The sequence below is a fragment of the Thamnophis sirtalis genome, unplaced genomic scaffold, assembly GCF_051295495.1.
Source record: "Thamnophis sirtalis isolate CommonGarterSnake01/CBP01778 unplaced genomic scaffold, rThaSir2_p1.2 scaffold_6, whole genome shotgun sequence".
Lineage (NCBI taxonomy): Eukaryota > Metazoa > Chordata > Lepidosauria > Squamata > Natricidae > Thamnophis > Thamnophis sirtalis.
In genome coordinates, this window is record NW_028261386.1 from 22,054,152 (window position 1) to 22,125,540 (window position 71,389).

The window sequence follows — 71,389 nt, forward strand, 5'->3', positions numbered from 1 at the left end:
GTCTGTGTATGTGTCCTTCTGCAGACCTTTCCCCTTTGTGTAGCCTGCTCTAGGACTTAAACTGTTGGGCTCTAGGGTTTATTGCTATTTTATGTTGTTATGTTTTATAAGCCAGCCAGAGCCATGTGGAATTGGATAGGAAATATAGCTGTTAACTTAAACGGCATCTAAAGCTTCTCATCGTAACCTTCTTCCTTTTTAATTTTATTTGAACACTTTGTGCAGAGACAGTTGGCTGAGTTTTAGATTCCAGGCGACCAAATAATATTTGTTTCAGAAAGAGACTGCTGTTTATTCTAAAATAAAACAGTGACAGTCTGAGGTGGAAAGACCTTTAAGACCAGGATCTAACATTATCTCCTGCCGTCTGGCTCCTACTTCTCATGATTTAGAATTTGTTTTTTTTTTGTTGGAATGTGTGTTGGGATGTGTGTGTGTGTTATTAAACCACCTCATTTAAGTCCAGGCTTCTTGTGCTATTGGAATAGAATAGAATTCTTTATTAGCCAAGTGTGATTGGACACACAAGGAATTTGTCTATGGTGCATATGCTCTCAATGTACATTAAAAAAAAAGATACAGACGTCACGAATCCTAAGGTACAACACTTAAAGATAGTCGTAGGGTACAAATAAGCAATCAAACCAGGTGTGGGGAAGGAAACTCTCCTAAATTGAGCCTGCTGGTCTGGTTGGTGTAGGACCAGAAAGCAAGGCTGGCGGCCTGTCACTCAGGCCTTGTGGGCATACGAGTGCTCTTGTGACCCAGGCAGCAGAGTCTCGATTCCCAGCCGACCCTCATGATGAGTTTCGGCCACTAAGGGCGCCACAACTGCTCCCCAGAAAGCGACAAGCCGTCTGCAAAATATGGAGATCTATTCAAATGTGGCTGTTGATCCCACCCTTCTCAGACAGTGGTGTCTCCTGGGTTGACTGCGTCATGCGCCTTTTTGGGCAGCCGTTGAAAGGAATCTGCTTGGCTGTGTTCTCACAATAGTCTTGATCCGGTGGGGAGAAAAAGACCCTGAGGCTACGCTTGCATAACATTCTAATGGTTAGGGTTAAGCATGGTTAGATTTGGGGGGCAATAACAGCGTGCTGTGATTATTTTAGAGCCAGTGTATTATGGGAACCCAGTCAAAGGCGTTACTCAGTACCAAGCTAAGCGTATCTTGTGAATGTAATAGCCCTCATTTGGACTTGATTTCACTTTGGATTCTCCAAGAAATGTGGCACAGTGGCTGAGCCTTGCTCCAAGTGACCTGCGCCTCTTGACCCCCTTCTCACGTCGGGAGGGGGGGGGGCGAACACCTTGTCTCCTCTCCAGACCTACTTGGCACGTTAGTCCTCAGGGAAGCCCTCGGCGTGGACTGTGGGAGAAGCCAGCGAGTTGCCCGACATCGGAGCCTGCCGGTTGCCTAGTAACAGGTTGGCATCAGGAATGGCGGTGGAGCGCCGAGGGCAGGGCAGCTCGCCGGGCCCGAGCCTCGGCAAAGATGTTGGCACGCCCACCTGCCCCCTCCCCCCACCCACGGACACCGGGGTGACTCACTGCCTCCGCCCTCCCCTCTCCGGCAGGCAGCCCCTCACTCCGCAGTTGGAGCGGCTGGCAGCGCGGAGTGTGTGGAGGCGCCGCAGCACTTCGCAGCACTTCGGAGCGGAGCTTCAGGTGCCGCCTGCGCGGGCGGACGGGCGAGCGGGCGGTGGGGCACACCTCGTGGGGAGATCCCGGGAAGTCACGAGCGGGGTAGGACCGTGCGGGGCTGGAATAGGAGCGAGGGGGCTCAGAGACGCTCCTCCAGTCGGCGTTGCTCCGGTCAGCTCAGCCGGAGGGCAGGATCCTCCGTCTCCCGGAGTCTTCGGCGCGTCGCTCTCCTGGCGGGGATCGGGTGGCCGTCTGCTGCTCCTTTCCGCGGTGGATCGGCGGGATCCGTAAACTGTGGGCGACTTTTCTCACACCTCTCCTCCCGTCTCTTTGCAGAGCCCGGGGCAACTCTCCGCTGCAGCCTGACTCGCGAGTCGAACCTCTGAGACCAACTATGGACCTTCGGCTGCGGGATCTGCGCCTTCAGGAGGAAAGGGAGTTTCTGGAGAGCGTGGCGCTACCCCAGCCAGGTAAAGCGAGCTCGCTCGGAAGGGCAGGGGGGGGGGGCAGATAAGAGGAACCCCATCCAAAGTCCCCTACCCGCCGGGATCAGAAAGCAGAGCTCCTGTTGGAGAGAGAAAGAGAGAGAGGAATCACCGCCTCAGGCCCTTTGCGAGCTTCTCTCTCGATGTCGGACTGGCTCGAGGCAGGCTGGTGTCCAATTGCTCTTCCCGCGAATGAAAGCGAGGGACGATCGGGCACCCTGATGCGCAGCTCCTATTCATTAGAATGAAGCTTGCGCAGGAGGTTTTAGATAGGAGGGGGGTGTCATATATCGCCCCCGGCCCCACATACGGTCCACTTCCACCTACTACCCTTATCTCCAGGATGGGGGTGGGTGGGTGATGAGGGTGTCCAGATTCCTTCTAGCAAATCTGCCCTGTTTTTAGGAGTATGTTCTATGTTGGCGGAGATCTGTTTGTTTGTTCCGTCTTTGACAGGGTGCTACTTGCTCCCACCTTCCACCCTGGAGGCTTTTCAGTTCTATTTTACAATCACTAGTCCTTACTCCTCCAAGACTCGCTGTGTGTTCCCACACCAAAGGGAACTCTGCAACAGTTCAACAGGTGTCCGTGAAGCTTTTCCTGACTGGTAGTTAGGGGCTTCCTCTCCCATACACTATTGCTGCCAGGAGCCCAGCTCCTCACAGATGCAGAAGGGAGGCAACTGTGTTGATCACAAGCCCCGTATCAGGCTGGGCATCTTCCTAAAACGAACCTTCCATTGCCATCAGCTGGGGCATCCCATTAACGCAGTGAGGAAAACAATGCATGTCAGTCATTTGCTTAATTACCACCCAGTGCTTTCTTCAGAGAAATGAGAGTGATCTACCTACTTTCCCCTTTAATCCTCGGAACATTTTTCATTTGGTTGGTTGATTGGTTTGGGGCTCAAATTTACTACTGTAAGTAGCTGTGTTCACACAGTGTTTAAGCAGATCAGATAAAGACCAAGCAGACACTTTCACACAATAAACTACACTTGGTTCCCTCTAACCTTAGATGGGGGCTGCGACTAGATGTGAATTAATTTATAGTTCATTATATTCTGCTAAACCCAGAAAATAAATTAATCTTGTAAGCAAATTAAGTGTGTGCAATCACCAACCCCAGGTCTCTTCCTTCCTAGTCCAATATTTTAAGAAAACTTTCTTCAGTTAAGTACCACACAGATTTGTTGAGATGGCAGAGGAATAGGGCGGTTGAGAGAGAAAAGGGGAGATGTTTAAAGTTTCCACATTAAGGCACTTTTGTTTGTTTGTTTCTCTCTTCAATCACAGTTAATTCAGAGCATGCTCCAGGGCCAATGAACGAGAGTGCTCTGGATCAGTCCCCAATGGAAGAAGCCAGAAGAGGCAGTAGGGGGAAAGTCATTGTCCCTGAGCCCCTTATTACTGATGCTGATTGGCAGATGCCATGTGTCCCCAAATCCCCAAGGTAACACATATTGTTTGCTTATTAAGTGGAGTATCTTGTCCTCGGGGTTACAAGTGGGAGGCAGAATTTGCAATTCCTGTCCCTGCTTGTGATATGGGGATGTTCTATGACATGGAGTGTGGGGAAACCACAGGAAATTAACCATTGGGTCTTTTTTCACCCCCTTACCCCAGAGATGCCAGCCTAATTCTGGAAGCAGTTAAACGCAATGAATTCCTGCGATGTCTGGGTGATGGTCAGAGCCAGACTCTAGTGGAGAGCTTCATGTCAGAGCAGCGACAGCCAGGCGACATTGTAGTGGCTGAAGGCGATGATGGTCATGCTATGTACATCGTGGCTGGTGAGGGAGCTATGTGGCAGGTGGGGGGGGGGGCAAGAAGGGGTATTTGCCTATTTGCCCACAGTTCTGTCACTCATCCCCACCTGGATGATCCATGGGGGGATAGCTCTTCTCTCTGCCTTCCCTACCCTGGCATTGTTTGTAGCACTGTTAGCTTCATTTCATACAGGTTAGGCTGATATTCAATTTAAAAACAAGGTGTTTTTTTTCTATTCATTATTCATTCATTTTGCTTTGCCTTCAGTTAACCGATTACTGCCTCTATGAGAAATGAAAAAGAAAAACCCCAAAAGATCATTTAATTGCATTTTCCAGGAGGAGAAAACATTCTCCAACAATTTCTCCACATGAGGCTCAGTGCTTCTTTTCCTTTGTTTGCCCTAAAATTACTTTTTGTTAGTTTTTGATACCAAATTGTAAGTGTAGGCTGATCTTCGTTCTATATTTTTCAGAAAGGAATGATGCTCTCTGAGGGCATTTTGTTTCTGTTTTGTGGGTGGGCAGGAGTAGAATAGACAGTGATAATTGCCATTCCCCCGCTCCCCCAATTGATAGGGTTCCTGGAGAAAATTCTATAGTGACCTTTTTCAAAAGGATGCATTTAAGAAGAAAATGTCAAAATGTGAGTCTTTTCTCTGACAAATGTCTTCGGAGAAATTTAGCTCTGCTTTTGTATTTGACAAGGAGACCGTCTAGCTTTCTGTTGTCAAAGGCTCGTGGTATTGGGAATTTACAGAATTTACCAAACCAGTCAGGGCCACAGTGCAGCCGAAAAAGATGGAAGTCACTCCTGCACCCAGTGGAGTATATGATGATTTTTCATGCTCTTTGTGCAGAGAGGAGAGCTTATGTGAGATAATGACAAGTATTCATATCACTGTCAACTGAAATTTTTTTGGGGGGGAAATGTACCGGAATATTATGTTATCTCAAAATTTCAGATTGTTGGCACAATTTATGATATACAAATTCAACCATGTGATTTACTAATTAACCCTAGGCTTAAGCAAAGGCACTTAGAGAAGATGAGAATATCTCTGAGCCGGTATGGAGTACTTATTTTTAACTACTCAGGGGTGACAGCCTCCTCTTGATAGGTATTTTTCCGTATCATGGGATGTGAACTGCTTTCCCCGTGCTCCCTTTTGCTAAAAAGGGAGCTTCTCCCAAATAGTTCCTGCTCCCTGGCTGTTCAGTGTGATAGCGGTTGACCACTTGGTTGCCAAGGAGCTACAACATCATTTGTATTGAAGCTGTTTTCCTAATGCAATGGGGTTACATTTCCCCTTGAAGTTTGGCAGGGAGGTTGAGCCCCCAGAGAAAATCAAATGAGCACAAAACGCTGTTCAAGGAATATTGATAAGGGGGAAGAGAGGGGTGCAACTCCAGCAACTGAGAGCATCTCCTTACTTTCAGCACCGAAGTTGAGTTGAGAACTGATGGGTGGGGAGAGGAAGAGAGAATGGAGTAGAAAGGCTAAGCATGAAATGAAGCTGCTACCAGATGCCTTTTTGCTACCATAGACTAACAACGCTTTCCTTCTCAATGATGTGAAATAAGGATTCCTATTTTTTCTGTTACAAAGCCTTTGTGAATGAGTGCATGAGCTCTTTTATGCAGTCTAGATCTCCTTTTGAATTAATGGGATATTGGAATATAACAGAATAACAGAGTTGAAAGGGACCTTGTAGGTCATATAGTCCAGCCCCCCCACCCTAACAGATCATACACCATTTCTGACAAATGGCAGTCCAATATCTTCTTGAAAGCTTCCAGTGATGAAGCTCCCACAACTTCTGAAGGAAAGCTGTTCCATTGGTTGATTGTTCTCACTGTCAGAAAAACTCTCCTTGTTTCTAGGTTGAATCTCTCCTTGATCAGTTTTCATCCATTATTTCTTGTCTGGCCTTTGGGTACCTTAGAAAAATAGCTGGACCCCCTCCTCTCTGTGGCAGCCCGTCAAATATTGGAACACTGCTATCATGTCTCTCCTGGTCTTTCTCTTCACTAAACTAGCCATGCCCAGTTCCTGCAACCGTTCTTCATATGTTTTAGCCTCCAGTCCCCTAATCATCTTGGTGCTCTTCTCTGACTCTCAACATCTTTTTTTATAGTGGGCTGACCAAAACTGGATGCAGTATTCTAGGTGTGGCTTCATAGAGTGGTATTAATACCTCACTTGATCTTGATTGAATCCCTCTGTTAATGAAACTTAGCATTGCATTGGCTTTTTTGGCTGCCGCTGCACACTGTTGGCTCGTATTTCATTAGTTGTCTTTAAACATCTTAAATACAACTGTTGAATCAAGTTCCAACCTTTGTTAGCAGATCTCTGGCATTGCTTCCTGTTGCCACAGAATGCATGATTGATAACCAATTAGGTAGACAGTGGTTTTGAAGATCAGGCAGCGTCCTGGAGCAAGGCCAGAGGTAGGGTTCAAATGTTACCTTGCTTGTCCTTTGGCGTCACAGTACCACCTAATCCAGAACTTATGAAACTAACAGTTGGTTTTCACTTGTTTCCCTTTCCCTTTCAGCTAAAATGTGGAAGTTGTGGAAGTCTAATCTAGTTCACATGTTCTGGGAACTAGATCATCATTATTAAGCAATCATATAGTTTGTTTGGGCATATTATAGTATGGAAACACAGCAATTGTAGACCAAGACCTTGATCCCCCCCCTTGTGCCACAGGAGAAGTGAAACTGTAATCAAGCTTTTATTAGTTTGGCTTATTACTCCATGGGGAACCTTAGAAGTCCTGGCCACATTCCAGGAACCCTTCCACTCACATGAGTGAGCTTTAGGAAATGAAGGCCATTGCCATAGAGCGTGAGGCTGATAATGCTGCCTTGACTCTCAGACACCATGAACAAAATTGGATAAATTATAACAGTGCAGGGCAGGTTGGAAACAGATGCTCTGTGTATGCCATAGATACACAACGCAATCACTCTGCCTACTGACTCTCAAGGAGCCTGTGTTTTTCTGTCAGCCCATTCTTGGAGTCTGCAAAAACGATACAGGAATCTTCCTGATATCTAAATTGGTCAGACTCATGCTTTAGAACCCTGTTCTGAAGCAAACTGCCCATCTCATAATTTAGGCATGGGGCCAGGCTATCTGAGGAGCTACCCTCACCCCAATGGGATTGGCCCATCCCACTCGCTCCAGTGGAAGAAACCTACTTTGGATCGGGGGTGGGTTACTGCCAGTGTTACTGCTGGTTCGCAACCCGTGCGCAACCCTCCCGCGCGTGCCAGACATGCACTACGCGTGTGTGCGCTCTTCAATGTAAATTGAACAATTTACAATAAACTGCGCATGCGCAGTCACTAAAATCCAAAATGGCGGTGGCCAAGTGGCAGCGAGGGATCAGTTCGGGGTGTGGCAGGCCTGGGTCGCTGCCGGTTGTGCGAGCCAGGCTGAATTCCACTACTGGTTTGGCCGAACCGGCAGCAACCCACCACTGCTTTGGATCCCATCTACCAAAGGGGGGGGGTTTCCAGTGCCTTTTCTGCTGTAGCCCCTGCCCTTTGAATTATTCTCCAGCAGGAGGTGAGGTCAGCCCCCTGCCCTATTCCTGTTTTTCCAGAAGAACCTTAAAATCTGGTTCATCCAGCTGGCCTGCAGCCTAAGTAGGGCTGATCTTTGCTGGGGGTGGCTGACAGGATAGAAAGAAGATCCCCAGCCCTATGTCATCTATCCTCTTGAGTTTTAGTCTTTAATCTTTCTTAACTTTAATCGTTTTGTTTTATCTTTTTTACCTTTTTCACATCCTACAGTCTCTGCTGCAGTGAGATGGGTGGCCTATAAATTTCACAAATAAACAAATATCTGTGGCTAATGGTAGTGGTGAAACCACATAGACTTCTGCAAGTTACTTGTATGACTTTGCACTACTGCTGTGTGTGGGCATAGGAAGAATTAGTGTTAATAGCAAATTACAGGAAGGTAGCATTTTACTAGCATGGCTAATAGCCATGGAGAGATCTCTTCCTCCTCCATGAAAGAGTTCAGCCTGTGTTTATCTTGGGTCAGGGAGTTAATTCCACAAGTGATGAAGCTGCAGGTGGCAATGACACATTTTCATAGCTCTTATTCTCCTGTTGCAGAGGGGGAGCTCGGTGTGACGCAGAAGGGGCGCCATCTCCGCAGGCTGCTCCCAGGGGATGTGTTTGGAGAGCTGGCTGTGCTGTACAACTGCCAGCGCACGGCAACTGTCATGGGTAAGGAAGGAATTGTGATGTGTGTCTGCTTGTCAAAATTCTAATGCCGCTAATGTCAACTCCGAGTTTTATCAGCTATGCCTTCTCTTCACCAAAAGACTCCCAACAACGCGTGTCTACCAATTGCTACATTTCCCGACACCTTCCTGCCTTCCTTAGGGTCAACATGTAATTCTTTTCTGATTGGGTTAGTACCGAAGGTGAAAATGGAGGGGGATATGAAGAAATGGAAGAGGAGGAAGGGGTTGATGCATTCTTAAAGAAAACAAATATGGCAAAACAACGAAGATCTGTGACCCCATAAAATTGAACCAAGTGTTTGGGAGCAGAAGCTTTCATGCACATGTCTTCCCATTGTCTTCCCATTGCTCAATCTCATTTGTCTTTGCCATATAAGGCTATCACAGTTATGCCTCCAGAATGTTATGCAATAATTTGATAGTAGTTATTCATAAAATGTAACGGCTGGGGAATATTTTCACCCATCTAAAATAATTAGCCTGAGAAGTGAGAGAGGAAGCTTTTATATTTTACATAAAGTATTTTATATTTAGCACGACATGTCTAAGATTTCACTCATCAGCCCCCTCCCTCCCCATTAATGGTGAGCGTGCCAAGAAGTGTAGCTTCCTATGGCAAGTGTACTGACCACCAGGGGCATCGAGATGATTTTGGCTTCTTGGGCAGAGGAGTCGGGGCAATTCAGGGACGAGTTGGTGTCGAAATATCCCTTTTCCCACGATGCCCAACAACAACACTCAGGCCTTGGTGTGTCCTGCCTTTGCAAGTCATGCTGGGCTGGGGCATTCTTGATTCTGTTGCTATGGCAATTGTACAATTGCATCCTTTCCCTCTACTTCTGGAACAGAAGCAGAATCTGCTTTCCTCTGTTTTCTTCCTGTGCGAATGGCTACTTGCTGATAATGCGTCTCCACGCGTTCGCTCAATTGGGATTTGTGTATGCCTTTGAATTTCAGCTCTCTTATTTGAGCCCCATAGCATTAATTTCGATACCATATTTAAACGAGAACTGGGGCGGGGGGGGGGAGAAAAAAATGGAAATATTACAGGATTTTGAAGGCTGTGTGCGTCAATCGCAATGTACAAGAGTGTTTCAGAAAGTTAATGGCGAAAGCTGCCCACGCTGCTTTTGGAAAATTGCAGTTTCCTTCTGAAATACCCGTTCTAAAATGTGGCAGTTCTCTGCGAGGGGTGAAAGAATGTGTATTTTTAAATCAACTTTTTAAGCATCACATAGGAAGGGAGGCTATCAGGGGCCACGCCAACGGTTTGCTCACTAGTGTTGCTGATGACAGTAAACAAACCCAGAAATAAAAAAGGTGTTGTTACTACCAAATGTTAAAAGGTTTATGCTGGGAAAGAACTAAAGTTAAACTGCAGTGAAACCCTCTTTCTTGGTTAACCATAACTTCTGTCTTCTCAGCACTCACTGAGGTGGAGTTGTGGGCCATTGACCGACAGATATATCGCAGCATCATCACAGAAAATGCTAAGCGGAAACGTGCTATGGCCCTCGCAGGCTTGCGAGGGTAAGTAGCCAGGGGACAAAAGGAGGGGAGGATCAAGAAATACTTGTGGAATGGAAGGAAAAAGGAATAATGAAAGTAACTTTTGTTCACCAGAGGACTCTGGTGTGGTATGAATAAGTAACTAAATGTAGACAGGACAGATGTATCGGTTCTGCAATGAACATTCCCTTCTGAATTTCTTTCATGGTTCCAAGAATATTGGCTGGGCTTGTATGCATTAGGCTAGACAAGAATTTGGTGGTAATCTAGAATTATTTTGACACACAAAAAATTGTACTTCGATGTCTTAGTGATTGAGGAATGATGAAATGTTTGTTTTAAAAGAAATAAAACATTTGAACCTTAAAAAAAAAAGAATATTGGCTGGACTTTTGGAAAAAGATGTAGTGGGAAAAAACGATAACCAACATTACCTCTAAAGCAAGATCTCAGTGCCAGAACCAGTTAGGGTTGGAGGATCGGTGGAATTGAATTTTGGATTAAAAAAAAGAAAAGGGGGGCTGCCGGGAGTGCATTCTCCAACACTGCTGGGTTACCATACCTGGAATGAAGGTATGGGGGAAGAGCAGATGCCAGAAAACATTCCAAATTATTATGAGCAATCGGGAGAGAGTCCTGCAGCTCCCTGTGTCATAGATTTCTAAAGCATTCCTTGTGTGCGCTCCCTCTCTCCCTCTCTCCCTCTCCTTCTCTTTCTATTGCTATCCCAGGGTGAAACCACTCCAAGGCCTGTCCGATGCCGATCTTTCACAGCTGCTGGACTCTGCAGAAGAGGTACTGTAATTGAACCATAATAATGACGCTCTCTGACTCAGGGCTGGCTAGGATCGTGCAGTAAAGGGGGTAGCACTGGGATGGCCCCCAGCGCTTTTCAGGAGACTGAACATTAGTCTGTCCATTCTTGCAGCGCACCTTCATGCCCAACGAATTCATCATCCAGGAAGGAGATGAGGGGAGAGCCTTTTTCTTCATTCTCACCGGAGAGGTGAGTCTCGGAATAGTAAAGTTAACAATGAAGAGGTTTTGTGAAAGTGAAGACTTTCTCAGGTTTACCATTTTCCTTACAATTAGCTTTCCATGTGTGTTGGGTGAAGGCACAAAGCTCCAAGTCAGGACGTGTGCCTAGCAAACAAGCTTAAAGCTTAAACCTCTCTTTTTAAGAGCCTTCTTACCCGAAGCTGTGTTTGACTGGATGTAGAATTTATCTGACATTTTGAGGGCTTTCCTGCTCCTTTGATTATTTTGGGAGATCCTTCCACAATCTCAAGCAAATTGCTGATTTCTCCTGCCTACATCTGTGATTCCTGGCGTGCCCAAGTATCTCAGCTTCTCAGAATTGGAAAGAGCATTACAAAACATAGTAATATAGGTACGGCCAAACCTGAGTTCAACTCTTAGGAATTTCATGGATCCAAGTGTTCTTAGCAAGAGTGTGAAAGTGGTTTGCCAAACTAAGCTAAAATGGGGTTTGGTGTCTTGTGGCTCAGTGCAGAAACTAAGTCATTGTTTTAGTGTGTTATGCAAACCAAGCCATTATGTTACTTCATTTTCTTGGACATAGCATGTTATGTGACTACAACAGTTGCATTTTGTCAACCAAAGTTTACAATTTAGTGTGTTTTCTGAATCTGAGCTTTTTTACACCTTTCCCATCTGCTGCACCTGCTATAAAAATAGCTTTCCCTGTCTTGCTACTCTCCGAGTCCAATCCCCTCCTTCCCTCCTGCCATGCTGCCGGTCCTCATTTCTTTCCTGACCTCTGCAGGTGGAGGTGACCAGGAATGTGGATGGGCAGGAAGAGCACATCCGAGTGCTAAAGGCTGGAGACCACTTTGGGGAGCTTTCCCTCATCCGGTAAGTACGGAACACTGGCAGGCTTTGTGCACTGGTTGATACAGATGCCCACTGGGGGTGATCAAAACATCGTAGTATGGAATGTTCATATTGATTTACGGTAACTATTTGCTAGACAGAGTGCAGAGCACAGAGAAGTTGACTTAGCCAGGAGGGCCCCATGGAAGATCCACATGGATCAAGCATTTTGACACGTATCCCACTGAACCTCTCCCTTGCAGGAATCTATCTTTGCTCCAGATCAATCTTCTCAGGGAGGATCCTTTTGCCGGTGTGTTTTTGGATGAGGAGTTACATGCACATGGCGATAGCAATAGCACTTAGACTTATATACCACTTTACAGTGCTTTACAGCCCTCTCTAAGTGGTTTACAGAGTCAGCCTATTGCCCCCAACAATCCGAGTCCTCATTTTATCCATCTCTGAAGGATGGAAGGCTGAGTCAACCTTGAGCCTGGTAAGATTTGATCTGCCAAACTGCTGGTAGCCAGTGATCAGCAGAAGTAGCCTATAGTACTGCACTCTAACCACTGCACCACCACGGCTCTTAGCACTAACACTTAGACTTATATACCACTCCACGCTGCTTTACAGTATTCTCTGAGTAGTTGACAAATGTCAGCATATTGCCCCCAACAATCTGGGTCCCCATTTTACTGACCTCAGAAGGATGGAAGGCTGAGTTAACCATCAGCCAGTCAGGATCAGGGCTGGGTTTCGACCGGTTCGCACCGGTCCCTGCGATCCGGTTGGTCGCCGAACCCGGAAGTAACTTCCGGGAACGGCGAAGGGCCCCCCCCGCGCCCGCGCGCGCCCGCACACCCGCGCCCGCTCCTTACCCGTTTTTTTTTAATTTCGCGCTTTCCACGCATGCGCAGAACGCCTGCGCGATCCTCCAGGAGCAGCTGGAGCATCACGCAGACGCTAGTGCGCATGCGCGTGTCGCGTGCGTGCATGCGCGTGTCACGTGCGTGCGCGAGGACGCCGCCGGCCTCGTTCCAACCGATCCGGTTGGAACGGGGCGAGAAACCCACCCCTGGTCAGGATCGAACTCTCGTTAGTGGGAATGCAGAATTAAGCCTGCAATACTGCACCCTAGCCACTGTGCCACCACAGCTCCTATATGTCATTGTATATTCTTGTATATCAATACATCCCACACTGTTATTAGCTGTGGGCTGCAGTCTTATTAATTAGAGATCACATGGAGGTAAAAGTGTGAATTTTCTTTATTGGCCATTTATTCCCCATTTTTCCACACTTGCAGCAACATTCGCCGAACAGCCAGCTGTCGAGCACATGATGAAGTAACCTGCATTGCAGTAGCTAAAGAGTAAGTAATGTTGACCTCTTGCACATATGGAGCCTGAATGTGCAAAGATGTATCATGAAGCCTCTGCTCAGAACTGGCCGTAAAAAATCCTATGATTTCTCCCTAGAGTCAGAAATGCAAACTCCCTGAAGTAGCATTGTAGAGGCTGCCTCTAACCTAGCCTGCCTCATTTCCCATTCTGTAGAAAACATTCACTGATGATGGCTGGTAGGAAAGGGAAGGGAACGGTGGCAGATATGTTAGCTCCAGAGAAGCAAAGGCACTCAAGAGCTGTCCAACATATCACAAATCAAAGCATACACAGAAACTGAGCTGTAGAAAATGCACAGGGTGCTTGTGGGAAACTCTTGAGTGATATTGTTGCAGCCACAGTAATGGACTACAAACATTTCTCTGGTGTCTTCAGTTGGCATATGGAAGCATACAAAATTAGTAGCTGTGAAACACAAGAGGGCTGAACATTTTTAGGTCAGCTTTCAGTACTAATTCAAGAGTCAACAATTTCATGGTAAGCTCAAGAGTCATGTCAAAGGGGCTTTTCTTCCTTGGTTTGAGATAGACAGTTGGAGGGTCTTCTTTGCTTTAAAACTATTCTAAGCTTGTGCTCCCATCCTCAAATGCTGAGAAATTATGCCACCAGTTTTCAGCAGTGATCAAGGATACTATGGGGACTCCACAAAAAAGCTTGGAGGAAGCCCATATGGTTTTGGGGATGTAGTTATCCATCCAGAATATATGTTAGGGGGAATCTATGGGTCTTTGCTATCTTAACTTGCACCGCTTTACATCAATGACTAAATTTTTTAATAACTGTATAATAATGGGACAGCCCTCTGCTTTGAAGATTATTGTTTGAAATATAGTGGCTGCATTCTCACCAACATTCCAGGTTGAAATGACTTTGAGTAATTGGTGGCTCAAACTATTATAGGAATCCAGATATTAAAATGCAGTAGGGGTGTCAACAATCGCTTTCACTATTTGCCTCTCAAGGAAGGTAGAATTGGCTGTTGTATTATGTTACTGTTTATGCTCCACTTTTGAAACCAATATTCAAATAGTTTGCACAATAATAATAATAATAATAATAATAATAATAATAATAATAATAATAATTTGAAACTCTATGGAAAGTCAGAAATAGAAATCCAATCATTGACAAACACAGTCTGAGTATTCAGCACCGATATTTCAATGCAGTTTGGCATGGAAAAATGCGCCACTGTATCCATAAAAAGGGGCAAAATCACTGCATGGGAGGGAATTGAAATGCCCAATGGCCAACTAATTAAATGCAACGAAAATGAAGCCTACAAATACTTAGGCATTCTGCAGCTGGATAATATCAAGCATGGAGAAGTAAAAACTATTGTCAGGCGAGAGTACACCAACAGAGTTAGGAAAATATTGAAATCTAAATTGAATGGTGGAAATACAATCAAGGCCATAAACACCTGGGCAATACCGGTTATAAGATACACAGCTGGTATAGTTAACTGGACACAAGCTGATTTGGACATTTTGGACTGAAAAACCAGGAAACTAATGACAATGCACTACAGTTTACATCCACGTGGTGATACTGATAGACTGTACCTGCCCTGAAAATCAGGTGGCAGAGGATTATTACAAGTGAAGCAAACAGTTGAAGAAGAAAAACATGCACTGGCTGATTATTTAAAAGAAAGTCAAGAACATCTATTAATTCAAGTAAAGAACAAAAAACTACTGAAGGCCCAACAGACGAAACAAGAATACAGAAAACATGTGATAAAATCAAGAATAGAGAGTTGGCAGAACAAAGCACTGCATGGCCAATTTCTGGAAAAAATAAGAGATAAAGTGAACAGTGAACAAACTTGGTTATGGTTAACAACAGGTACATTAAAGAAAGAAACAGAGTCACTAATCCTGGCTGCGCAAGAACAAGCTATCCACACAAATGCCATTAAGGCCAAAATCGAAAAATCCTCTGATGATGCCAAATGCAGACTTTGCAAAGAAGCTGATGAAACTGTTGATCACATACTCAGCTGCTGTAAAAAAATCACGCAGACTGATTATAAATTGTGGCACAATTCAATGGCACAAATGATCCATTGGAATTTGTGCAAAAATTATAATATTAAAACAGCAACAAACTGGTGGGAACATCAGCCTGAAAAAGTCACCGAAAATCAGATGGTCAAGATCTTGTGGGATTTCCCTATACAAACGGACAAAATACTGGCGCATAATACACCAGACATCACACTGGTTGAGAAAAATAAGGTCACAATCATAGACATCGCAATACCAGGTGATAGCAGGGTCGCCGAGAAGGAACATAAAAAAATCGCAAAATACCAAGACTTAAAAATCAAAATTCAATGACTATGGCACAAACTAGCAGTGGTAATTCCAGTGGTAATTTGCACACTGAGTGCTATTCCAAAAGCACTGGAATTACATTTAAAACCGTTAAAAATTGACAAAATCACCACCAGTCAAATGCAAAAAGCCGCACTGCTTGGATCTGCACGCATATTATGAAAATACGTTACGATGTCCTAGGCCCCTGGGTGGGGCCCGACTAGTAACCAATGCCAAATCCGGTGAAACAACTGGCCGCTGTGATACAATTGGGTATGGCAAACTTGTTTCTAATGAAAAAAGGAAAATATGTCTTCCCCCCTTTTTATTATGTTGTTATAAATCTTAGTACATTGTATGGTTATATACTTTTCCATTCATTGATGTTTGCATAATATGTTAACAATCATTGGCATTCTATTATTTAAATAGCTTAGAATATTGAGGATAGAAAAGAGACAAAAATAGCCTATCAGTGTTAATTACAATTTAGACTGGCAATTTTACAAGCATAACATTAATTTAGCTTTTTCATCCAAAGTTCAATGTAACACAACCACTACAACTCACTTCATAATAATTGCTATACTAGAAGCTTTAATAGCTGATTACTTATTAAAGTCTCCCTTATATTGTTACTTTCTGTGTGTGTGTTTGTGTGTGTGTAATACCTATTAATAAAAGGAAAAAGTAGAGCAAATTTAATAATTTGCTAATTCTATGAGTTGATGTGCAGGCATCTTAGGGTGGCTGAGGTTGAGAAACAAATTTAATTATGAGAGACAGGGGGGGAGGGAAGAAGAGAGAAAGAAGGAAGAAAGGGAAAGTAATAAAAGAGAACTGTTAGGTTTTTGACTCCCTCTTTTAATACATCTAACTGATTTGCAATATTTGTAGACATTTAGGCCCCCTTAGAAACCAGACTAAAAATGATTATATTTGCCATGCTGCATGATGTGTTTCAAATTGCCAAATCTGGAACCAGTTATCAAGGGAGATACTGAGCTTCTCTTTTCTTGATGTATCTAAACAGAGGCTGAACCGATTATTTCTTGCAGATGCTTTAATCTGAATTCTTGCACTGAGGAGATAAGTTGTTCTATGTGGCAACTCCTCCTATAGTGGGGTGGGGGGGATATAGGTAGTCCTTGGCTTACAACCATTTGTTTACAATGGCACTGAAAAAAATGACCACCAGTCCTTGCACTTATGGCCGTCGCAGCATCCCCACGATCGCATGATCAGAATTCAGGTGCTTGGCAACCAGCAAGTATTTACGATGGTTGCAGCTTCTTGAGTCCTGTGACTGCTATTTGCAACCTTTCCAGCTGGCTTCTGACAAGCAAAGTCAACGAGGGGGAAGCTGGATGTGTGAAACAACCGCGTGATTCACTTAGCAACTGTGGCTAGAAAAGTCGTAACATAGTGCACAATTCACTTCACAACCACCTGACTTGGCAACCAAAATTATGCTCCCAGTTGGGATCACAAGGGCTACTTATACGGGAGCCTGTGAATACTTCCAAATTGAATTTTCATTACTGTCTCCTGTCTTCTGAATCCACCCTCTGCCCTTTTCCAGGGATTTCCAGGAGCTGAGTCCAATGTGTGCTCGTGAGCCGTAAGTATTTCCTTGCTTTTTGAATGGGTTGAATGGGGCTCTGCGTTGTGATCACTGAGGCAGTTTAACAAAAGACCCAGTCACAAGTATGAACTTCCAATTGTTTTTGGAAGACAGAAATTGTTGTGGCCTGCTAGCGGCCAGTAGAGTTGGCAGCCGATTCGGACAGTGAGGAGGTTGGGGAGGAACATGGGCCAGTCCTGGAGTCTGGGGAAGCCTCTAAGGAGGGCTTTGTGTCGGAGGCAGAGAGTGGGCCAGAGCCGTCTGACAGTTATCAGCTGCCTTCAAAGTCAGATATCAGTGAGGCAGACAAACAGCTGGAGCCTGTTCCCAGTGTGCGCATGCACAGAGTTGCCAGATGAAGGGAACAGCTAAAGAACAAGGGTTGACTTGGGAGTAGGGCCACAGGTGGAGGATGAATGGCCCCTCCCACAGGAAATAAGAGAGAAGCGAAAGGAGAGTGGAGTTGTGGGAGACAATTAGTTTGCTAAATTGGTTTGTGACTCTCTGAGACTCCTTGCCAAGTTTTGCAGACATTGGCCTGTCAGCTCTCCAAGCCAGATAAGGTCTGTGACTGGATAGCCTCCCTTGAAAGACTTTGCTGGATGTGAATGAGCAGAATTCATAGTCAATTAATAAAAGGGGCTTTTGTTGTGACAAGGAGTTTGCTTTATGCTCTTGAGAAGCCTCGGTCAGAACAGAAATATGGCAACAGTGTCCTCTACTCATTCCATGCCCATTGCATGTGATTCCCATCCATGTACACCTCTTCCATTTTTTCCTGCTCATGCAGTCACAGGATTTGTTATCTGATTTGCCTGCTGTGCTTTACTCTCTTCTAGGCCCAGTATTTCTCAACTTGGTTGACTTTAAGATATGTGGGCTTCAACTCCCAAAATTCCCCCACTAGAATGCTGGATGAGGAAATTCTAGGAGTTGATGCCCATACAATCTTGAAGTGGCTGAGGTTGAGAAACATTGCTATGGGCAGCTCTGGCACTTTGATTCATTACTACGTGCAGTGGCAGAAATGTCCTTTCAGCTGGCTTAAGGGTTGCTGCTTTGCAACTCTCTGATCTCTGTTGTCAGTGGTCTCCCGGCAGCATTTCCCTGACATTCAAAGTCTCACTGGTTCAGAACCTGGCACAAATACATTTTTGAAATTAATATTGTTTCCCTGGAGCTACCAACCTTTCTATCAGGCTTTTTAAAAAAGTCCACTGATGCACCATTGAAACTTTCTTTCTTTCTTTCTTTCTTTCTTTCTTTCTTTCTTTCTTTCTTTCTTTCTTTCTTTCTTTCTTTCTTCCTTTCTTCCTTTCTTTTTTTTCCTTCCTTCTCTCCTCCTCCTCCTCTTCCTTCCTTCTTTTCCTCCTCCTCCTCCTCCTCTTCCTTCCTTCCCTCCCTCCCTCATCCTCCTCCCCTTCCTTCCTTGCCTCCCTCCCCCCCTCCCCCTCTTCCTTCCAACCTTCCTTCCTTTCCTCCTCTCCTTCCTTCCTTCCTTCCTTCCTTCCTTCCTTCCTTCCTTCCTTCCTTCCTTCCTTCCTTCCTTCCTTCCTTCCTTCTTTTCTAATCCTGTTCCGGATAGCCCATGTGAATAAGAACTGCAAAGTCCTTATTTTGGAGCTGAAATAAAACCTTACTTTCTGTAGTATCAGGAAGAATATGAAACAGTATATTCTTTCTCAGCAAAACATGCACCTTGAGGGGTCTTTGATGCTCTCTGAGCTCAGCTGTTTTCTTGCAGACATGTCATTACCCAAACTAGATAACATCATCTGTGCACTGATCCTGTTACCTGGTTTGGGTAATGAATTGTCTGCAAGAAAATAGCCAAGGTTAGAGAGCACCAAGGTCCATTCAGGTAACAAATTAAGGGAAAAAAACCATAATAATTTTAAAAAATCCTGCTGGGTTTCAACCAGTGACCTTCTGTATGTCAAGTAAATGTTATACCCACTTCATTTGAGAGGCTCCTGCAACAAGAATGGCACAGAAACTATTCAGCCAAACTTAGGAAAATAGGAAAAAATGATATTTTTCATTTTAAAGTTGCCTGGATTCATTTACATCTGAATGCTTTAATTTTCTATACCTAACTTTAATTTAATTTTACAGAAAAGCATTTTTATATGTGCATATAAAAGTATATCTGTTCAGTAAGACCTAAAGGAATATCATTGGCAATTGCTTTCCTGCCACGGAAATTTGATACAACATAAAGGGTGGTTTTTAAAGATGAGAAATAAAATAAATAAATATTGTCTGTTATCATGAAAACAGAAGTGCAGAATGAACACCCATCAAGTTGCTGCCGAAGCATCACAATCCAGACTGAATTTTCTTAAATCAGTTTAGAGTCCAACTAACATCAGCATGGGATAGAACCAGCTTAAGGGTACAGCACTGATATGCCCAGAACCAACTGGTATATATAGTTATTGTCTTCTTATTTCCTGTACAAAACCATCCAAACCTGGGCCCCAAGATCTATGTGTGGAAGAGCCACATTAAATTGGATTTTATATGGTCTTTACTTTATAAAGATGAAACTATTTGGTTTTTTTTTAAAATATAGTCTTGTATAATGATTCTGAAGATGAGTCCTGGTTCCATTTTTTTATTTGCACTGTAATTTGAAACATCATAATTAGTAAACCAAATTAAGTCTTAAAATGTGTAACACTCTGCACATAAGAAATAACTTTGTTTTCACACAGTGTTTATCCTGTGTGATGCTTTTACTTATGTTCACCACTGGGAGATAGTATATAATCAGTTATGCACTGCCTTCTATTGGCTAGTATAAATAAAAATCACAATAGGCTACTAATCTTCATAATAGTATATCTCATATATACACACCTATAAGGGCCTTTAGTTGCTCCATTGTTGTAATAGCATTTTTTCCTTTAAACAAGCAACACCTCAGAGTTGTTATAGATTCCTTTTGGCATGGCATCTTTACTGTCTATTTGGTTAATGCTACAGCAAGCAACCCATAAGGAATGAGATAAACTTTTGATCTATTGGCTGAGGAGGGCAGGCTTTTTCCCATCTGCCCCCTGGGCATTGACTTTTGGAGTAGTTCTGTTTTGGACAACACAACTGACCAGCAGTGGTAGAGTTATGCAGAAAATTGTGTGCGAGAGAGTTCTCTTCTAGCTGCTTTATGTTCTGGCTAATCCATGTCTCTGAACCAGAGACTCAGAGGTCTGGCAGGTAAAGTGCAGAAGGCATCATTGATATAAGGCAATGATGGCAAACCGTTTTCACCTTGGGTGCCAAAAGCACACAGACTCAATCACACAGGTATGTGTGCCCACCCTCATAATTTAATGCCCCCCAGTCCCATGCGCATGCACATGTGACCCATCCCTGCTGCCCTGTGCATGCACGTATGGCTTTCTTGGAGCCTGGGGAGGGTAAAAACAGCTTCCCCTGCCCCCCTGGAGGCCCTCCGGATGCTGGAAATGGCACGTTTTCCGACTTCCAGTGGGGCCGGTAGGTCCGTTTTTCACCCTCCCCAGGCAATAAAGGCTTTCTAGGAGCCTGGGGAGGGCGATAAATGGCCCAACACAAAAACTGGAAATTTGGGAAGTCCGTTCCTGAAGCCTCCAGAGGGTGAAAAACGGCCGAAAATCAGATGGCCAGTGTGCACATGCGCGCTGGAGCTGACAGGGCAACGCCTCGCATGCCCTCAGAAATAACTCCGCGTGCCATTTGTGGCGCAGGTATAGGTTCACCATCACGGATATAAGGTATCAATGATCAGGCCTAGTTCGACACAAGAGTTTAGTAGAGGTACAATCAAAGGAACATGGGGTTAGTGCTATTTGAAAACAACACTGTTTTGGAATAGTGCTTGTCCATCCTTATCCGAATATTCTCTGAGGTTTAGCCTTTCTTTGAATGCCTCCATGCAAAACAGCACCAAAACAGAACGAGTTGTAACAGATGACTAGACCTACTTATTTAACCATCTGTCAAAATTTTCTTCCTCCCCTATCATTCCGTATTAAGTAGAGTAATTGGGGGATGTTTTCCCACTGGCTGCTAACATATGGAGGAAGGGGAGGGAAACAAAGCTGGAGGAATCCATCAATCACTGTCCTTAGTGTGCCCTCTACACCCTAAATGATGACAGCACCATTTGATGGCCTTGTATCTATGGTAGCATAAAGCTAGCCAATGGGGACAGCAAATCTTACACTCCTTGTCTCGATGAGTGATGGTAGTACTTTAAAGCAGTCCTAAGTATAATTCTGCATTGATTAATTATCATCCCAGTATTGTATGTACAAGATACGTTTGATTCCCATGAATATGATATTTGCTATTTTGGGTATTTTTGTAGCTGTCTGGTTATGCAACCCTTGCTTCTTTTATTATTGTTCCTTTTGTGTACCACATACAATCATTTCAGAGTAGGGCAGTGTACAAATTGAATTTAATAAATAATTGAGAAAATGCCTATGGAAAAAAAGATAGAACTGACTATCCTGTTGGATAGCTTAAACAAAACTTGAATCAGTGATCTTGTGAAGAATATTTATCTGGCTATCATTTGGGTTGGTTCAAAATATATACTAGCTATGTTCACAAAACATGCTTAACCAGATTAATTAAAAACCAACTGCATTCATGTAATATATGTTGAGCTTGTTTAATTTTAAACAACCGAAATAATATTTGGGGTTTTTTTTTGGTTCATTATTCTGCTGGGGATAACTTAGCATTGTGCACAGATTCAGCTACTTTGGTTAATTTATAATCCAGTGTATTTTTAAGTTCATAAAATGAATGTGGATAGTGAAAACATAGTATCCAGTTTCCTGTTTTGTTTATGAGTATAATCAGGAGATGATAATTTTTAATTTTTCTCTCCTCTATTCCTACCAAAAGGCTCGGTCCTTTAGCTGGAATCTCCGAGGTGATCTTCCTTCTATTCTATTAATTAAAAATGAAGGATGCTTTCTTTCTGCCTACAGTGTTGGGCCCAGGAAGATCCTTTTTCTTGCCAAATAAGAGCACAAATTAAGTTTATTTCTTCTTATGGAATCCTAAAGGGAAAACATCTGGTTTTGCCTCCTCCTGCGATTTCTGCAGGTGTACATTTTGGCTTTAGTCTGAGAAATGTGGCTTATTTTGCTTTGGTAATTTGTTCCCATTCTGAGAAAATCCTTCGCATGTATATATGCATGTGTATATACATATACATATACACCTGTATTTCCCCTAAAACAAGACAGAATCTTATTTTCTTTTGACCCCTGAAATAAGCACATGGCCTTATTTTGGGGAAGGTCTTATTATTTTTTGATGTGCAGGAGGTGCCGAGCGTGGTCACCTCATGGCTGTTGCTGTGTTGCAATTTTTGGGGGGAGGGCTTATTTTAACACATGCGCTCAAAAGCCCGATTGCGCTAATTATCTGGGGAGGTCTTATTTTGGGGAAAACAGGATAGATAGATGATAGATAGATAGATAGATAGATAGATAGATAGATAGATAGATAGATAGATAGATAGATAGATAGATCTAAGATAGGGGTCATTTGGCCCTGGAAAACTGTGTATGTGTGTGAGAGAGTGGGGGGGGAGGGAGAGCGGGAGGGAGGGAGAGAGAGAGGGGGGAGTTTTATTCCATTAATGTCTTCTTTTTCTTCACCTTTCCCACGCTCCCAGGGAAGTCACGGTACAAGAGGACCTCCCTCTTTCCGAAACAAGACGGTCAGTGTTAAACCTTTTTTATGACTATACTGGTGTGTCATTTCTGGGTATTCACCTCAGTTGCTGATGCTGATTCTGGGAGCACATTCATGGAAATGTGATCAAATAAGGCTGAGAACTGTCAGGACAAATAAAACCTTACTTGGTTGGTTTCTGCATTGATGCCAGGCCATGGGTTGCTGTTCCATAACCTTCTTAGCAGACATCCTGTTCTTCTGTGGTAATAAAAGTCACAGAAACCAATGGAAGGCATCACCTCAAATACCTGTTTTCTTGTTTAAGTCTAAGCTTGTTGACAATATTCTCAGGGACTATTTATCCTCCTGAAATAACAGTTCTAGGTTTTAAAATTCTAGGTTTGCCCAATTAAAGGACATACTGGGATTTCTTTTGTTGCTTGTAGCCTGCAGGATTTTGTCAAAACTCTGCCTTTTTCCTGCCAGTTCCAGTCGGGGGTGGTAAGAAATTGAGAGGTTGCCCTAGACAACAGTAGTAACAGCAGTGAAGTTATTCATAAAAACAGACCTCTGCTAACAGTCCATTTCTCTTGTTGAGATCAGCATATCACACAAGCAAGGGAATATTTTTCCCCCGCTAATCAGGAATCATCATGGCCCTAATCTGGAACATTTCCACGAAGTATCAATTTTATTTTCTGTACATTTTATAGATTAAATAGCACTAAATAGGAATGATAAAGGAGCAAATTCAGGGACAGAAAATCCCGGAAGCTCTGATGCTTCACTGCTCTGAGGAATGGTCATCAACCTACACAAGTCAAAAGTTGGTAGGCTGCAAGTGGAAAACAGAGATGCCAATGGCAAACCAAAAAGGATTTCAATGCAGCTGTCTCAATTAAAGAAGTCAAGCGACACATGTAGCCAAAGGCAAGAACTGTCAGCTCTTTCTATGCAGCCCTAAGACCCTGGAGGAAATGTAGATACTGATCAGTTGTATCAAAGTACCAGCAATGCAGGGACTCTTGATTGAGTGAGGCTTGTTGAACTGAACCAGGATGAATCTGTTTTATGGTGGGAGAATCATTTTCCTTTCAGGCTGCACTTCAGTAATATTATCCATGGCAGATGAGACTGTAGAAAACAGTGGATCTGAAGTGATATTCTGCAAAGAATTTTTGCAACTGCTGTTGCTACATGAAATAGCTAAAGACCATGTACCTTATGTTTGGCCTGCTAGTGGTCAGCGGAGCTGGCAGCAGAGTCAGACAGTGAGGAGGTTGGGGAGGGGCATGGGCCAGTCCTGGAGGCTGGGGAAAGCTCAGACAAGGGCTCTGCGTCAGAGGCAGAGACGGGGCCAAGGGCATCTGGCAGTGATCAGGTGTCTACGGAGCTAGACAGCAGTGAGACAGAGGAACAGCTAGAGCCTGTGCCCAGTGTGTACATGTGCAGAGCTGCCAGAAGAAAAGAACAACTCAGCAATCAGGGTAGACCTGGGAGTAAAATCACAGGTGGAAAATGATTGGCCCCTCCCAGAGGAAGTCAGAGTTTGTTGCAGAAAAATCAAATCCAGAAAGCACACACAGATAACTGATTCAGCTGGATTCATTAACTTCTTTATATACATAATAACAGATGAATAAATGCATAATACCCATAGTAGATTCTTTCAATGTGGTAGAAGTTACAAGCAGAACACAAGCAGGAGAGAACAGTTTCATTTCAGAGTTCAGAGCAGACAGAGTCCAGGCTAGTTTCTGTTTCCTTTTGCACAGCACACAGAGCTGCCGTTAAGCGACGCCCTGGCTCCAAAACTCTTTCAGTTTCCAAACAGCCCTCATTGGCTGACATTGTTATTAAGCCCTATTCATTGGCTGACCTTGTTACCATGTGTCTGCCAGTCATGAATATTCTAATATTGTGCCCAGTCTTTCCTTGCACAGCACCTCAGTTGGAAAATATTTACATGGCAGCTTTCCAAGATACTGTAGATAAGGTCTATAGTCATAAATATTCCTTTGAAAGACTGTTTGCCAGGTCTTGCTGAATGTGAATGAGAGGAATTAATAAAAGGGATTTTGTCGGGACCAGGACACTGTCTTGTGCTTTTTAAGGAAGCTTAGGTCAGAACACCGTATGGTTCTAAGATTGCTGGTAGTCCACCCTGGTCTACCTAATCCACCAACCTTTTTTCAAAAAGGAGTCACTCAGATGATTCTGTGGATTGGTATGCTACCTAAAAGTGAAGGTTTTAATTTGCAATAGGGTCTCAGTGGTCCACCATGCCATTTATTTTTCCCATCTCCAGTTGAGGTTCCAGAAGGATGATAGCTGTGGATGAGAGATTCCTGACTTAAGCAGTCAGAGCAGTTGCTAGGTTTTATGTATTTGTCCTGCTGTTAAAATAATATTTCATATTATTCAGATGGCTGCCTAATATTATTCTTCACTTTGAGAACTCTTGTGGGTTGAAAAGCTGACAATAATAGATAAATCAAACTAGCAGGTATTTCAGAAATGACAAAGGCACATTAGCAATGACTATTTCCCCCTGGTGCATTGAATAAGGAGTAGGAGGAGGAGCTGATGGCTCCAAAAACTTGTGATAGATTGTCTGTGCTGTTCTGTTCAGTCTTCTGATGGTAAGACTGAAAAAGGAAACTTAAATCCATAGAGGTCAAGTCACAGAGGAAGTGGGATTTCTCTGTGCTTAAAGAAGGTCAGGAAGTTTGTACTCTCAGGGAAGCATCTCAAAATTAGGAAAAAGCATTTATTGAATGTATTGAAAATGAAAAGCTTATTCAGAATTCTGGCAAATGAGTTTGCAGGGTATAAAAGTTTTCCTAAACCCTAAATTGCACCCTGGCTGGGTTTGAAGTACACCCCTAGTCTATGATAAAATGGGGGTTGGACAGTTTGTAAGTCAGCATGCTTTAGGACCCTATTATTTTCTTAGCATGTTTGTATCATGTCAACCCCGATGAGATTTAGGTTTAGTATACTGTGGATTCATGTCCTGAGTAGGCATGGCAATTTGTTTTGCTCCTATAGCCAAGGAAAGAAATATATCCCTTTTTTCCTCATTAGACTATTTTTCACTTTTGCTCTGATCATGGACCATGCCATTAAATCATCTCTGTATTTTTGTACATAGGTGTTCACATTCACTTTTTTTGACAAATCGGGTGATTATAGTTGGGTTGAGTTGGGTTATATATGCCTTTCTATTATCTCAATTTTTAAAGGTTTTTTAATTCAAAATTTTGTATCAAAAAAATTCAATCCCAAATTAAGGTTTTATTTATCAATTCAGCACATGGGTATACCACACGCTAAAAGAACAGAATGTGTAACAGAAACGTAGTGAGCCAAAATGTTAGAAATCCCTCAGTGCTATTGAAAGTCATTCTCCATCTCTATGAAATCCAATTTTTCGGTATTCATCATAACAGTGCCTATTTTGCACACTTTCTGGTTGCCCGCGAGAGATCTCACATCCACTTAGCATCACAAACGCAGACTGACAGCTGCTAACCGAACTTGTTCATTATTATTGGATTGGTTTAATATTAATCTCACAGTGCTACTCGCATTATTGCTCACAGTTTTCAGCCTCTGATCCCGCCACTGATTGCCAGGCACATGGGGGAGCTAAGTGTCAGCATGCAGAGGAAAGCCAGAGCTGAGACAATGAATGGGGCCCTGACCCACACATGTGAGGAGGCTGCAGTGGACCACACTTTGAGAGCCACTGCTGGGGAAAGTAGTACCTTTTCAGCTGCTCTTTGCTTTGAGAAAGAAGGGTTGCACTGCTATGATTTTTTTTGCTCCACGATGCTTTTGTTCCTCGTAATGAAAAGCCATTCCCTTACCCAGAGAGTTCTATTTGCATTTTTACAACATTCATATTGAATACAAAGTCACATTTAGGTCAATCATATACACCTGCCCCCGCAGAAGAGGACACAGCTGCCGAGATTCAGCTAATTTCTGAGAAGGAAAAATGAGGCTGCTGGGAGGAACAAGCAGCTGTTAAGATTGGGGGGTTTGTGTGTGTGTGTGTTGCTCTTATTTTGCTAGGCTTCTGCTTTGAGCATGGAGCGCATCAAGTGACCAATTAAAAGCCCCATCCTAAGGAAGGCCTTCCTGCAGCTACATTCACACAAAATGTTGAACAAGGACAAGTGGCAGTTTAGCAGCCACATTGACAAGCATGCTATCCTTGGTTAGGTTTATAGCATCATGTGAGAAGCGCACTATTTGATTCAAAGTACAACACAGTCTTTGAAATGAGCAAATGGCTATGTTTTAATTCAAGGAACAAATCTAATGAGATGAAATATGATAGCTAAAAGTATTCTGATTTCGCAGATTTCCTGAGACAAACCTGATTATTATGTTACTGATTTCAGCCCATATAAACAATGAAGAAAAAAAAAACGTGTAATACTGTTAAGAAGAAAGTAAAGGACTGGGGGATGTTCAAATAAATAACCAGATCTGGTCCCTCAGATTAAAGATATTGTGTGTCTCTGCACCACACTGAGAATTGTTGATGTTGGACTGTTAGAGGAAGAACATAAATTTTTCTGCAGGTTTTTTGGTCCATTTTGTAGCAGGTTGATTGTTTGCTGTCTGTGGAAGAAAGATTGATTACTAACAATGGTCTTGGGAAATCCTGAATCTTCATATTATTGATGGGCAATCTCTCTCTCTCTCTCTCTTCCCCTCCTTATTCTTTCTTCTTCCCAGGGGTTCCTTCCTAGAGGGCCCCCCAACTCCAGTGCGACTCCAGGATCTTCTGCCTGTTTTCTATGAGGATGGGGAGCAGAGAGGGAGGCCAGTGGTTTTGGGCACTGGTGGCTTTGGCACTGTTGAGCTGGTAAAGAATGGTTTGGATGTGGGTGGATAGGATAAAGCTGTATCTAGGAAATTGGCAACGTATGTTTTACCAATAAGGGAGAAGATAGGGAGCTCAGGGTTGAATGGGAGGCCGTTGCTATTCTCTGAGTTTGGTTGTTTTCTTGCCAATCTTTCATTACTCAAACTAGGTAACATCATCAGTGCTCTGATGATAGCACTGGTGATGTGCTGTCCCAGCAGTATATAGCTAGTGTAGGAAGTAAGAACTGTCTCCTTTAAGAAACTACCTCATGGAAAATGTAGGCAGAGACTGCGGGAAATATAGTTCCATGACATGTGATCACATCTCTGTTTCTGATTGGCCACTGGGGCATTCTGCCTGCGTGCAAAGTTTATAGCCGGTCAGTTTAAATGCCTCTGTGAACCAGAATAGTAGTGTTTGTATCTCCACTCAGCACGGGAGTGAAATCATCATCTTTTTACACTATGGGATGGGACAGATTATGGAAAGTCAGAAGTATCTTAACACTGAACTGTAAGTTTTGCTATTAAGAATGCCTGATAATAAATTTGATCTGAATGAGATTCCTAAGCATGGAGTTAACTGCATGCCCCAAGCAAGCCTACAACGCTCGAAGCAGAACAAGTGATGTTACATAATTTGGGTAATAAAACATCTGCAAGAAATCAACCAAGCTCAGAGAGCACTAAGGACCCCTCGAGATATGTTTTGCTGAGAAAGAATAACTGGTCCAAGGAGACCCAATGTTTTCCATGGTTGAGGAAGAAATTGAGTCTGGGCCTCTCTAGTCCAACTTTATAATTGTTATATCATTTTAGGTTGTTCCCAACTATCTTCAGTCTTGCCTCAATTTACCATAAAATAGCATTGTAGAAATCTATGGGATACATGTTTTAAGCAGGAATACTGTGTGAAGTTCTGGTGTCCATAGTTGAAAGGGAACAGAGGTGGAAAAAGTGCAATCCTTGAAACTTGTCTCATGAGAAAAGGCTAAAATATTTAGAACTAGCTAGCTTAGAAAGAAAAGGCAATAAGATATAATCAAGATGTATAAAATCTGGTGTGGAGAAATTTGTTAGAGAAGAGTCTCTTGATGTATTAGGATCAAAGGTTACCTGATGAATAATCGGAAGTAGCTTTAGAACAGGCAAAAAGGTATTTCTTCACGCATTGCATAACTGACTATTTGAATTCATTACCCAAGATTATGGTGATGGCTACTAATTTGGACAGCTTTAAAAGGAGATTAGATAAAGTCCCAGGGACAAGTATTTCAAGAGCTATTCATTTTTTAAGATTTTGTATGAGTTACAGCATGCCTCCGAATGCCATTTGCAAGAATCATAAGAATTATTTTGACTGAAAAAAATTGATTAATTGATTGAATTAATTAATTAAATTAATTAATTGAATTAAGATAAATCTTGGTTGGGTTCTACAAAGCTATTTTTATGGAGAAATTAGTCCCATGAAGCTTCTGCTCCACCCAGACAGTCTTCTCAGCACACTGGCATTCTCAACAATGCTGTGGCAAAAACGAGGCAGAAGATTGTTAGAAGTTCAAGATAGCAGATAGATGAATGTATGGATATGGGGATTAGAAAAGGTTTGATGGAAAGTGTAACTGAGCAAACTGAAAAAAAAATGCCTTTAGTGTGACAGCTGTGGAGCTACTTAATGGAAAACCCGTTTTCAAAAACTTAACACACTCAACATTAATCAAGTTTAATATGTTGTTCATGGCAGCATTATGTCTTAAACTGACCTGTTGAGTGTGTTGTATGAATAGAATGATCCCCTCTCATGCTACCTGCCACACAAACTTTATACAACTATATTCTCAAATTATTCTGCAACTAAGAGTGATCATTGCATAAGAGCCTGCAATCTAAAGAACGATTGATAGAGGTGCCCTCAAGAGCATTTGGAGAGAAGGCACTTGGAACACCTTGGACCTGCTAGTTAGGCTTTGTTCGTTTTTTTCGCCCCTACTTGTCTATGCCAGGAGCTTGCTGCCTGCTGGCCCTTTAAGGGATACCTTAAGGATCTGCTACTCCTGCAATCTTTCCATATCTGTAGCAAAGTGAAGATGCTCTTTGAACAGTGGGGGGTCAGCTTAATTGGGAGGAAGCTGGTAATGGAATAAGAAATATGTTCCTAATGGCTTTGGGGGAATAGAGATTTGATTATCTGACTTTCATTACTGTCCTAGCTAGTTAACAAAACGAAGTACCTTCATTGGTAGCGGGGGAATTTTTTTGAAGAAGCTAATTACATGAATTTCCCACCTTGCTGCTTAAGAGAGCTACCCCTCTGGGAATCTACCAATGACTGATAAAAAGCTGATCTGGTCACATGAAAACACATCTTTGCGAAAAAGACAGCATAGTGCTATGATGAAGTTACATACCTAGCTTTATGCGAGTTTAAGCTGGGGGAAAAAAACAAGCTTGCGATATAAGAAGTATTGGCACACAATGTTTAAATCTTGGGCTAGGTTCAAAATACAGCACCTATCATGAACTGAAGCGGGAAATATTAAGGCTGATATGACATTCTTATGCCATTGAAATGATAAATGAAGAAGGAGGGTTAGTTTCCCTTTTACTGTCCAGGCAACTGGAAGTTGGATTGCCAGCACTTTCCTTCCAAGAGGACATAAGGTTCTCAGCTTCCCACTTATGGATAAAGCCTCTCTGCCCCATCTTTGTTTCATCTTCCCAAGCTTAGACCTCCCATTTGCTCACTAAGAGGAGGCCATCAAATACATCTGGGTTTACAGACCTCTTGCTCTTTGGGTCATAGGAGTGAGAATTTCTGAGCTACCTTCCTCCTTCTGCAGGTCCGAAACACAGTGGAGAGCCAGGACTATTTCTTTGCCCTCAAGCGTTTGAGGAAGGACCATGTGGTGCAGAAGCGACAGCAGGACCATGTCCTGATGGAGAAGAAAGTCCTGCAGCAAAGCCGCTGCCCCTTCATTGTCAGGTTGGAATTCCCATGTTGAGAGGAGGGAGGGAGGGAGGGAGGACCCTGGTGTGGGGATGAGCAGAGGGCTGGAGTTGCAGAGATGGCCCAAGTTTCAGTGGCCAGACTTCAGCTTTATAGCTGCCTCGATGAAGACTATCATAAATCTGGATGATCACTGAGACTCCTCCTTGTTGTTTAGAGGTTTGGCCAATATTTTGAGCCAAGGTATAGTAGCCCTAGCTGCTATGACCCCAAAGGCTAGTACCATTCTCAATGTTGCTAATTGGGCAAGAGAGCTGAGGTTATTAAACAAGGACCCTGCAAGGATCTTGCCTAGTATGTAAAAAGCAAACATAACTCCTCCATTTTGAAAAAAAACCCACCCAAATAGGGTGGGCTGCTGGGAGTTCGGGAGAACCTCTAGCTAAGATTCTGTGCGGTTTGGAGAACCCACAAATCCCACTCCTGGCTGGCCCTACCCACGCTGCCTCTCCCCTCCCAGGAGTCACCACGCAACCAGTTTAGGATGCAGGTAAGTGTAGGGTACGCACGGAGGCTCAGGGAGGGTGAAAAATGGGCCTACTGGAAGTTTGGGAAGGCAGGAAAGGGGCCCATTTCTGGCCTCCAGAGGACCTTCGGAGCCTGGGGAGGCAGTTTTTGCCCTCCCGGAGGAAAGCCTCTGGAGCCTGGGGAGAGCAAAAACATGCCCCCCCCCATGGTGCAGGAGGCCGACTAGGCCACACCCACCCAGCAACTGGGCAGAGAACCCCTTGCTAACATTTGTTGAAGCCCACCCCTGCCCAAATCCATAGTATAATTGGATAATTGGATAATATCTTTAGCAGAACCATCCACACCAGTGGTGGGTTTCAAAAATTGTTGGAACCTACTCTGTGGGTGTGGCCTCCTTTGTGGGAGTGGCTTGCCATCCATGTGACCGGATGGGAGTGGCTTACCACCCATGTGACCGGATATGAAATTATGAATTAGTACTTAGGTCGGTCCAAGTAGCTATTCAGAAACTCTGGCATTGAAGCATGCAAGTCTTAAAGCTGTCAAGTTACAAGATCCTTGCCAGTGGTGGGTTTCAAAAAATTTTGGAAACTCTTCTGTAGGTGTGGCCTGCTTTCCGGGTCCACTGGGGGAACCTCTTCTAACCGGTTTGGTAGATTTGACGAACCGGTTCTACCGAATAGGTGCGAACTTGTAGGAACCCACCTCTGATCCACACTGATGCAAATGAGTGGGCAAGGTTCTAGAAAGTGCCATCACTTCAAGAGAGTCCAAAGATGGGTGGTAAGAAAGAGGTAACAAAAGCTGGGCTGGCATTTCAGCCATGAGATCTGCCGCATGAAATCAGCCTCAGAATCAAGATTTCACTGGATATATTTTTGGTGGTTAGTCTCATTAGACGATACGTAACATTTAAAGACGAGTAATGGTTGCTATATCAGCTCTGAAAGTACAAGGCCATTAGCCAACACTGTTTCTGATTTATTTGATGTGATCTTTTAAATAGACTCCTTGGGTAAGCTTGTAAGAGTCTGAAAGAAAGCAGCTAAGAGAAAAGAGAATTAAGATAAAAATCAATTGATCAAAAAGCCACCTCCTTGGTTAACAGGATCCCAAAATTCCTATGGCGGTGAATGAGATATCAAGGAAACACCTAATGCAGTGTTTCTTAAACGTGGCAACATTGAGATGTGTGGAATTCTACACCTAGAATTCCCAAACCAACATGCTGTGAAATTCTGGGAGTTAAGTTCATACATCTTGAAGTTCCTGAGTTTAAAATATTGAAAGACAAATCCTCTTGTTGGAGAAGATGAAACTCTGTTAATGGTTGATCAACTGTGCCTTTTTTTCTTATTGTCTGTTATTATGTCCTTTTTTATTGAGCAGCTGGCATATCTTTTGTTTTCCTTTTATTTTTAAATATTTAAGGAGGCATTTGAATCATTCTTAGCATCATTTACCAATCTCACTATTCCAAAGTTTAGCTTTCCTACAAACCTTCCTGCAGTTCTAAGACTAGGCTGGGTGACTGTATCTGCTGGCCTATTTGTCTTACTGTTTCAGTTTGTGTTCTTTTATTTTCAGAACTTCACTAAGGGTTTTTTTGTTCCCTGTCATTCATTTTCTCTCAATGGCCTGTGAGCATCTCCATTTAGAGAACTTCCATACTTGAGGTCCATTACTCTTGTTTCTCTTGCCACTGAACCAGGGGTAGGATTGAAATTTTTTAGCAACTGGTTCTCTGCCTGGTTGCTAGGTGGCCACGGCCATGGGGGTGTGGCCTAGGCTTCCTGCACCACTGAGTGGGGGGAGTTTTCACCCTCCCCAGGCTCCGGAGGTTTTCTTTGAGCCTCCGAGAGGGCAAAAAAAGCCTTCCCTGGACTCCAGAGGCCCTCTGGAGGTTGGAAACAGACCCATTTCTGGGCGTCTGAAACTTCTGGGAGGCCTGTTTTTCGCCCTCAAAGACTCTCCAAGTGGGCCCTGCACTTACCTGGCATCCAAAACAGGCCACGTGGAGACTCCTGGGAGGGGAGGGGTGGGGTAGGTGGGGTCAGTTAGTCCTTGCAACTACCAGTTCGGCAAACCAGATTAAAATTAAACTCTAATTCACCCAAACCGGTCTGAGCTGGCTGAATCCCACCCCTGCACTGAACTCTATTTATCATTGCTCAGAGTATTTTAAAGTTTCAAACATGTATTCAATTGCATCCATTCTATTTCCCTTAAAATCAAGCTCAAGCATGGCAGAATTCGTTTCCTCAAATGTTTTCTGCTATTTTCCTCATTAATGAATGGCTTTTCCCCAAAGGAAAGTTAAACTACAATCGACTTGTCCTTGAGTCCACATAGAGCTCTTTTGTCTTATGTAGGACATTTTCAAAACGATTGAGTAAACTCTCTGACCTTGCTACCGTCTTTTCAGGACCTTGTCAAATGGTGGGAAATCATCCACCAACCCTGCCAGTAATTGATTCAAACTGAATTGAAATGAATAGAGTTTGATGAATAGAGTTTTGAAGAGGCACTAAATAAGCACTGGTCAAGTAGAGGAGAACTTCTCTTTCAATCCTGGAATCTGGTGATCAACTTTTCAAACATGTGGATGTTGGGGCTATAAAAGAGCCAGAGTCCCCTCTTTCAGAAGACCTCCGGCCTTTCAGCTTTCTGCAGGGTTGAAGGAGGGGAAAAGGGGGTTGTGGAGGAGCGTACTAGAAAATTGAAGAGGAAGAAGACATGCTCATAACAGTCTAAACTTGCCAATAGATGCCAAGTTGATCCTGCCTCCTGTGAGACATTTGATTGGCCTCCAATGGTATGTTTGGTTAAGTGTGTTGGATTCAATACATTTTGAAATTGTTACTGGTTACTGTCCATCTAACTGGAAAGCACATGTTTTCACATGTACTCCACCCACACACCCCTTTAATCCTACAATATCCTTCATAACTAAACATAGAATGTCATATTTATCTACCTTGCATTCAGTCTTGTTCCTTGTAAGATCATTTCAAATCCTAATTAATTCTTCAATAGAACTCTCAGAATTGAGGGTTCCTTGACGTTCCCTGAGCTTGGTTGTTTTCTTGTCGATGTTTCATTTTACCTAAGTTGCCCAAACATCATCAGTGTAAGTAAGGAGTGGGGTTTGAATTTTGGGAATTGAAGTCCATACAGATTAAACGTTGCCCAGGTTCTTCTATAACCGGGGTGTCAAACTCATATTGTCATGACGTCATCATGTGACATATCATGAGTTTCCCCCCTTTTGCTAAATTGGGCATGGCCAGCATGTTATGCATCTGGTCCGCAGGCGGCGGGTTTGACAGCCATGTTCTATAATATTGACTGCCTATCCCAGCTTGAGAAGGAACAATAAAATAGGGGAATATGGGGAAAGAGCCCTCACAAACGGAAATTATTATGGCTACAACTACCTTGGCGGTTGGAAGACAATTTATGTTCATATTGCACTTCGCGTTCCATTGGATTTTTCATAAGCGGCTGAACTGAATTAACCCTGGGGTGCTGTAGAATGCTTAATGTATTATTTACATTCCATATATTCATTTACATTCACATAGTGGCCAAGAAACTCAGAACTTACCCTATTCAGCAAATGGGATGTTAATAGTGTTGTATTGGTGCATTTTGCTCTTTTTATTGCTTCATACTGACTGGGGAAATTGAGGAGTTGAAGTCCGTGCATCTTAAAGTTGCCAAGGTTGAGAAACACTGTTCTAGTCAAACGCCCAATTAAACAAAACACCATAGTCTGTTCCAACTGTGGAGCTGGACAAATGCTTTTGCAAAGCACAAATAGCCTGAGGAGCATTCTCTACAGGAGCTGAAAAAGCAAAGAAGGGATTGTTTTTTGATCATGCTCCAAGGTTTAAAATGACTTCCTCTTAAAGTGCCTTCTCTGAGCTTGATGGCTTTAGAGAAGCGAGGCTATTGCGGAGAGAGTTATCCTGAAGGCTAATAAGGCAAAGAGGCTTTGAGGAAGAATGTGGATTGTCCTGTCCACTGTTGATTGATCTAAAATGCTTCCGTTCCCTTTGCTACCACTGGGACTAATTCTTCATCCTCTTTTATCCTCCCTAGGCTTTTTTCAACCTTTCGAGATAGCCGCCACGTCTACCTGCTGCTGGAGTTCTGCCAAGGAGGCGAGCTATGGGCCAAGCTGCGTGAAGTGTATGAAGATGCAGCCATGGGACTTGGGCAGTGTGGGGCAGGATGGAAGGGTGGGGAAGAAAATGATCACCTGCATGTCTTTACCAGTTATTCCAGGGTCAAGGAAATTGTGGGGCCATAAGAAACTGCTAATATGGAAGCTGCTAGTTTTGCTTCTTGGCCCTCAGCCAGAGATGGGTTGCTCCCAGTTCGGGCCGGTTCAGGCGAACCAGTAGTGGCAATGGTGGGAGGCTCCGCCCACGAGAGAGCACGAGCGAACCTGTAGCACTGGGATTTGCAACCTACCTCTGCCCACAGCATATACCTTCCATTTAGGACTTCTGACTCAATGCTCCAATGCCAAGAAATAGTCCCATAAAGTGCATTGTCCTCTCTATACTGACCTCAATTGCTTACCACCATCTAAGTTTTGGATGGTTTCAAACTTTCCATGTAGACCTTGGATGGGTTCACACAACATACTGAATCTTAAAACTTAAGCTTAAAGCTTAACCAAATCAGATAAAGAACTGACATAGGACTCTTACTGTGAACTTTGGTTAGATTTTTTTTAATGGCTTAATTCAGTGTTTTTCAACCTTTTTTGTGCAAAGGCACACTTTTTTCATGAAAAAAATCACGAGGCACACCACCATTAGAAAATGTTAAAAAAAATTAACTCTGTGCCTATATTGACTATATATAAAGTAATTTTCCCACGGCACACCTTACACTATGTCACGGCACACTAGTGTGCCGCGGCACAGTGGTTGAAAAACACTGGCTTAATTTATGGGAGCAACTGAAAATGTTGTAGGTATGCAGTCAATTGCTATCTCCCAGAAACATGTTATATCCCCTAAAGAAGAATTGTATCAAGGTTTAACGTCGTCATAAAACAACATTCCCAAATAATAGGGAGGTCCACACAATTTGCTTAAGCATGAAAACCCAGCTCCATTTAACTAGTCCAATGGTTCCCAAATTTGGCAACTTTAAGACTTGTGGACTTCAACTCCCAGAATTCTGCTGTTCTGCTGGCTGGAGAATTCTGGGAGTTGAAGTCCACAAGTCTTAAAGTTGCCAAGTTTGGGAACCACTGAACTAGTCTAATCAGTGCGGTGAGTCCTGTCACACAATTGCTTGTGAGGGATAGGCAGTAGAGAAAAGATGGAGCTGATGAAGCAGCTTCCCACTCCATCCTGTTCATGAAGAAAGTTGCTTAAGCTACCTCAAGCAGCAGCAGCCGAGGAGGAACATAGGGGATTTCCTTCCCCAAATTGGAGATAACATGGACTGAATATGGGACCATTTATATTCAAATTGCGTTAACATCACCTGGTTACTCAACTAATCCATTTTCTGGATTTGCACAATATATTGAATCAAATGCAGTCGCTAGGTCTATGATTGTTCTGGGTTAGGTATGTTGTGTGAGAACAGCCAATAAATATAAATGATCTACCACTTAAATCCTTTTTTATTTCCAGCCGCTGCTTCTCAGAACCCGTGTCCATCTTCTGTTCTGCTTGCGTGGTTGAGGCTCTGGACTACTTGCATGGACAGGGCATTGTGTATCGTGACCTGAAGCCTGAGAACCTCATGTTGGATGCCAAGGGCTACGTAAAACTGGTAACAGAGGTTGAGGAATAAAGCATTTTTTACACAGCGGCCCTAAGCTGCTTATCTGCCATGCTGAAAACAGCTGGAAATGACATTGCTGGCTAGATTTCAAGCTGTTCTTCGGCTATGACAACAGTGCTGTTTTCAGCCCAGGTGTCCTGTCCCAATGGAGATATTTGTTGATCCTCCTGCTGCTTTACCCCTCCAACCTGCTCCTAGAAAACAAGCACCAGTGACTTTTCTTTCCATGAGCTCATGAAGATGTGAGGGTTTCCACTGATAGACTACGGCAGTGATGGCAAACCTTTTCGGCACCAAGTACTGAAAAGGGAACGTGTACGCTCGTGCTCGCATGGGACGCGACCCGGAAGAGGAGCTTCCTAGAGAGCATGCACACGCTGGAAAATGAACTTCCTGTTTCCAGCACGTGGATGTGCAGCGGCCAGCTAGTCTTCTGGTTACTGGCACATATGTGCATGCTGGAAAACGGGAAACCAGCTATTCCAGTTTCAGGCACTATCGCACGCATGAAAGCCAGCTGATTGTCACTCACGTATATGTACCAGAAACCCAGAAGAGGAACAGGCAACACCGCATGTGCCAGGTGACATGGCTCCATGTGCCACTTCGGGCACGCATGCCATAGGTTCATCATAATGGGACTATGGTATGAGGCCTCCTCTATTGCCATCCCCATATAAAGTATCTCTGAGGTTGATTGTCTTATCCATTGGATGTGTGTGCATTTTTTCTAATTTGTTTTCCCTGCACCCTTTCCGAAAGTGGGTCTGCCTGAGAAGCAGTAAGTCAGCTACAGTATATCTGTTCTGCGAGTCCAGAAATGTACAGTCTGAGGCTTCAGGGCACATACAGTCCAATCTCAGCTGGATTGTAACTCCTAGTGATTGCCAAAAGTAATTTCCAATTTTCAATGTGACGGATGGAAAAACATCATTACATACACACTTTGAAAACTATCAGCTTTTTATCATTTTAATTAAATCTAAGTGTCAAGGAAATAAAATTAAATGTAGCTTTCATTGTGACCCTATCAATTATTTTTGGGAGGTTCAGCTTACAATTCTGGGGGTAGTGCAAATGTGCTATCGGGGTCACTGGTGCATGTACTTTCCACAATGGCCAGGGGTAAATCTTCAGGAAGTATACATGGAGAAAATTGCTTTGTCTCTTGCTTTTCTTCACTGGTGCAGTTAGGTGGGCTTTTTTTAAATGTCAGAGTATCTCTAAATAGAAAACATTATTTTCCCACCAATGCCTGACCTCTCTTCCACTTCCTCCCTCTATTTTTAAAAATATTTTTAAAGCCATGTAGGTTTTTGGCCATCCGTAGAATTCTGCATTGTTTTTTGAATAAAAATATTTTGAGACTTGAGCATGATATACATATGGATTGATGGGGGCAGTGGGACTCAACTGAAGAACAAGTGTCATTTTCTGTCCTCCATTCCTACCTACTATTCCCCCCCCTCCTTTTTAAATAGGTGGACTTTGGCTTTGCCAAGGCACTCAGACGTGGGGAGAAGACTTACTCCTTTTGTGGGACTCCTGAGTACTTGGCCCCTGAGATCTTGCGCCATGAAGGACATGACTTTGCTGTGGACTTCTGGACACTTGGTGTGCTCATCTTTGAAATGCTTGTAGGACGGTAAGTCTGTCTCTGCATTTCTCCAGGCATTCAGCAATGGGACACTCACACTACTTCCTGGTGCATCTTCTTCCTTTCTGCTTCCCTAGAAGTAATTGGTGAGGGAGAAGAAGTTTGGGTGGTGGTGGGGATTGGCAAGAACTGGAGAAAAAGAGACAAAGCATCAACTATACACCATAGATTCTGAATGGCATTCCAGAGCCATTTATTGGATTTGCTTAGAGTCCAGTTGACTAGGCTGAAAATACAGGCAGAAGTGGTAGAAATTTAATTACAGTTGCTGCTGGAACATATCAAGGATTGTTCTTTCTGGTGATACACCGTCATGCTATTTAGACAAGTGGAAGAGTAAGTATCACTGACGAGGAACGTCTGGTTGTGAGGAAGTGGCTGGGTCTGTCCCACAATAGTATCTATACATCCATGTTTTCCTCTTCTTCTCCTTCTTAGACCCCCATTCCACAGTACTGAACCTCAAAAGATATACAGCAGAATCATGGATGGTGTCTTCTCTTTCCCTGCATTTGTCAGTGAGGCTGCATGCTCCCTTGTAGCCAAGCTTTGCAGGTATGACTCCCTGTTGGCGTTCATTCCAATCAATATTGTTATGTATTGAATGTACATAGTTGTGTTAACTGTGCTAAAGTGAAACTAACCTTTAGATGACCCTAACTGTTAACTGTGCTAAAGTGAAACTAACCTTTAGATGACCCCAACTGTTTTGGAGGGAAATGTAGAACATTTATATTTGGGCGGGCTTTTTCTAGTTCTATGATTGGTTAAGCCCTGTGGGCCTAAAGTATAAATTACAGGCACTTGCCTGCTGTTCCTCAGTTGCATTTTGAGTCAATAAAAGCTGTTGCAGTTATGCTGGTCTGGTTCTTGCCTACTGAAGTCCACTACACAATAAATATAGTGTAGCCTTTATTGTCATTGTACATCATGTATACAACGAAATTGGCTGTACAAGGTGAGTGCAGATAGGGCTGTGCTATGATTAAATTCTCCCCTAAATAAAAATGAAGGAAGGAATCGGGTGGGTAACCATGCTCAACCTAATTCAAACTAGACAAATTGGCGTAGCGAGAACATAGTAGAAAATGTAGGTGGGGGCTTTAATAATGGAACTTTCTCTGCTTGCAGATTAATCTTTGGTTTCTGTGTCAACTGCAATTTAGCAAAAGCAAAACAACCCCAACAGTGTGAACAGTTTAGGCCTCTGGTCACCCATTCCAGGAAGCATGAACATAAAAAGAATTGGTTAAATGGGCATCATGCCTCTGAAAAGCTCCCATGAAAAACACAAGATAATAATCTATGGGTGATATCCAGAGGCATCTTGAATTTCAGATAAAACAGTCCCCACTTCTAGTAGTATAAATGAGAGGCAGTTTGGTGTAGTGGTTAAGGCATCATGGTTTGGGTGATAAAACGTCTGCAAGACACCAAGCAAGGCTCAGAGAGCATCAAGGATCCCCCTCAGGCTAGAAACCAGGAGATTGTGAGTCCCACCTTAGGTACAACGTGAGCAGGGGAATCTTGGGCCAGTCATTCCCTTTCACCCCTGGGAAGGAACAATGGCAAAACCACTTCCAAAAAACCCTGCCAAGAATACCATGAGGATTTTTCCAGGCAGCTGCTGGGAGTCCGAAACTGAATGGAAGATAAGGTAAAGGTAAAGGTTCCCCTCGCACATATGTGCTAGTCGTTCCCGACTCTATGGTGCTCATCTCCGTTTCAAAGCCGAAGATCCAGCGCTGTCCGAAGATGTCTCCATGGTCATATGGCTGGCATGACTAAACGCCAAAGACGCACAGAATGCTCTTACCTTCCTACGAAATGTGGTTCCTGTTTTTCTACTTGCATTTTTACATGCTTTTGAACTGCTAGGTTGACAGAAGCTGGGACAAGTAATGGGAGCTCACTCCGTTACGCAGTGCTAGGGATTCGAACCACTGAACCGCCGGCCTTTCTGATCGATAAGCTCAGCATCTTAGCCACTGAGCCACCGCGTCCCCAGAGTGGAAGATACACATGTGCTAATATTGTAAAAGTGGGAGGAAAACATCATTTCTGTCTATTCTTATCATTTTATACACTTCTATCCTGACACTCCCAAACCCTGTATCATGACCACTTTTTGTTTTGTAAATTAAAAAGTCATAAACGCTGGTAACCTTTTCTTGTAAGAAAAAGAATCCAATCATCTCATCATCTGTTCTATACTAATTTATCCCACCAAACTGTTGTTTTTTTCTTCCCTTCCTTCCCTCTTGGCAGGCGTCGACCAGGGCAGAGACTGGGCAATACCAGCAGTGGGATTCGGGGCATTCGGAAGCACAGGTATGTTCATAAAGAAGAAACCTGGCAGAGAAAAGTTACCAGCTGAGATTGCAGAACCTGTCTCTGCCAAAAGGTGGCAGAGGAGTAATAAAAAAGGACCATATTCTATAGAAAAATAGGATGGAGTTGAGGAGTAATTCAAAAAGTACAGAAGTTGGTAAGAAGATCAATGTATTTCCAGATGTTCATCTTCCCTATTGTCATTCAAAGGCATAATGCTCATTTGAGCTACTGAACTGTTTTTGAGAACTATTTGAGAACAATGATCAAATCATTATTCTTTGCATTGTGGTGGTTTCTTATTTGCATATGGCCTACCGACTGGCAATAAACATCCCTACAGAAGTGAATATTTGTAGCTCAGGATTGAACTGTGGCATCCACGATGCTCTCTGAGCTTGGCTGTTTTCTTGTAGACTTTTCATTACCAAACTAAGTAACCTCATCAGTGCTAGTACTCTCTAGACAATCCTGTTTTTTTAAACACAAATCTGCTACTTTAGTGATAAACTCACAAAATTAATCTCACAATCTTCCAAGGAGTGCTAAATCCAAAAGGATAAAAAGCCTATGAAAGACCTGGCATTACATGAACAAATGCCCGTTTTTTTCTTGAAGCTTGTATCAAAATGGCTATTGGAGATAGAGTCCAGAGTCCAGAGATAAAGGGAGAGAGTTCAAAGTGACCAATAATATCTGAGCTTCTGGAGAGTGTCAGCCACCATACTGGTGATGAAGGATGCTAGACTGTATCTATAACAAAAATTATGTCAAGACCAAAAATGCTAAGATGGAAAACATCTAAATAACAGTTAAATAACCCTTATGTGGCTTCAGCTATGAATTATGGGTACATGAAGGAAATATCTTAAAACCAGGGGGTTTGCAAGGGTTCCGGAGAACCTCTAGCTAAGATTCAGTACAGTTCGGAGAACCCCCAAATCCCACTCCTGGCTGGCCCTGCCCATGCTGCCCCTCCTCTCCCCTTCCAGGTGTCCCCACGCAGCCCAGTTGCAGGTAACTGCAGGGCGTGCACGGAGATTCGGGGAGGACAAAAAACAGGCCTACCTGAAGTTCGGGATGGTTGGAAATGGCCCTGTTTCCGGCCTCCAGAGGGCCTCTGGAGCCTGGGGAGGGTCGAGAAAAGGCTCCGGAGCCCGGGGAGGGTAAACACACACACACCTCCATGGTGCAAGAGCCCGACTAGGCCATGCCTGCCATGCCCACCCAGTAATTGGACAGAGAACCCCTTGCTAAAATTTTAATATATTTTTTTAAATTTCTTGCTAAAAGGTTATTAAAACATATTCACTGTATGGCTAGGAAGAATGTGACAGTTGTCAGTAGGATCTAAGTGCTCAACTGCAACAATGGTGGGTTCCAAAATTTTTTCGAACCTACCCTGTGGGTGTGGCCTCCTTTGTGGGAGTGGCTTGTTGGCCATGTGACCTGGTGGGAGTGGTTTGCTGGCCATGTGTTCTCTCTCTCTCTCTCTCTCTCTCTCTCTCTCTCTCTCTCTCTCTCTCTCTCTCCTTCCTTTTGTCTCTGTCCCTTTTTCCTTTTTTTCTTTCATCTCTCTCTCACTTTTTCTTTTTTTCTCTTTTTTTATTTCTTTCTTCCTTTCTTTCTCTTTCTTTTTCTCTGTGTGAGTCTGTGTGTGTGTGTGTGTGTGTGTGTGTGTTCAAAAATTTTTGGAACCTCTTCTGTAGGTGTGGCCTGCTTTTTGGTGGAGCCTCTTCTAACCGGTTCGGTAGATTTGATGAACCGGTTCTACCGAACTGGTGCGAACTGGTAGGAACCCACCTCTGAACTGCAAGCTCTGCACTTTCATTTATCTGGCTTTGAATCCTGGCACTCTAGACCAGTGTTTCTCGACAACTTTACGATGAGTGGACTTCAACTCCTAGAATTCTCCAACCAGCCACGAGGAACCCTGGTCTTGATCTTTTCAGTTCATAGTCACTTCCATCCTCAGGTGGTTCAACTCCCTTTCCTGGAAGAAGCTGGCACTGCGTCAGATAGAGGCTCCCACCACAGTGCTGCTCAAGCAGGTATGGAAATGGTCTTCAAGGGCACTTCCCTTCTGCTTTCCCGTACCAAACAGGTTGGGAAGCCGCTCCTGTTCTTACCATTCGTTTCTTTTTGTTCTTCCTCCAGGGTTTTCCTTACACCAATTTCAAGCGGTACTCTGTTTCACGGCAGCTGCCTGAGGAAGAGTTCTCCGGCTGGGATGAAGATTTCTGAGTTTCTGGGGGCTGCAGGGGAAAGGCCTGACCAGAGGCATCTCCCTATAGGTCCAGTGGACTGGATGGGTATTTGGAGGCATAGCTGAGAGACCTGAGTCACCCCAGCAACTTCTCCCACTCCTACAACCAGATGCCCCTGAAGAGGGGTCTGTTGCCTTGCTGTCCTCTTGCCTTTCTACCTTTCTCTTCAGTGCTTGGCAGACACCAGACTGCCGCTCCTCTTGTCTCGCTCCCCACTGCTCTTCGGCTTCTCCGACAGATTATTGCAGTGGGCAAAGTCACTGTGAGTGAGGATGGTTGTCTTCCTGTGTTGTGCTGCTCAATGTGGGGAATAAATACATTCAGGGGACAGCCTGAGCCTCCTTTCTATGAATCAGACATGGTGGCAATGTGTGTGGGTGAGTGTGCGGTGGGGGCGGAGCGTGGCACGACAAAACCGCGAAGCCCTTATCCGCGGAGACATAAGCGCGTTGCTAAAGCCGCGATGTCATCATCGCGTGTCATCACCGCCGCGACAACAGCGCGGCAACAGAAGGGCGCTTTAAAACGGGCCGCGGCAGAAAGCCGATTTCCATTAAGGTAAGGGTTAGGATTAGGTTTAGGGGTTAGATTTAGGGTTAGGTTTAGGGTTAGGGTTAGGTTTAGGGTTAGGTTTAGGGTTAGGTTTAGGGTTAGGTTTAGGGTACTGAGTGCTTGGGAATGCGCGGATTTGCCCTCCGCGATTATGTCATCGCGGTAGGGTCGCGTTTTTCCTTAGCGCTTTGAACGGCGCGAATTAGTCTTCACGCTTATGTCTCCGCGGATAAGGGCTTCGCAGATTTGTGGTGGAACAGGGGCGGAGCGCGGCTGATTGATCTCCATTCTAGATTCTAATTCTTTTCTACTTTCCGTCCTTAGATTTAAAGATGGCTCCCTCTTTAGGTGGGAAACTTTTTTCAGCCACATTGTTTTGAAAGAGATTGTGGGGAAGGGGAGGGGACTGCAGAGGGGAGGGTTGATACTGAAGCAAAGAAAGAGTGGGACGAGAGCTTAGGCTGAATTTTCTTTCTTTCTGGCAGCATCTCTCTCTCTCTCTCTCTCTCTCTCTCTCTCTCTCTCTCCCTCCCTCCCTCCCTCCCTCCCTCCCTCCCCCCCTCTCTCTCCTTGCAAATTCCTTGCACAAGAAGGAATTTGAAATTAGGCTGAGGGCTTTGAGTGGGCCCATAGGTTGCCCAAATCTGATCAGGCTTTTAAATTCATGAGAGGTACACCTTTATATTGGAGCTCTATACTTGGCATAATAAGATTTCTGCTACCAAATTAATGATAGATTGGTGTTATTACAAATAGGGTTTCTGCACTACATGTTTGTTTATTTCTCAGGTTTCTATGCAGCACACACATTCCTTCCCTTGAGCATTATGAACCACCAAAACCAGATTCTGAATAAACAGTTCTTGAAAGGGGTAGTTACGTAAATGGCCCTAGTGAGTGTTGTCTTGCTTTTCTTTTCAAATAACTCTGCTAGTATTCCTCCAGTTCTGTAAATAACCTTTCTGTAGTGTAGAAAAATATATTTTTTTTAAAAATCAGTAGGAGCAGGAAGGTTGATAATTTAGTGGCCGCCAGCGGCCAGCAGAGTTGGCGGCAGACTCAGACAGTGAGGAGGTTAGGAAGGAACATCGGCCAGTTCTGGAGTCTGGGGAAGGCTCTGATGAGTGCTCTGTGTCGGAGGCAGAGATGGGGCCAGGGCCGTTTGACAATTATCTGCTGCCTTCGGAGTCAGAGATCAGTGGGCCAGAAGTACGGCTGGAACCTGTTCCCCATGTGCACATGCGCAGAGCTGCCAGAAGAAGGGAACAGCTAAGGAACAAGAGCCGACTTGGGAGTAAAGGCACAGGTGGATGGTGAATAGCCCCTCTCATAGGGAATAAAGAGGAACAAAAAGGGAGGGGATTTTGCAGGAGACAATTACTTCAATTTATTAGGGTGAAGATTTGTTCCTGACTTCTTGCCAAGTAATTGCTGCCACAGCATGGCATTTGGAAGGTATTGGCCAAGCCTGTAGTTGTGAAATCTCATGAAAGATGTTTGCCGGGACTTTGCTGGAGAGGAATTCACTTTAACCTAAATAAAAGAGGTATTAGCAGGATGAGGAGTCTGCTTCATGCTCTTGGGATGCCTAGGTCAGAACTGATAAAGACGTGTTCAGTTGTTCTAATGTCAGTTACTCTGAAACAAAAGCCTCCCATATCCATGCTGTTATGTTCATTTGTTTGGACAGAGCTGGGCTAATCCCAGCTTTCCTGTAAATTTGAAAGCTAAACTCTTGAAATATCTGTAATACGCCTTTACTTATATGAAGCTGCAACAGAGAACAAATAGCATATGTTTCACCTCTTTCACCAAGAGAGGACAAACATGTCAGCATGCCTGAAGATACTGTCTCTTATCAACCACTCATTTCCAGTTTTAACTCTTGTGGTGCCTTGCATTACTATAGAGTCTTTGTAATTGTCAAATGTCATTTGCTGTGGTGGCACAGTAGTTAACCATGGTATTGCAGTGGTTAGAATGCAGTATAACACGCTAGGACTCTGGAGACAAGCCTAATGCTGGAAAAGATTGAGGGCAAAAGAAGAAGGGGACGACAGAGAAGGAGGTGGCTGGATGGAGTCACTGAAGCAGTAGGCGCGAGCTTAAATGGACTCCAGAGGATGGTAGAGGACAGGAAGGCCTGGAGCAGTGTTGGGTTCCGGCCAGTACACCCCGGTACAGGCGTATCGGTGGCAGCTGGGAGCAGCAGCCACCGTATCAGAATGGTGTTTTGGAGGGCCCACTTGCCTGCCCGCATTCCTTACCTGATTTAAGCCAGATGGACTATTTGTGCAGGTGCACGCAGCATATGGCGCCTGCGCAACCTCCGCCAAGCAGTTGGAGTGTCGCAGGGTGGTGGGTGTGCATGTGTGTGCAGTGTGCATGCCCGAGGTAGACGCCTGGCCCCATTGCAGCATACTGATTGTGACGGGATCCGAAACCCACCATTGGCCTGGAGGATCATTGTCCATGGGGTCGCGATGGGTCGGACATGACTTCGCAACTAACAACATTGCAGGCTAAAAATTCCCACAGCCAGGAGTTCAATCTTGACCAGCTCAAGGTTGACTTAGCCTTCCCTTCTTCCTAGGTTGGTAAAAATGAGGATCCAGATTGTTGGGGAGAATATGCTGACTTAGAGTGGGCTGTAAAGCAGTTTGGAGCAGTACATAAGTCTAAGTACTATTGCTATTTGTACTTGCTGGCAAGCCCAAGGAGGCCACCTTTTACCTGAATTATCAACTACTGCAGAAAGAGCATTATTGAGTATTTACTAGCTATTTCTTGAGGTTCCTTGATTAGTGGACTAGTAAGTCTAAATCTAAAACTACAGTTAGTGAAGCAGAGGTGGATTAGAGATTTTGTTGCAAGGAAAGGATATCATTCATTTATACAATAGCAGAGTTGGAAGGGACCTTGGAAGTCTTCTAGTCCAACTCCCTGCCTAGGCAGGAAACCCTATACTGTTTCAGACAAATGGCTATCCAACATCTTCTTTAAGAGTTCCAGTGTTGGGACATTCACAACTTTTGGAAGCAATCTGTTCCACTGATTAATTGTTCTAACTCTCAGGAAATTTCTCCCCAGCTCTAAGTTGCTTCTCTACTTGATTAGTTTCCACCCATTGCTTCTTGTTCTACACTTGGGTGCCCTGGAGACTAGTTTGACTCCCTCTTCTTTGTGGCAAATCCTGAGATATTGGAACACTGCTATCATGTCTCCCCTAGTCCTTCTTTTCATTAAACTAGACATACCCATCCCCATTACAAAATCAGGCTGGAACAAAAAGGGAAAAGCAATTGTTCAGCATGGTGATGACAATATTGTCCATAAAAAAGGAGTGAACAAGGAAGTGAGTTTTGGGAGAAAGAAAGAATTTAGCTGTAAATATAGAATAGAATAACAGAGCTGGAAGGGACCTTGGAGGTCTTCTAGTGCAACCACCCTGCTTAGGCAGGAAACCCTGCACCACTTCAGACAAATGGTTATCCAACATCTTCTTAAAAACTTCCACTGTTGGAGCATTCACAACTTCTGGAGGCAAGTTGTTCCACTGATCAGGGAATTTCAGCCTTCGGGTGCTTTGGAGAATAGCTTGACTCCTTCTTTGTGGCAGCCCCTCAAATATTGGAAGACTGCTATCATGTATCCCCTAGTCCTTCTTTTCATTAAACTAGACATACCCAGTTTCTGCAACCATTCTTTATATGTTTTTGCCTCCAGTCCCATAATCATCTTTATTGCTCTTCTCTGCACTCTTTCTAGAGGCTCAACATCTTTTTTGTATCATAGTGACGAAAACTGGATGCAGTATTCCAAGTGTGGCCTCACCATGGCATTATAAAGTGATATGAACATTTCATGTGATCTTGATTCTATCCCTCTGTTTCTGCAATATAGAACTGTGTTGGCTTTTTTGGTGCTAAACTTGCTACAATAATGCTAAGCTTGAAACAATAATGAATAATCTAAACTGAGTATTAAAAAAGGATTGGGGGTGTAGAATTAATGGGAGGAAAACAGTAAAGATGGCAGATAATCAATCATACATATGCAGATGATTGCCTTCACAGAGACAAAACTGAAAATCACTGAATTTTCAGAGGCCCTCAAGAATGATCTCCAGAGAAAGAAAATGAGAATAACAGCTGCTCTCTAAGGAGCCTCAATAGAAAGGAAAAAAGTGGAGGAATATGTTTCCCATTCTTTGAATATTAAAAATTCAATTAAGGCAAATACAACAAACAACTAAAGCTGGAATCATGGAGTGTTTTTTTAAAACATTTTTATTTGTTTTTGAACAAAGACAAACAAACCTAAAAAAAAAAAAACCCTCTTCCATTACAAATTGTAGAAAGTGTGTCAGTTGGTTACCGTATTTCCATGCATATCTTCCATAGTCACAACCTGCTTTAGGGTTACTCTCCATGAATTCGCAGAGCAAAACGGACATCGCCTTTAGATTCAGAGCCGATCGGTATGGTTAGGAGGGGGCACGCCTTTTGATGTCCATTTTGCTCTGCAAATATCTGTTTTGCTGTGTGAATTCTTGGAGATCTAACCCTAACCATAAATGGATTTTCCCCAATGGCATTTCCCCATGTATTTTGCCAGGAAATGTACATAAGGCCATCTCAAAATGCATGCTCCCTCCTAACCATACTGACGGGCTCCAAATCCAATGGCGATGTCCATTTTGCTTTGCGAATTATGGAGAGCTAACCCCTAACCCTAAGTGGAATTTTCCCCCATGGCATTTCCCCATGTATTTTGCCAGGATATGTACATCAGACAGGCTCAAAAGGCATGCCCCCTCCTCACCATACTGACAGCCTCCGAATCCAAGGACGATGTTCGTTTTGCTCTGCGAATTCATGGAGAGCTAACTCTAACCCTAAGAGGAACTTTCCCCAATGGCATTTCCTCATGTATTTTGCCAGGAAATGTACATAAGGCTGGCTCAAAAGTCGTGCCCCCTCCTAACCATACCGACCAGCTCTGAATTTTAATCCATAGGTATAAGCAAAAGTGAAAAAAGAAGAAATAAATAAACCATTCAGTTTAAAAAATAGGGAGCCCCTGCAAAAGTTCCATCCATTAAAAAAAAGAAATTAGAAATTGGACAACACACTAAGTTCAATGAAGATCAATCTCGCCGCCTACAGTCTTTTGTCTTCAGTCTTAACTTACATTTTTTTCTTGGGTAGTCTCTTCTTCTAATAATAAAATTTCCTGACCAATTCAACACACTTTCTCTTTTTTTAAAATTTAATTTAATTTTATCAATTTCATATATACATTCACAATTATATGATCTCATAACTGTTATTAATAATATGTATTTATAACAATTTTTCCCTACTGTTAACAATATACTTGAAGATTGCTTTTTTAACATCCCATAGATCCATCTTATCTTACAACGGTCCTACTTCTTCTTCCCTCCCTCCCTCCTTCCCCTTCCCTCCTTCTCTCCTTCCCTCCTTCCTTCCCTCCTTCCTTCCTTCCCTCCTTTCTTTTCTCCTTCTCTCCTTCCTTTCCCCCTTCCTTTCCTCCTTCCTTCCCCCCTTCCTTCTCTCCTACATTCCCTCCTTCCTTCCCTCCTTTCTTCTCTCCTTCTCTTCTTCCTTCCCTCCTTCCTTCCCTCCTTTCTTCTCTCCTTCTCTCCTTCCTTCCCTCCTTCCTTCCCTCCTTGCTTCCCTCCCTCCCTCCTTCCTACCCCCCTTTCTTCTCTTTCTTCTCTCCTTCCTTCCTTCCTCCTCTCCTCTCCTTTCCCTTCTCTCCTCTTTCTCTTTCTCCTTTCTTCCCATTCCGGAGCTATCCCAACTTCAGCAGCTTCATTAGCTGCGTTTCTTTCGCCCGAAAAAAAGGCTATTCCTGGATCTTTCAGGGACTTTGCGGTGTTCCTGAGATCAGCAGGAGGTGCCCTTCTCAATCACCATCTCTACAGGACAGTTTAGGTCCAAATGGACCATCCAGCGGCAGAAATTCGACTGCAATCTTGGAGCACCAAGATTGCACGTCGTGCTGTCGTGACGTCAGCTCTCTTCCCCCTGGAATCAAAGAGTGTTAAAGGTTTGATAGGAGTGAGTAGAGAAGAATGATCAACAGAACCATCAATAGGAGAACACTAAGAAATATTATAACTACATACAGCCTTCTCAGTTTGCAGTAATGATTAAGTCATTGGTGAGTCTCATGTGGTATGTTTCAAGGCCTGAAGGAAGCCAGAGAAGAAGTGCTGAAGAGCAGAGATAGAAGAAAGAGCATTAAAACAGCAAGATAAATGGTATATTTCTAGAATTCAGAAGAAAGGAACAAAAGCTGATGGATGATAGAGAAAATGGGTAGCATTGGAAAAGAAGATATTTGCACAATTGAGCATGCCAAGAAGAAAGAGGGAAGAGAAAGATTGGTCAAATGTGGAGAGAGAAGCTAATGGTAGGACAAGGGAGGGATGTCAATCAAAATTAAGAAAGAGATTATGAAAGTACATAAAAGGCTTTGACAAGGAAAGTGGTATTGTGACTGAACTCAGCTCATAAATTTCCCCCAAGGAACAAACACTAGTTACTTTCACATAATGTACCTTTATTATTGAGTTAGCCAATGTTCTGGGCTCACACAATAATTTGAATCAAAAACCAATAAAACAGATCAGGTTTGAACAACACACTATGTCACAAAAACATGAGTGGTGTGTATTGTAAGAATACAGCCTTGGTTGGTTTTAATCTAGCCTCATTACATGAATCACAGTTATCTGTATCTCCTGCCCTAGGTGTACTTTGCCAAGAGCTAACAACAATACATACTTTGATCTATTAGATTTTTTTCAACCTGTATCAAGAAGATAAAAAGGGCTGCTGGACTGAATTAAGAGTCCTCTTAGATCAAGTTGAAAATCTTTTTGGTTCAGCACCTGTGTGAAAATATTTCTCCCTGAAGATAAAATCTCTTTCAAGTCAAGCTTGACTCCTGACATTTTCACTAAATGTGCATATTAATTTTGGGGAATATAGTGATTTTCCATTGCCTTTTCCCAGGATGTTTTCTAGAGTTCTCAATTGAGCAGTCAACCTTGGTATTTTCTAGTGGACTGATATTCAAGTATTAATCAAATCCAACTCCACTTAGGTTTTTGAGATCTGAGAATATTGTCTACTGAAATGCATAATTATGTATTATGTTCTGTGTGCAGAAGCTGACCTTTTGTCTCTTTAGCTCCAATGATTGGAAGGAACAAGCAGAAATGTCTTGTTAAAACTGCATTTATTTAGCACTAGATAATATACTGCTGCATGAGGAAAAGGAGGTGTCCCTTACGCAGAGGCATAAGTCTAAACTTATTCTCTCAGCATTTAAAAACTGAATCATAGTAGACAGCTGTGTAAACCAGTGGATTCCTGGATTTTGTCCTTTAATCTATGGTATCATTGAAGGTATCAGGCACAATTCAAACAATACACTACACTAGACTAGAAAGCAATTGTATCAGAGGTGGTATTCTGCCAGTTTGCCCTGGTTCGCCCACCCTCCCAAAGGTCATCACGTACGCCCTGCACATGCACTCCCAGTTCCGAACCAGTAGCGAAGGTAAGAGGATTTCATGCCTGAATTGAATTTTATTTACTATACAGATTTATATGGCTGCCCAACTAATACAGGTGACTCTGGGTGACTTGCAACATTGAAAATCCACACTACCCTTTTCCCCCATAGCAGCAGCAATGCAGTCAGATCAGGGACTTGATCAGCTCCATCTCCATTCGTGATCCCCAGGATCTCTGACAAAACAATATCTTTAGGGTCTCTCAAAAAAAGCAACAGGATGGGGGCCAATGATACATTGGGGGAATGATGTTTCATAGAGAAAGGGCCACCACCAAGAAGGCCTTTTTTGTGGTCCCACCAGATATATAGGGACCAATAATATATGGGACCACAACATACTCCGCACCCTCATCCTGATGAGCTTGGTGGATGTAATAGGGGAGCATTTTTGTTAGGCCACAGTTAGAGGCTGGTCTGTTTTTAACCTTACAGGTATTGTATTAGGCTATGTAAAGCTCCTTTTGTACCAAAAATGAAGAATCGAATTTACCACCCCCATCAGCAACAATTCCCCATCAATAACCCCACCAAGAATATTAAAAGCAATCAACACGTTTTCTTAAACTCTGCCTGACAGGTGCTCACACATCTTTCTCCATTGATTGATAGCTAGTTGACATCTGTAATTGTATAGCTATCTGAAAATATAGAGGTTCTCCAATTTGTATTTCAGTTTTAATATGTACTTGGAAAATCCAGATAGCATAGTTTCAAGACTCTCATATAAATTCTCGAGGCTCTCAGGTGAGGAGGGAGAACGTTGTGGGATTAAGAGGCCAAATGAGATGGAAGGCAATCAGCCATCTTTACAATAATTCCCTTTTCTCATTTTTTTTCTCCCATGAAGATAATGCTGGTTTCTATCCCTGGGCCTAACTGTGCCTTGGTTTACCAGTTCAATCCACAGTTCAATCTCTTTTCTCAATAACTCATGGCTGAGAGCTCTAATGTCGTATGTATATAGTTAGACCAAAGGAACAGTGAAGAGTAACTTTTTCTCAGCTTAACCCTTCTGGCTACCTTTTTTAATTGTTCTGGGGTTTTGTTTTGTTTTTTACTAAACCACCACAGTAGGAAAGCGTAGCTAAAACTTACTTCCACAATTGTAAAAAAAAATTCCACAAAGAGACCCAGAAAGATGTAAACAGGAGAAAAGATAGAAAAGTAATGCTTTTATTTTGGTGGTACAGACTTATTAACAACAAATAATTGATGGGAAGCAAAACATGTAATCGGGTGGGATTCAGCCGGTTCGGGTGAACTGGATGTTAATTTTAATCTGGTTCACCAAACCGGTAGTTACAAGGACCGGCTGACCCTGCCCGCCCCTCCCCTCCCAGGAGTTCATCATGCCAAGTAAGTGCAGGGCCCGCATGGAGGCTCTGGGAGAGCAAAAAATGGGCCTACCGGAAGTATCGGATGTCTAGAAACGGGTTCATTTCTAGCCTCTGGAAGGTCTCCGGAGCCTGGTGGAGGCCATTTTTGCCCTCCTGGAACCTTGAGGAAAGCCTCTGGAGCCTGGGGAGGGCGAAAAATGGGCCTACCAGAAGTACCGGAAGTCCAGAAACGGGACTGCTTCCAGCCTCTGGAGGGTCTTCAGAGCCAGGGGGAGAATATTTTCGCCCTCCCAGGGGCTCAAGGAAAGCCTCTGGAGCCTGTGAAGTGTGAAAACGCCCCCCTCACCACCATGGTGCAGGAAGCCAACTAGGCCACGCTCCCATGGCCACGCTCACCCAGCAGCCGGGTAGAGCAGTGTTTCTCAACCTTGGCAACTTGAAGTCCTGTGGACTTCAACTCCCAGAATTCCCCAGCCAGCTATGCTGGCTGGGGGATTCTGGGAGTTGAAGTCCACAGGACTTCAAGTTGTCAAGGTTGAGAAACACTGGGGTAGAGAACCAGTTGTTAAAATTTTTCAATCCCACCCCTGCATGTAATATATTTTATCCAATCGTCATTTATTTAATTTTTATATTTTTATTTTATTTATTTTGGTTTGCCAAGCATGTATGAGAAAAGAAGTATGAGTATGAATATAACATATAAACATATAAGCAGGTATACATATATACCTACATGAAAAATGAATACAAATAGATGGGAATAGTAAGATAGGGAGGGTAGGCACGCTGGTGTGCTTATGCACGCCCTCTTACAGACCTCTTAGGAATGGGCCACGGTAGACAGCTTAAGGTTAAAGTTTTGGGGTTTTAAAGATGTAACAACAGAGTCGGGTATCCAAAATCGCATTTATGTTGCTGGAATACATGTGATTGCTAACGATCAATGCAGAGTCCACATGGAGTGGAGGGACAAGAAGGGGCATTGTTGTGGTGTGTGTGTGTGTGTGTGTGTGTGTGTGTGTGTGTGTGTGTGTGTGTGTGTGTGTATCAACCAGCAGCCTTGCATAACATATGGCCTGGTGGCCACTGGCCAGATATGCAGTAGCCCACCAAGAGGCTCTGTGAAGCTCACCATCATCTTCTTTGAAAACTCAAGAAATCTATCACTGCCAAACATCTCTGCTGTCAAGAAGGATCCATTGCCTAAAAGATGTACTGTCAAATTCTCTAGAAAGAGGACAGAGAAGAGCAACAAAGATGATTAGAGGACTGGAGGCTAAAACATATATAAAGAACGATTGCTGGAATAGGATATGTCTAGTTTAATGAAAAGAATAACTAGGAGTGACATGATAGCAGTGTTCCAATATCTCATGGGCTACCACAAAGAAGAGGGAGTCAAGCTATTCTCCAAAGCACCTGAGGGTAGAACAAGAAGCAATGGGTGGAAACTGAACAAGGAGAGAAGCAATTTAGAACTAAGGAGAAATTTCCTGACAGAACAATTAACCAGTGGAGCAACTTTCCTCCAGAAGTTGTGAATTCTCCAAGTTTTTAAGAAGAGATTGGACAACCTTTTGTCTGAAATGGTATAGGGTTTCTTGCTTGAGCAGGGATTGGACTAGAACACCTCCAAGGTCCCTTCCAACTCTATTATTCTGTTCTGTTCTGTTCTGTTCTGTTCTGTTGTTCTATTCCTCCATGCCCCAACAACATTATCAACTTCACTGCTGCCAACATGCTGCAAGCTGCCAAACAGCTAATTGACGTACCAGCTATTCCTTTGTGGCCAATTCTTTTGATTTATTAATGTGTCTCTTTCCACTCATGTAGTGTAGGTCTGCTACCAGCTTCTAGTCTGTTCAAGTGCTAAATGAGTATCTTATGTGGATTGGGCACCAAACTAGTCTCTTCCAACCCAATAATTCATTGGCTCAATACATATGAGACGGGCCTTTGACTTAATTTTCTTCACTGGGCAGAATCTGAAACTGGGTGGAAATTTCTACCTTCTTGTGAAGATTATATATTTCCTACTAAAGTTTAAATGCTTTGGATCCTTCAGCTCTGCAGGTGAAATTAAATGTTAAAATGTCTAATAGTTTCTGTAGGGCTCTGAGGGATTCTTTTCTGCTGGTACATCTGTCATCCTGCAGTGCTTTTCTGAGTGATTCACAGTCTGCTGCATCTGGGCTAAGGAAAAAAAATGAATCTCAATTACATGCTGTGAAGTTTGAAAGGCACTTTGAACAGGAAATGCTTTTTCATCAGTCATGGCTTTTAATCTACAATTAATGCAATCTGTTTGTTTTAGTTTTACCAGGTGAGTTTTAATCGTTCACCCAAGAATATTCCTTAAACATTTGTATACAGGTAGTCCTAGATTGGCGCCTGACATCTCTGTCGCTCGGCCATGAAGACATCAGACGACCACAATGGGCTTATGATCACACTTCCACTGTGGTTGTTAAGCAAATCACTCAAACGCATTAAACATCAGAAGATCACAATTTGCAATTTACTGCTAATTTCTCCATTGACTCTGCTTATTAGAAGCTGGCTGGTAAGACCACAAATGGTAACCATGTGATTGTGGGACATTGCTGCGTTCATAAACACCTGCCAGCTGTTAATTGCCTGAATCTCAATCATGTGTCCATGGGCATTCTGAAATAGTTGGAAGTGTAAGGACCATCATAAAGTTCCTTTTGCAGAGCCATAGTAACTTCAAATGATCGTTAAACAGGACAGTCATTAAACAAACAACATATATTGCTATCTTGAAACAGTTTAAGGCCATATGTAAAAATGCTACTAAAGCAATAATGCTAGTGCTAAATGCTAATAAAGCAATTAGCATAAGATAAATACATTAAAATATATGGAAGCAAACAGATACATACATTAAAATAGATGGACGTAAACAAGAAAGAAAACTTTGCCTCTGCATTTCACCCAAAAGGAAGTTTGGGTCAAACAGTGGCTCTTTAATTACATGAATAGGGCTCCTTGAATAACAGAGATACGATCCTTTAAAGATAAAGTGCCTCCATGGAGAAAGCTTTCTATTTATTTATTCTACTTGTATAGCCACACACTTCAAATATGTGATTGGGTGGCTTACAATAAAATAAAAAATAAAATATATAATGTAAAACAAAAACATATAATATCCGAGATCATAAAATAACTGTGGTGAGTAGCCACAAGATTGCAATCTACTATTTATGGCACTCCCAATAGGATCAGCCATCATGATAAGTGAAGAGATACATCACAGTCTAGCACTTGGTAGATGTCATGATGGCCTTGGAAAACATATTGAAATGGAGTGATGGGTTTATACCTATAAAAAGATCAGAAATGGGCAAGGCATGATATTCCCTGCGACACTTTATTATCAGTAGAAGGTAAAGTTGGGCTTTGAAGAAGCAAGATAGGAAGAATAATTTATATTTTTAAACTTTTGTTTTGGAGAAAACTCTTAAGACTACTGAAATAGGAAATAAAGGGAGTATTCAATAAATCAACCCAGAGTTCTCACTTGAGGCACAAATGAATAGGCCAAAATTGACGGACTTCAGCTAATTAGGTGAAGACCAAGCTCTCTGGAAAAGACCTGATGTGGGAAATGTTAGAAGAGGAATATCAGCAGCAAGGAGAATAGATTAGAAGTGTACCATTGGACACTTGTAAAACTAGATTAGGGACAGATTGTCATGGAGAAAATGGTTGCTAAGAGTGATTTGATGGCATGTAATCAATAAGTAGTATCTTCCCAAGCAATCATATAGCTTTATAAGAGGGAAGGTGATCTATGAAGGTATGAAGCTGAAGTTATAGATATTACTTCTTGGGGATGCACCTGTATTATGGAATAGCTTCTACTGGAAATGTGATTGGCCCTTATATCATTGACTTTCCATTCATTTTTGGACAGATTTCAGAGGCTCAAGTGATGCCATCAATGTTTTGATGTTAGAAGATTCCATTATATGTGGTCCTCACCTAGTAACTGCTTCATTCAATGACTGAAGTAAACAACAATGCTGGAAAAAAATAACCTTACAATGCTCACAGTTATGGCCTTTGCAGCATCACTCAGTCATATGATTGTCATTACAATCACTATACATTGCCCTGACTTGTTTTCTTCCCTTCTCCACTCGCAGAGACTGGAAAGAAAGAGATTACAAGAGACTAAGCAGGCGCACAATGGGGAATACACATCAAAAGCTATGTGATGTTGCTGGCAAGTCCAAGCACTCTCAGATCTCGGGCTGGGAGCCATGAACATGCTACAGTCTGGTGTATTCCCCATTGTGAGCCTGTTACTCTCTTGTAATCCCTTTTTCTCCAATGAATGTAAATATATTATTTTCCTTCTTCTTGATTATCCCAGCAGTGAGGCAAGCATCCCAATGGCTGTGTTGAAAGAATTGTCCATCTGGGTTCAGCTCCAAGTGGGAAGAAAGACCCTGGAAACATGGAGACTGCTTGGAAAGATGGTTTAATGGTGGACAGGACCACGTGGTTTGAGGTCCTGGGCAAAAACAAGCATAGGGGAGAGAGAGGGAGAGAGATTTATACCCTCTCTTGGGCCACGCCTTGGAGCTTCCTGTTTCTGTATAAGAAATGTACTCTGATTGGTTGTCAGACTCCCATGGGGCCATGTAGGGATAACTTTGTAGGGTGTCTTGAGTCCCAGGCCTGGTTGAATCTTGCTGGGTGATGCAATCTCCCCAGCTGCCATGTGGTGAGTTCTGTTGCTAGATGGGTAGAGGGCTAAGTCTATTATGTCCTGAGGGTGAAGACCAACTGCTTTGTAGATAAGCTGGCCCAGTCTTTTGTATTGTAGATAACCAAAATATCTGCTGGGGGCAGGGAGTTTTTGTCTTAAGAGTTCTATTTCTCTTTTAGGGAAAATATTCTGCCTTTTTAGTATTTCCTAAAATATTTTATTCTTCTAGGAGAGGGGTGGGTGCTAACTTTCTACAGCTGGAGAAAGGAAAAAGAAAAGTCATGGTCACATGATTTCTCACTTAACCACTGTTTCTTTTACCGACAGAGCTGCCAGTCCCAATTGTGCTAGCTAAATGAAGACTATCTGTACTATTTTATTACTTTAACATTTTAATTGTACTGTAGTCAGTTTATTGTTTGGGCTGTATTGTGAACAGCTGAGATCTTGTTAATTCTGGAAAGAACAAATAAAGTAAAGAAAGTATATCCAATAAGTTATCCTTTTGAAAAATTATGAATAGACCATAGCTTTTATAAAGCTCTAGAGTCAGGATGGGTTCTTATATGAAGTTGCTCGTTTTAAAGTTGCTTGGACAAACCTTACTTATTATATGTGAGTTTGATCCTTGTCCTTTGTCACTTACAATATGTGATATCCAGCTGTGTCCAGGAAATGATAAATTCCTCCTTGATGAGAGCTAATAAGCCAACCTTTTGAACAAATGGCATAGTTAGACCTGTCTAGGATGCACAAGATCTGAATAAAAGATCTTCCTGATAAAATATTTAAATCAACATCCAAACTCCAGACAGTTAGTTTTGGAAAAAACTGGTAATACTGTGTTTGAATTTTAACAGTATGTTGTACGGTGTGTTGTCTTTGAAAATGTCAGAAATTTCAGTAGACTTAAAAGAAGACAGTGAGATGGTTAATAGGAACTGGCTTATATTATCATGTTATGTCATGTGCCTCATGATACATGTTAAGTTCATTTCCAGACTCGGTTCAAAGTGTTAATACTCCCCTTAAAACATTAATCAGTCTGGGACCACACTTTTCCTTCACATGCTCTTGTCCAGATGTTAATATAATCTTCAGAAATCTCCCTTAAGATGCCTCTGTTGAGAGATAAGATAGATGGTAACTAAAAAAGGCCTTTTAATAAGGGGTCTTATTGTACCCCCCCCCCCATTTAACTTCTTAGCAATCATTCCAATAGCCCTACTCTCCAAATACTTCAACAAAAGCACAGTTCTATGTATGTACAGACCAAGATTTTTGTACTTTATTGTCAATATATTTTCCATTTGCAATTGCCAAATCAGGATTCTTATTTTTTTCGTTCTACTTTGCCTAAGATTATCTAACCCCCAACTGTGTTACCATTTATATTTTGAAACAATACATTTTTTAAAAAATAATTTGAGAATCCTCAAACAGTTTTTTATTTGTTCTCTCTCATCTATCTATCTATCTATCTATCTATCTATCTATCTATCTATCTATCTATCTATCTATCTGTCTATCATCTATCTATCTTCTATTTATATCTATCTTTTATTTATATCTATCATCAATCAATCAATCTATCATCTAGCTAGCTAGCTTCTATTTATATCTATTTTTATTTATATCTATCATCTCTATCTATCCAACTATCTATCTATCTATCTATCTATCTATCTATCTATCTATCTATCTATCTATCTATCTATCATCTATCTATCTATCTATCTATCTTCTGTTTATATCTATCCTTTATTTATATCTATCATCTATCTCTATCAATCACTAAATCAATCAATTATCTATCTATCTATCTTATTCATTCTACCATAATCATAATCTATAATATATATTTATAATCTCTCTAGCTAATTTCTAGAACTGCCCATCTCAGCAACTGACTCTGGACAGTGTACATCATAGAACATAAAAACAAATTAATAACAATTAAAAAGATCTTGTAACTATTACCAAATATCTATCCAAAGGCTACCAGAGGCTATGCAATAGCATACGGGAAGCTGTTGGTACTAAATATATACAGTATATAGTAACCATAAACTGCCCCTCTGAGATTTTCCTAGGACTAAAACTCACAGCTTTCCTCATATCTATCATTCCATTTACATCTCCCAAATCCTCCTCTCTAGACTATAATCTGGAGGAGGAACTCATGTTTCGATTGACAGTTCTAACCCCGAATTATCACAAGAACCAGGCAGAATTCAGATCTGGGGTTCATAGTATTATCCTATGCTACGGGTGTGCAGAGAATAATATTTTATAGCAGAGAGCAATGTTGCTTTTTTCTTTTTGAACTCACTTGCTCATTTCTTAACTGCAGTTTCAGAATCCTAATAAATCAAGACAACCTGCTAAATCAGATTATTTCAATGATCAAATTTCAGAAAATCTTAATTGTGCACTGTTACAAATGATACTAATTTCACACTCTGATTCACCTGCAACACATTCTATGAGGACATTTCTGCTTCATGCTAATAGATACCAAGATATTTTTTTTTCCTGAAGTAGAACAGCAAATGACACTGCCTCATAAACCACAGCCATAGCAAGATGTATGCTACCTAAAGCCACCCAGACTGATTAAGTGTCAGACTGTCAAATCAGTAGTAAAAATCGAGTACTGTAGCAACCAATCATTTCGGACTCACATTCAAAATCAGTCTAATGGTAGGGCTCACTCTAATGGTTGTGATCGTTATACATGCTTTTGCTCAGCTATTATCCGTTTACTTCAGTTGGGCTGACAAAAAAGTAATCCGCACAGCTAGATTTTTAAATTTCTCATTTGAGAACAGTCTGTTTGCTTGGGCAGCCTGGAATTCTCTTACTCAATTGGAATCTTTTTTGATTAAGAATATTAATCAATCTTTCTTCTAAATGGCCATTTGACTCACATACAACATGCACCTTCTCCTGTTGGCCCATGCCCAAAATGGTACCAAAAGATTCCATGCATACATTTGTACTTACACGTGTTTGTTACTCGAGAAAGCCAACCTGCCACACACAATCCAGGCAGGTTGGCTGAATTATTTACTTACTCTTATTCTAAACCTTTACTCTGCCTTTTCCTCTTATCCACAGGAGATCACTTATGAGGTCCTTAGGACTCCCTCCTTAGGTCAAGTATTTCATAATTTGGTTGGTTACTTCTCCGAGACAGTTGCATCAGGGGATGACAGGTGCAAGCAACCGGAACCACTCGTGAATTGTCTCAAGCAGCAGCTTTATTGTTAGTCACCTGTTACAAAAATATCTCACCAGATTGACCACATTCCCTTGGGCAAAGTCAGGTAAGGCTTCGGGGATTCAGAGGTAGGTCAGGCCTATGTTGCTTTCTACAGCACAAAGACTCTAAGCTCAGCCCGCTCTTAACCCCTCCCTCCAGTCTGTCTGGAGATGCCACCCCAGGGGAAGAATGAACAATAATCTTCCTCCTCCTAACTTTCTTACATGATTGAATTTGCCACACACCACACAAATGAAAAGAAAGCTGCATCCTTTTTAAAAAAAAAAAAAACTTTATTCAATAATTATATCATTAGCTGAGTTTAGCCATTATACAGCATATACATAAGGGATGAAACAGAGAGAGGTGGGAGTTCTTCCATTCATCTACCACCTTCCTCAGCTCATAACTCTGCCAAAATGGCTGCAAAAGATTTTTTCTTCCTCGCTTATTGTAGAAATTAGTGGCTTTGTGGTGTGGGAACCCAGGGCTCTTAAATCTATATCAAGTACGGTAGACAGTTTGGTTTTTTGGCAGCTTGGCAGCGGACATGATTAGATGAGACAGCTCAGGTTGCGAGAAAATATGGGCAAAGCAGGGAGTCAGTTGGTGATGCACAGAGAGAGGAGCAGTGGGCATTTTCTCTGGGGAATGACAGACACAGATAAATAACAAAAAGGATTCTTCCCTCCATCCCACGGCAGGTAAGGAAGGGCTAGTTCCTAGACCAGTGATGGCGAACCTTTTGGCTCGACATGTCAAAACTTCTGAAAATACCTAACTTGACTCTGCTGACACCTCTCTCTCTCTCTCTCTCTCTCACACACACACACACACATCAAACATAAGAGAAATAATTCTCTAACCCCATATAGGCCTCCCTGAACATTAGCCTAGGCCTCAACATCTTCCCTAGCACCACCGCTGCCACTTATAAAGCCTACCTTGAGCAGTTCCCAAGGCACAAGAACTTCGGGCTATGGCAGAATTATCCCCGTGGCCTAACATTCCCCAATATCTGTATGTGCCACTTACCTTTAGGGGATGTTCTCGACCTGTTAACAGGATCTTGCAGCCTACCTGACTTTGCTGAGGCTTTGAAGCGGCTTTGGAGAATGCTCTTCCGTGGCTTTCAAAGCCTCCAGAAATCACACAGAAACACAACCTGTTCTTGCATGATTTTCAGAGGCTTAGGAGGCTGTGTAAGAGTATCACCCTCTTGCTTGACTTCTGTAGGGTCCAGAGGCTGTACAAAACCACACTTCAGTCTTGCCTGACCTACAAAATATCTGAAAATTGCAGGAGAATGGGGCATGCTTTTGAGAATGGTTGTCAAGTGTTGGCGTAAACTCTGCTGTGTGTTACTCAAAATGTTGTGATGTGTCAGCTTTGACATGCATGTCATAGGTTTGCCATCACTGTCCTAGACAATGTGTTCTCTTGGTCTAAGCAGCTGCACTTTCTGGCTTTTTTCAAATCCTGGGCCCTAGACAATGCAGAGGGTAGTAATTCACCCATAAGGTAGCCTACAAGGCTTTAGAGAGGCAGGATCTCCCCATGGTTCATGCCTTGGGGCTGGCAGGAGGGAAATAGAAAGTGCCAGCAAAAAGTTTGCTTGAGACTACTTGAATTCTCAATAACTCAGCTGACAGCTTCAACTCTGGGGTAGCCAAAGCTGCCAATTTATTTATCAGATTTATCCCTTGCCTTTCCACCAAGGTTCAAGGCGGCTTCCATGGGGAACTCCTGTTGTTTTATCTCCATAAAAGCAACCCTGTGAGGTAGGTTGGCTTGAAGGAGAGTAAATGGCCCAAAGTCACCCCATGAATTTCCAGGGCTAAGAGAAGGCTTGATCCTGCTTCTCCCTAGTCCTAGTCCAACACCGTAATCATTCACTATACCTCTACTATCCTAGTTGTCACTGGGTGGCACCAGCCCAGAAGGGAAGAATGGAGGCATTATTGGGGTGTAAGTTGGGGGTTCCTTGGTATCCTTTTCCTGCTGGGCTGCGGGTTGCTTTGGGTTGCTTCTACCCCCATTGAGGAACCCTATGGACCCCCAAATCTTCCTCATAAAGCAAGGCAGCACTGAAAACTGTCAGTGGTTCATCTGGAGAGTGGGCTAGCTGGCCAGACACGAGGTCCACACAGAGGGTATCATCAGACTCCATTGGGACAATGAGAGTGAAGACTGCCAAAGCACCAGCACTTGGTTGGCTCTCGGCCACTGGTTTGTTCTCCAGTCCTTCAGGTTGATATCCAGCTGAGTCGCTGCGGGCAATGGCCCTGTTGGAAAGTGAGAGCACTGCCTCAACCTTCTCACCTCTGTGCCCGGTCAAAATCGCGCTGACCAGATAACGGCCAGAAACAGGAGCTGTGAAAGTTCCTGAAGGAAGAAAAGGAGAGAACCATTGGGTGAAGAAAAATTATCCTAGTTTACAGAGTACACATTAGGAGCTGGCAACAATTTCAGAGATGGCTAGGGCATGTTTTGGCAGGAAAAAAGAGCCCGAAGAAGAAATTTATTGTTATCATCTGATCACAATCACAATGGCAATATGCAACTTCAGCAGTGGAGATGGCATGCTGAATTTTAGTGGCTAAAATTCAGTGGCACTGTAGTGAAAAAAAAGGATTGCAGCATTCAAGTTCATCCTAATGTATCTGGTAGGTTATTACCTTTCCATGGGAAGTCGGATGCTAAACAAATGGTCTGACCCAGCTGTTCATTCATGCTATTAGGACAGTCATCTCATCCCATACATTCTTTTCATCTTACATTCACTGACCTGTGCGTGGGTTATAGAAATTGCCATCGTTCACCAGCTCCTTGTTAAAGATGATGGTTCCAGTATTGAAATTCCAGGTTGTCAGAGCTGCTGAAAAGGAGACTTTGGGCATTCTTCCAGGTGGACCTGGTGGTCCTGCAAGAGAATGGGGAGGAGAAAGAATCACCTTCTACTATACTTGCTTTCTTTCTCCCTCTACCTTATCCTAATCTACCAGATTTTCAATTTAATCACATTGGTCCATTTATAGGAAACATGGCAATCAAAACTGTGATCTCCCCTAGCGCCTATAATCCAAGCAACAGCCTGTAAATATTATCCTCTGTTTTCCTCCATTACTCCATCCCTATCCCATAATATTACAGAAACAGGGGAGATGAAATAAACTGTCTGAAAAGGAGACTTCCATTTATCATAGCGCAGTAGTAAAGCATACAAGCCATCCGACTACCAATCAAACTTAACACTAAACTCCTTTTCTGCTAGAGACTTTTGAGTACTTTTGCTACCAGTTCTAAACTAGATAGAACACAGGATTTAGTAGTTCTAATTTCCTAGGTTTAATCCTTCAGTTTCCTCCAAAAATAGAAATTACTTTTCTTCCACATCTTGTTATCTGGCCTTTATTACCTTGTTTTCCAGGGAACCCTGCAAAGGAAATAAAAAGGAGTCACATGAATACAGATATACCCATGAGGTGGGATAAGTTATAGTGTCTTGCACTTATTATTGGATTGTCTTCATACCTACTATACAGTGTTGGAAGTTAACATTACAGGTCAAATAAAGAGGACTTGCCCTTAGATGCATCAAGACTGCTAGGGAGGTCTAGTTAAGTTCATAGTTGAAGATTTGGCAACTGTCACTTCCGCACACTGCATGCCCACAAGGGTAACCTGGTACAATTCTTCCCATTATCGTCCTAATCTAGACCTTCCTTGTTTTTTAAGCCTTAACCATTATTTTAAAAAAATCTCCAATCTCAATATCCTTGTAAGAACATCTGCTTAATCCAAGAACTAGACTTGTTGCAGCTGTTTTTCTCCTCTCTGAAAATCATTAATTGGGGAAGCGCCCGAAACTCTTATCACTAATATATTTGGCAAGGATGACTATGGAATCAAAGGGATTGAGAGAGTTTGAAGAGATACAGCATTGACTAAGCAGTAATGCTGATCTTCTTGTGAGCCTTGTATTATTAAAGGTGCAAGCTACAACACCAAGAGCAATTGAACTTAAGTTTCTCACCTGGAGGTCCCTCTATGCCAGTCTTTCCATCCTTGCCAGGAGGTCCCATCAGGCCTGGAGGGCCCTGTTTTCCCATGGGGCCTGGAAAACCCGGAGGGCCTGAAATTCAGAACAAAGGACAGTCATTCTAGATCCGTGATGGCGAACCTATGGCACGTGTGATACACAGAGCCATTTGTTAGGGCACGCAAGGCATTGTCCTGTCAGCTCCAGCACACATGCGCCCTCTGGCCAGCTGACTTCAGCCTTCATGTTTGGCCGTTTTTCGCCCTCCAGAGGGCGCAAACCAGAAGTTTGGGGACAACCCAACGCGCAAACCAGAAGTTTGGGGATGGACTTCCGGTTTGCATGTTTGGCTGTTTTTCTCCCTCCGGAGAAGCCTCGGGGGGGGGGGGGCGGGGACCACCATTTTCACCCTCTCCAGGCTCCTAGAAAGTCTCTGGAGCCTGAGGAGGGCAAAAAACAGGTCCATCACGCGCCAAAAGCAGTAGGAGGGCGGGGGTTGCGCGCACATGAGCGCGGGGGGTGTCATGCACATAGTATTATGGGTGTGGGCACACCCGTGCATGACCCCCCCCCCCGTGTTCCCCCCACTTTTGGCACGCGATGGGAAAAAGGTTAGCCATCACTGTTCTAGATAGAAACCTCATAAGAATGCGGAAGATGGTCAGGATATAAAGGTAGTGCTCGACTTACAGCAGTTCATTTAGTGACCATTTAAAGTTACAATGGCATTGAAAAAAAGTGACTAATGACCAGTTTTCACATTTCTGTATCCGCATAGTCACATGATCAAAATTCAGATGCTTGGCAACTAACTCAAGTGTCCCGGGGGTCAGGGGCAGTGGTGGGATTCAATTTAATAACCGGTTCTCTGCCCTAATGATTTCTTCCAACAACCAGTTCACCAAACTGCTCAGAAAGTTAACAACTGGTTCCTCCCCAATTGGCTGAATCCCACCACTGGTCAGGGTGGGGGGTCCCCTTTTTCAACCTTCTGACAAGCAAAATCAATGGGGAAACCAGATTCACTTAACCACCCCCGTAACTAACTTAACAGCTGCAGAGATTCACATAACAACAGTGGCAAGAAAAGTGGTAAAATGGGGCAAAACTCACTTAGCAAATGTCTCTCACTTTTAACAAAAGGAACTTTGGGTTCAACTGTGGTCATAAGTCGAATACTACCCTGTACTACACCAACCTTGATTCCTGCCTCAGATGAAACATTACTACTACTACTACTACTACTGCTACTGCTACTGCTACTGCTACTGCTACTGCTACTGCTACTACTAGTAGTCCACCTTTCCCCATCAGAGCTGCTGAAAGTACCTGTGAAGTCCTGCAGGGTGAGGTCATGCAGCTGACCCTTCAGAGTATGAAGGGAGCCATTGAGGGTACTGAGGTGGCGGTGGATGGTGCCCAACTGGCTGCCATGGATCTTCTCTAACAAGGCGCCGTGGCTGCGCAGAGTCCCATTCACTTCATGAATGCAGCCCCACAAGGCCGAGATGTGCTTGTCCAGCCCTTCTTTAATCTTGCGCAAGCTCCCCGAGACGTGGTCCAGTCGTTCACAGGTGCCTTCCAGCTTGGTCAGCCGTTCTGCCAGACCCCCAGAGGCCCTCCGACAGTCTGAGGCCTCCACTTGCAGGGTACCGCTGAACCGCTGGATCTCATGACCCAGGTCCTGGAAGCGCCCGTCACTCTCGCCCACGTGGTCCGTCACCTCCTGCTGTACGCGGTTGATCTCCGTGATGATGCGATCCTTGGTCGTGCCCAGTTCGTGGATGTCCGTTTCGTGCTTCTCCACGGTGGCCTGTAGCCCAGCCAGGGTCTCGTTGAGCGAGCTGAAGCCCAATATCACCTCGGAGAGCTCTCCCTGCAACGACTGAAGATGGACGGTAGAGCTGCCGCCAATCACGCTGAAGCCATCCAAAGGTTTGGAAGTCTCCCCTTCCTCTGTACCCAGTTCTGGCTTTCCCCCCATTGGCCGGCAGGCTGTTCGACAGCTTTCCACCTGCTCCCTAAGCTGCACCATTTCTCCCCATAGCTGGGAGCAGCTCTGGCTGCAGGGATGGTGTTCCAACCTCTCGACCCCTTGCTCCAGTTTATCCAAGCGCTGATTGGTGCGATTGGAATAGCGGATTAAATCCGGCGGCCCCGCACTCATGGAAATCACCACCCGGTTCTCAAGCTCGCCAATTTCTCCCGCCAGCTTGCCGAGGGCTTCGCTGTTCGACCCCACCAGGCCTTGCAAGTTGCGCAACTTTCCCGAGATGTCGAGCTGGTGGAAGTTGGAGCCCAGGACCCGCAGTTGGCCCTCGTTGTCCAGCACGCGCCGCTCCAGGTCGCTTAAGATGCTGCTGATCTGCGAGTCCTGGTTGCCCGGCTCGGTGCAGATCTGGGTGCAGGCGTGGACGGAGACGCGGACCCTCTCCAGCGCCCCCTGCTGCTGCAGGCTGCTGTCCTTCAGCCCGCCGACGTCCCGCGACAGGTTGGCCAGAGCTCGGCTCACGTGGCTCTGGAAGTCGTTCAGCCGGGAGAAGAGGAAGTCAAGCTGCCTCTCGGCCCGGCTCAGTCGGTCGGCCGCCCCGTGCAGCATGACCTGCACGTCCTCCAAGTGCTCCAACAGGCCGCGCTGGGTGGTGTTGACGCGGCTCTCCACCTCGGTCATCCGCCTGTCCACGCTCCAGGGCGGCTGCGGCTGGGCCGAGGGCTGCGGCCGGTCTCCCGCGTGCTCGTTCAGAGCGGCGACCGAATCGGAGACCGTTTCCAAGCCGCGCTCCAGCTCGCCAACCCGGCTCTCCAGCTGAGGGCAGCACGCCTTGGGCAGCTGCTCGGCCAGGCGGTTCACCTGCTGCTGGACGCCGCTCACGGCTTCGCGGTTCCGCTGGTCCAGGGAGGAGACCAACTTCTCCAGAGCTCGCAGTCGGTCTCTGTCCTCGGCTTGCTGCCGCTTCAGCGCCTCCACGCCGCTCAGGCAGGAGGCGCAGGAGTTCTGCAAGCGCCGCTCCACTTCGCGCAGGACCTCGCCTCGGACGTCCGTCCCGCCGCCGCCGCCCGTGCCTCGCCCGTTCTCGTGGTTGGCGATGCGATTGTCGAGGCGCTGCAAGTGGCGCTGGATCTCGTTGAGGGTTTCTTTCATCTCCGGGTGTGCGGCGGCGTCCGCTGGCTGCTGTTTGCCGTTCTCCGCTGCCCGGCGCACATCTTCGGTCAGCTTGGCGTTATTGGCCTGCATGGTGGACTGCAAGTCTTGTAGTTGCTTGGTCAGGCTCTGCACTTTTTCTTCCAGCTGTTGGACTTTGGCCGAGTCCCGGTGTCCTAAATGGAAAGATTGAAAAGGGCATCAGGGCGCTTTGGCTTGAAAGGATCAACTTGACAAAAGGGCAGGGAGCTTAAACCTGAGTGGCTTTCTTAACTCTTACAGCAGCCTCCCTGTACCTGCTTCCCCTCTTCTTGTTTGGAGGTCAGTAGTGTGTATAACCCCAATGATCAAGCCATGACTGAAGTTTAATCCCACTCTTCTGTTTGAGATGCCTTATATTGAAAAAAACCAATAGAAAAAGAATATATGGAGTTCTGGGTTGAGCAGTGGCAGATTAAGGCTCACTGGTGCCCTAAACACTGACAAATCTTGGTGCCCCCTCCTCCTTTGCACATACTGTACAAATCTTCATTGGGTTTTTCTTTCTTTCTCAACTTTGCGGTGCCCGCTTTGGGCCTGGTGCCCTAACTAAGTATGTGCTTAGTCTGCTTAATGGTTAATACACCACTGAGTGTAATCCTTGGTGCTCTCTCTTGGTGCTTGGCTCTTTGCTTGCAGATGTTTCACTGTGTCTGGTAAGGAGCAAACTCACATTTGTTGCACTGGTGTTACCTAGTTGAATAATGAATCACCTGCAAGTGACCAACCAAGCTCCAAGGGCTCCAGACTAGGAAAGATAGCCAGAAAGAGGCCTATGAATTAAGTAAATGCTTAGATTATTTTCCTGAAACCAAAATTGCATTAAGAAAAGCTTAAAGTGGGCTGTTTGGGTCTTGAAATATTCTTGCACAAATCACATAAGCCTTTACACACAGTTTTCATTGGCATCTCAATGCTCTTTAATATCATGTTACACCAGTCCTTTGTATAATGTAAGCCCACTTCCCCCCACCCCACCCCCCAATAGAATGACAGAGAACCACGAGGTGTTGATATTATTGTCCTCCCCACCCCACCCAATTTTAGAGAACTCTGTCAATGCTACAAAACCAGTTTTTATCAGTAATTATAAGATGGGAGCATTTTAGTATGATTCTATTATTTATTACATTTATATGCTACCCATCTTGTGATTAAACAATTCTGGGCAGCATGAGTGAGAAACGCACGCCATTGGCTATTCATTAACCAGCATTTTTTCAGTGTAATCACCAATGAGGACAATACATTTTATTAACTAGCCAGGCCAACATATAATTTTAAGTTATTCTAGAATAAAGTTATTATACCCCAATGAAAAAAAAGTTCCTTCCTGGAAATCAGTTGAAAGAAAAGATTAATAGCTTTTTTCAGCCTTATGGCCAGGTAATGTGCAACTGCAGAATACAAGGTTTTGCTGGGTTATGCCCCAAGTTCCCTCTCATTCAGCATTATTTCTTCCAATAGAATGGGCTGGTTAGTATTTCTAAGAAGCTGATGGCTTCCCCTATAACTGGAGTGTCAAACTCACATCATCACATGATGTATCAGGACGTTTTCTCCCTTTGCTAAACTGGGTGTGGGTGTGGCCAGCGTGTAACATACCTGGCCCGCAGAACGCATGTTTGACAGCTCTGCACTACAACTTACCTCCAACATCTTATCTTCCAAAATGCACTACATTTGAATAAGGAAAAACCTAAGGATATCTCTTCTTTCCGTGCGTTTATTGAATCCTCTTTAAAATCATCTCCTTAAGCCTCTTTAAAATAATCTTGTGAGAGACAGATTCTCCCCACATCTGGTGCTTATCTTCCCCATCAGCCTCCTTCAATAATGAGCAGCTGCAGAGATGCTGGGTAGATTGTAATAGTATTTGAAAGAGATTTGACAGGTGCAGCTTGTCACGGAATGAGCAAAGGAGTCTCTGCACCTGTTCAAACATCGAAGAGCTCGTGTCCTCTGACAATTGCATGGAGATTCCCCCAGGGGTAAGAAGCATGGGAAAATACCCAATGCAAGGAATCAAATTCATGCTAATGTACATTTAGGCTGAGAAAATCTGGGAAGAGGTTTGTGGCAGGGGAAACCAGAGTGAGGAGTTGCTGCTGCTGGGAGCCAACCAAGTGAGAATCTGTGAAGATGTGCTGCAAGATTGCCAAGTTAATAAACCCAGAGCAGCCATCAATCTTTCAAAAGGCAAACTTTAAAGAGTCCATCTCTTAGGAAGTTGGCAAAATGCTACGATTTCTGCTCCATATACATACATTTGCATGTGCTGATCACATCTGCAACTATGCTTTGCCTCCCTGTCTTCCTCATCTCAGAGCTTTCCTTTTATGCCAGGAAAACAGTGGGGGGTGGGTGGGGGGGGGAGCTACCACATGGGGAGGGATGTAGGTATTTTTTTTAAAAAGAGAGCAATCATACCACCACAGCAAACTGGAAACTTTACACCTTTTCGGTTTACCTTCACCACCACTGAGTGGGTTGCCAAAGCCAGAGAGGTTGGGTCGACCAGGCTGAGGACGTGGTCGGTTGGTAGTAAGGAGCGTCCCGCTTTCAGCACAGTCATCACCTGAATAGCCAGGGCAGCAGCGCCACTCCAAATCTGAGACCATCTTGTAGGCCACCTTATAGCGGGGGCGCACAAAACTCCGGTACCTGTCAGGTAGAAGAAAGAGCCAAGAGGATTTGTGCCTGGAGTAAGAAATAGGGCGGGAGTCTTTTTGGGGCTAGCCATTTGCTTGGAGAAGTAATAATGTTCTTGGCAGGCAGCTGTAAGCAAACTGATAGCATTACGTATTTCCCTTCTTAGGTTGAAGTGGTTCTCTCTAGCGTTCTTTTCAACCATGGACACTCACAGCTCGCTGCATATATTCCTCAGAAAAAGCTAAAAGCTCCTCTGGTTTGAACAAGTGTTGGTCCCTCTTCCTGGACAAAGAGGCTTGACAATGACTGGTCAAACTTGCTTAATGCTTAAGTAGGAGGCCACCAGAAATCCTTCAGATGTAGTCTACACTGGGAAGTAAAAAGCTTACAATTCAGAAGATCACCACTAGGAGGCAGCAGATCACTTTTGTGTGCACGGCCCATTAACTTTTATTGGCACTGGGATCAGTGCCATTTCCCTGATGGACTGGGCACACGCCAGGCAACAGCCACAGGCATCCAACCTCTCTCCTTCATCTGCACAGAGAAGTCATGACCTCTTACTCCACCCAGCTAGCAAGCCAACCTGCCAGTGAAGCTGGGATCAATGCGATTGAGTAGGGGATAAATGCGTTCTGTTGCCCTACTGGTGTTTTCAGTCCATACCCAATTCTACATGCTCTGCAATGAGTGGGAATGGTAAGAGATCTACGGTGACTTACACAGGTGTTACCCTTTTCCCTGCTTGCCCCTCACTCACGTGACAACACGAGGACACTGGAGTTGTCCCCAAACACACGGCTGATAATCTGGTTTCACGTATGTGTCGACTCCATCCTCCACCACACAGCTCACAGTCCGGGATACCACATAGGCACACCAATTCCTGCAATGGTTTAAGAAAGGAAGGTTGGGTTGATCCACAACTGAATTATTTTGTTCTACTCCAGCCCACCCAGTCAGCCTACTTACATAGCAAATAGTAAAGGAAAAGGTCCCCCTCGCACATATGTGCT

At 43.6% G+C, this 71,389-nt stretch overlaps 2 protein-coding genes across 2 annotated transcripts in view; one reads left to right on the forward strand and one right to left on the reverse strand.

Annotated features, from left to right (window-relative positions):
- The first annotated feature begins 1,581 nt into the window (after positions 1-1,581).
- LOC106545902 (cGMP-dependent protein kinase 2) lies at positions 1,582-43,313 on the forward strand. Its single transcript, XM_014062616.2, has 21 exons — positions 1,582-1,668; positions 1,981-2,114; positions 3,425-3,581; positions 3,755-3,921; positions 8,035-8,148; positions 9,593-9,698; positions 10,409-10,472; positions 10,606-10,683; positions 11,464-11,552; positions 12,820-12,885; positions 16,820-16,858; positions 22,545-22,589; positions 27,299-27,428; positions 30,274-30,416; positions 35,016-35,105; positions 36,575-36,716; positions 38,210-38,373; positions 38,824-38,940; positions 40,654-40,716; positions 42,692-42,767; positions 42,874-43,313. The coding sequence occupies exons 2-21, from the start codon at positions 2,039-2,041 to the stop codon at positions 42,958-42,960; spliced, it is 2,013 nt and encodes a 670-aa protein (XP_013918091.2). The 5' UTR covers positions 1,582-1,668; positions 1,981-2,038; the 3' UTR covers positions 42,961-43,313.
- Positions 43,314-61,594: 18,281 nt separating this feature from the next.
- Positions 61,595-71,389, reverse strand: part of EMILIN1 (elastin microfibril interfacer 1) — a 15,004-nt gene continuing 5,209 nt past the window's right edge. Inside the window, exons 2-8 of the mRNA XM_014067877.2 lie at positions 71,134-71,259; positions 70,192-70,385; positions 65,870-67,858; positions 64,535-64,633; positions 63,917-63,934; positions 63,287-63,421; positions 61,595-62,883 (exon numbers count right to left, since the gene is read on the reverse strand). Coding sequence (XP_013923352.2) covers positions 62,528-62,883; positions 63,287-63,421; positions 63,917-63,934; positions 64,535-64,633; positions 65,870-67,858; positions 70,192-70,385; positions 71,134-71,259 — 2,917 coding nt within the window. The 3' untranslated portion in view covers positions 61,595-62,527. The remainder of the gene's footprint in view (positions 62,884-63,286; positions 63,422-63,916; positions 63,935-64,534; positions 64,634-65,869; positions 67,859-70,191; positions 70,386-71,133; positions 71,260-71,389) is intronic.

What these genes read in the sequence shown, in the direction of transcription:
- LOC106545902 (XM_014062616.2), top strand. Translation starts at nt 2,039, where the DNA reads ATGGACCTTCGGCTGCGGGATCTGCGCCTTCAGGAGGAAAGGGAGTTT. An exon ending in GCGCACGGCAACTGTCATGG is followed by an intron (nt 8,149 to 9,592) that starts GTAAGGAAGGAA and finishes CTGTCTTCTCAG; the next exon opens with CACTCACTGAGGTGGAGTTG. An exon ending in CTTGTAGCCAAGCTTTGCAG is followed by an intron (nt 38,941 to 40,653) that starts GTATGACTCCCT and finishes CCCTCTTGGCAG; the next exon opens with GCGTCGACCAGGGCAGAGAC.